The sequence below is a fragment of the Carex rostrata genome, chromosome 4, assembly GCF_964058835.1.
Source record: "Carex rostrata chromosome 4, lpCarRost1.2, whole genome shotgun sequence".
NCBI lineage: Eukaryota > Viridiplantae > Streptophyta > Magnoliopsida > Poales > Cyperaceae > Carex > Carex rostrata.
Window position 1 is genome coordinate 9,771,687 of NC_135921.1, and position 72,089 is coordinate 9,843,775.

General features: G+C 32.3%; 7 protein-coding genes across 9 annotated transcripts; 2 read left to right on the top strand and 5 right to left on the bottom strand.

Moving 5' to 3' along the window:
• Positions 1–1,367: 1,367 nt before the first annotated feature.
• Positions 1,368–5,020, bottom strand: LOC144552561 (alpha-amylase-like). 2 transcript variants are annotated; one of them, XM_078300524.1, is made up of 4 exons: positions 4,503–5,020; positions 3,747–4,193; positions 2,439–2,912; positions 1,368–1,947 (listed from the first exon to the last, which is right to left on the bottom strand). In XM_078300524.1, exons 2-4 carry the CDS (start codon positions 4,053–4,055, stop codon positions 1,693–1,695), a joined length of 1,038 nt encoding a protein of 345 aa, XP_078156650.1. In that variant the 5' UTR covers positions 4,056–4,193; positions 4,503–5,020; the 3' UTR covers positions 1,368–1,692. The 2 variants fall into 2 exon arrangements, with proteins under 2 accessions (XP_078156650.1, XP_078156649.1); XM_078300523.1 differs by lacking the exon at positions 4,503–5,020 and adding an exon at positions 4,288–4,478.
• Positions 5,021–6,152: 1,132 nt separating this feature from the next.
• On the bottom strand, positions 6,153–7,586 carry SCP2 (sterol carrier protein 2). The gene is made up of 4 exons (XM_078301247.1): positions 7,315–7,586; positions 7,166–7,226; positions 6,788–6,887; positions 6,153–6,394 (listed from the first exon to the last, which is right to left on the bottom strand). The coding sequence occupies exons 1-4, from the start codon at positions 7,435–7,437 to the stop codon at positions 6,313–6,315; spliced, it is 366 nt and encodes a 121-aa protein (XP_078157373.1). The 5' UTR covers positions 7,438–7,586; the 3' UTR covers positions 6,153–6,312.
• A 4,962-nt stretch (positions 7,587–12,548) lies between these two features.
• Positions 12,549–15,900, bottom strand: LOC144553155 (DCL-like protein). The gene is made up of 3 exons (XM_078301254.1): positions 15,323–15,900; positions 14,656–14,770; positions 12,549–12,865 (listed from the first exon to the last, which is right to left on the bottom strand). The coding sequence occupies exons 1-3, from the start codon at positions 15,658–15,660 to the stop codon at positions 12,695–12,697; spliced, it is 624 nt and encodes a 207-aa protein (XP_078157380.1). The 5' UTR covers positions 15,661–15,900; the 3' UTR covers positions 12,549–12,694.
• Positions 15,901–41,853: 25,953 nt separating this feature from the next.
• On the top strand, positions 41,854–43,605 carry LOC144553157 (uncharacterized). Its single transcript, XM_078301258.1, has 2 exons — positions 41,854–42,467; positions 43,246–43,605. The coding sequence occupies exons 1-2, from the start codon at positions 42,038–42,040 to the stop codon at positions 43,350–43,352; spliced, it is 537 nt and encodes a 178-aa protein (XP_078157384.1). The 5' UTR covers positions 41,854–42,037; the 3' UTR covers positions 43,353–43,605.
• Positions 43,606–58,330: 14,725 nt separating this feature from the next.
• LOC144553159 (heat stress transcription factor B-1-like) lies at positions 58,331–62,794 on the top strand. The gene is made up of 2 exons (XM_078301259.1): positions 58,331–58,671; positions 61,906–62,794. Exons 1-2 carry the CDS (start codon positions 58,462–58,464, stop codon positions 62,497–62,499), a joined length of 804 nt encoding a protein of 267 aa, XP_078157385.1. The 5' UTR covers positions 58,331–58,461; the 3' UTR covers positions 62,500–62,794.
• A 1,078-nt stretch (positions 62,795–63,872) lies between these two features.
• Positions 63,873–66,157, bottom strand: LOC144553160 (bZIP transcription factor 46-like). 2 transcript variants are annotated; one of them, XM_078301261.1, is made up of 5 exons: positions 66,082–66,157; positions 64,812–65,955; positions 64,580–64,651; positions 64,321–64,353; positions 63,873–64,216 (listed from the first exon to the last, which is right to left on the bottom strand). In XM_078301261.1, exons 2-5 carry the CDS (start codon positions 65,634–65,636, stop codon positions 64,142–64,144), a joined length of 1,005 nt encoding a protein of 334 aa, XP_078157387.1. In that variant the 5' UTR covers positions 65,637–65,955; positions 66,082–66,157; the 3' UTR covers positions 63,873–64,141. The 2 variants fall into 2 exon arrangements, with proteins under 2 accessions (XP_078157387.1, XP_078157386.1); XM_078301260.1 differs by having other exon boundaries at positions 64,812–66,153.
• A 2,446-nt stretch (positions 66,158–68,603) lies between these two features.
• On the bottom strand, positions 68,604–71,552 carry LOC144553239 (putative mannan endo-1,4-beta-mannosidase 9). The gene is made up of 5 exons (XM_078301337.1): positions 71,217–71,552; positions 70,845–71,039; positions 70,597–70,719; positions 70,297–70,499; positions 68,604–69,110 (listed from the first exon to the last, which is right to left on the bottom strand). The coding sequence occupies exons 1-5, from the start codon at positions 71,550–71,552 to the stop codon at positions 68,744–68,746; spliced, it is 1,224 nt and encodes a 407-aa protein (XP_078157463.1). The 3' UTR covers positions 68,604–68,743.
• Positions 71,553–72,089: the final 537 nt, after the last annotated feature.

A 72,089-nucleotide genomic window follows, 5' to 3' on the forward strand; every position in this document is an offset into this window, starting at 1 on the left:
CGAATTAATTGTCATTTTGAAATTAATGATAGAAAGACGGATGAAAGAATTTGCATAATTGAAGTACGTAACTTATCACAGAATTATGAAGCATTTGTCGGTAACTCTGATCATCCTTCTCTTTGACAACTATCATAGTGAAGCTTCTCAAACCAACGAAACAATGAATGAAAATGAAGACCTTCGTATGATCATTAAGAATAATGCTATATGCTTAATTTCAACAAATTTTCTATTTTTTTAAGTTTTTAGTTCTATTACTGAAATAAAGTTAATTGGAATAATAATTTTTATTTTATGCTTATATTAATATATTACCACGGATATAATTTATTACATGTTTAGATCATATTTAATTTCCTTTTTGATGTGTTTTTTTGTTGCTATATTCAATTGGTGTTCTATTTTTTTTTTTTTTTTTTGGAGATAAGCACGTAGACGCCATTGCATAAAATAAGTAATAATTTATTTTATGCTCCATGTTAAAATAATCAATTTATAGTATATACAAAAATACTATCGATTTTATACTGTCATCCGTAAAGAATCAACCATTTAAATTTGTACATCTTTCAAAACGGAAAAAATATAATAGAAAGATACACGGGTGATGCCAAATAAATGTGGATGATCCACAGTATATTATTCCTAATTTTTTTACACTGCTTTATATGTTTTCTTTCTGAAACTTGGATATAATGGTAATACAAATTCTCTCTCACCTCTTCGCTGCTTGGAGCAAAAAAATTGCTGTTAAAATAAGGAAATAATTTAATTACATGAATCAAAGATAGCTGTAATGAGAAATTAGAAAAAAGATCGCTAAGGATTTATTCAATTTTAATTGTGACAACCCATGTAGCAGTCCGTGTGGCGAGTATATTTTAACTAAATTTAGATTTCTACACATAAAATAAATATATTTAATCAAAAGAAGATAAATTATGTGCTTGAATGGCTAGTATTCAATTTGAAAATTCATCTTTCAATCTCAACCGTTGGCGGATCAGGACAACTACGTGCATAATATAAGAATGGAGATATATATTGTAGTACTTTTCTCTTAGAGTTAATGGCCCCCGTATTTTTTTTCTTCTCAAAATGTAATGATCAGCATTGATATCTTTTATTGTAATCTTAAAAGTTTCTATATATATTTAATTTGGTTTCCATATTTTGTGTTCGAGTTAAACATTTCGACCCCGCATGTTTGTAAAATAGTAATTTATTTTAAATTATTTACCATATAATTTTCAATAATTAATAGTTAATATCCATTAAAGTGATTAATTATTGCAGCAAAAGACAAAGAAGTATCAAGCCAATTTCTGGAGATTAGAAAATTAGCTTCTGTTAATTCTAAAAACTTATCAATAATCAAAATATAACTCAAGAAACAACATATTTCATTCTTTACATTTAGAGACAATGGAAAACCATACGGAGTACAACCATATTTTTAATCAAAAGTGTGGAGTATGAACCAATTAGTGTGGTGTCAAGCTATATGCCAAGAAACATAATTACCTGGTAATTTAGTTTGGGCCATGATCATAAAACAGGGAAAAAAAAACTGTCATTTAACCACTGATCCCTTTCTGTTCTAGCAACTAGTTGAAAAGAAGATTAAAAAGTAATAATAAGAACAATAAGCAAATTTTGCCAAATATAACCCCTGTAATTAATAATCAATCACCTCTTCATCTCCCAAACTGCGTAATCTCTTCCATGAGCAACTAATTTGAAATTGTGAGGAACAAGATTGCTGACATTGTATCTTGGTCCAATCTTAACAATGATCTTTTCATCGATAGATCCAACGTATATATCAGACTCAGCAGCTATGATGCGTAGAACACTAGCCGGGTGAATCCTGTTTTGTCTCCGAATCATTGCCAGGTTGCGAATCTCGTCCCTTAGACCCCAATCAAAGTAATGATCGTAAAACTTAAAAAAGAAATAAAATTAATAGTGAATTATAAAGCATTATAATTTTGAATTTCAATACTGGTTTGGATCAGGTGTTGGTTCTGGTACAGATGGGATGTTTAAGGTGCTGGTACATGGGTTTTGTACCACTGATTGAGCACCAGTAAGCAATAAATTATTAAACATACTAATTCAGTTCTTGAGTACTAATTTATTTATCAGATTTATTCAAATAAACTGTGAAGTTGTGTAGACAAAAAATGAACAGGAACTTGTAAATTTATAATTGCTGCAAATCAACAATAGCTAAACCAGTCTTAGGAGAACCATCAACAAACCTGAACCGGGTCAATCTCATCAGGTTTTATGGTAGTCCTCATTATTAGTTATTACACAATCTTCACTATGGTATACGTACAACTAAGGATTAAACTAAGAAAGTTTTAACATTACCTTCCCATATAGTGATGAAAAAAATCTGAAATTTATCTTGGTGGAATTAAACTTACTATGCATGGAATCCCTGGATGTGTGAGAATATATGCATAACCTTGCATGACCTTATCAGCAGGAAACGGCCACAGATTCTGTGTCGAACCGGTATCGTGATTATCAACAAAAGTAACTGCCTTCTCTGACCAACAACCAATCATCCCAGGTGCCTTTCCATGCGGGTCTCTCAAACTCCACAACTTGCCTTGCACTGCGCTTTGAAGCACCCCTTTTGTCGTAAAATCAAATGCAGTGGCAGTGCCGCCTACCTTATCCACCCAGTTAACCAACTCCTCTCTGTGCGCATTTTGACCAGCACTTCCGCCACCTAGTGGGCTCCATATCTCAGCCACTGCAATGTCAGGTTTGCTGTTCTGGATGTAAATCTTTGCAATGTCGACAGAGAAGCCTCGGGCGAAGTCGAGACGCCAGCCGTCAAAGCCAATTTCATTCTTCAGCCAGTTTAGCCAAGCTGAGATTTCACGCTGAACCTGTACAATTCGGCATTAATTATATAGTTTCATTCACAAGTAAAATAAAGTTTGTCCCGAATTTATATCGATTAATGCTAGATGCAGAGAGTTTTTTTCTGAACTCACCTGAAAATTATGAGGTTATAAGTATGTTATTATGCTATCAGTTTCTAGAAAAGAGGAGGGTTGAGTTAATAACTGATTATCTTGACAATACTGATAATTGTCATCTCAATATCAGAGGCATGATCTATATGATGTATCGTGTCTATAATTAAATGATAAAATTCAATGAATTTTTCGTCATATATGTAATGATCATTACCAAATCAAATTGTAAGGAATTTTGCAGGTGGCTAGGTAGGTTATTCATATTTTCAAGAACACACCTATATTTTTTTTAACTTTCCACTTTATATGATTTGATTCGAAAAGTATCAACAAAATTGTTAAAATATCTGGTGTTAAGTGATAGCGCTTCTTGAGACGATTGGATAAATAGCTAAGCAATTGGTTTGTAAATTAGATTATTTTTTCTTTCACAGTTCTCTTAAACGTTATTCATCTGGTAAACAAACAACATCTATTACTTCTAGCATCTTATGCCAAAAAATACTTAATTTTGTATTGATAATCGGCACTAAACATCACAAAAGCATGAGCACCTCAATTTTCTTTCTCGGGTAAATTTCTAGAAGCAATATACCTTTTAGTTGTTTACAGTTTTGACATAGTATATAGTTATATACTACTCCTAGATGCAATATATAAATTTGATGTAGTAATCTCATTTACATTAATTCAATTCTGCAATTAAAAAGTTGGTGTAATAAGATTATTCAGTAAACGCACCCTCAGATTGAGATGGTCTATGTCGGGCGCGGCACCAAAATCTAACCCTGTGTCAGGGTTTCCAGTGCCACCAAAGATGGTGTCGGTGCTACATATCATATTCTGGTCCCAGTCGAGATCTGTGTCAGTGGTCCCACCCTCAAAGACATTATAAATTCCTTGCGCATTTTGCCGCTCAGCAGTGCGATGGTTGATGACGATATCTGCAATGCATTTGATTCCTCTTGCATGAAATTCTCTGATCAGAGCCTTAAGATCCCCTTGGTCTCCATATCGTGTTGCGTTCAGATCATAAAGCCGTCCCGGCATGTAACCTTGCTCAGAAACCGAGTGAGAAGGCGGGGGAAGCCACACATGCGTCACGGTAGCGTTTGCGATTGTTTGCACTCGGCCTCCGAGAAAATTGTACCAGCCTCCTTCTTTCCTCCATGATTCCCAGTTGAAAGCCTACACAAAAATAAATTTAAACAAAAACAATTGTTTTGGATTACGAGTGATTTATGGCATTTCATTATTTTACGTGTGCAGGTTGAATTCTGACCTGAAAGAGGATTTGAGCATCTGTCAATTGTGGTGCTAGAACGAGTAAAACTAAAACCAGAAACAAGACCCTAAATCTTCCCCTCATGATTTCTCCAAAATCTGTCTTTCCTTTTGTTCTATTTTTTTTTAAATTGGAAAAGTAAAGTAGACTAAATCCTCTAACAGGCTGCTTATATATATAGAAAGGACTAGAGAAGAAAGTGTGAAATGTACTAGTGTCGCATTGTGATGACATGAAGGCCCAGTAACGCACAAACCACATAAACCGTTTACGCAATTCAAGGGGGGTGCATCCTTTTATCTATACTAGAGTCAAAGCTTGGCTGCTCAGCTGTTCATTAATTGCTACAAATTTTGGCCAGACATAGCAGCGATCAATATCCAACTCCACCTTTGCAAGTTGCAACGAGACAAAGAGGATATAGGTTTTGATGGAGATTCAACAGGTCAGTCATGCTAGCTAGAGACAGAGGTAATGAGGTATATAATGAACAAAATTGGTTCTCTACAGCTCTACTTCTCTGTTCTGGCATTAGTGTGTGAACGGTGAACCAACTGGTAAATTGGCCTTCTTTTCATCGGCTTTTACATGATAAGAGTGCCACATTGACACGCCGCTGCCACGGTTTTCTTTCACCGCATGTACTTGATAAGATCAGGACTGCTTTACGTGAACGATTAGATTTTAGTACTCTAGTTCTAGAAACTATATTTAAATTTTTATTTCAGGTCCAAATCAGTAGAAATTGTCACAAAAAAAAAAAAGGTTGAGCCCGTCTTTCTCGGAAATAAATCTGCTACGATCCTAAAAGGGGTTGTAGGGTCCTACAATTCTAAATCCAACCTTTAATTTGTTTTGAGATTCGTGCATAAAAAACAATATCTATGGAGATTCGAACAACCAAAAAACTAAAAGGTTGGATTTAGAATCGTAGGACCTACAATCCCTCAGGATCGTAGCAGATTTATTGCCCGTCTTTCTCTTTCTCTTTTTTTATTTATGAGAAAAAACAAGGTCAAGCCCGTCTTTATTAAAAAAAATTTAAAACCAATTCCGGTTTTAGTGGAAATTTGTGGCACATTTGCAACTGATTTAATTTAAATAAGATAAGTTAATAAATTATGTCGTGTTTTGCGCTTCACCCTTCCCTAGCAATTCTGCAAAATAGAGAGAGGGAAGTAATCCTGCCCCGGCCGCCTACAGATCAACAAATTGTATAATATTATTTAGTATTATTGCGGCCCATAACTTTGGATAAAGCCCACTAAAGCTCAGTAGAGGTTACACCAATAGAGAATATCAGACTGATCAAGTGCAAAGCTAAAAAATAGGGTAAATTTCACCCTAAGTCACTAAACTTTGCTATTTGTCACGAATTGGTCACTCAAATTTAATTTGTTCATTTTTAGTCACTCAACTTTGTTATTTGTCACAATCAAGTCCTTTTATACTTTTTCATCCAAAATACTAACTGGATATACTCATTCCGTTAGTATTTTGGATGAAATATACTCGTTATGTTAATATTTTGGATGGAATGAGTATATTCTGTTAATTATTTGGACGGAATGGGAATATTCCGTTAAGATTTTGGATGTAAAAATATAGAGTGACTTAATTGGGAGAAATAACAAAGTTGAGTGACTAAAAAGAAACAAATCAAATTTAAGTGACCAATTCGTGACAAATAGCAAAGTTTAGTGACCTAGGGCGAAATTTACTCTAAAAAATAATAAAATTAAAGCAACACCTCTCTCCTATGACCGACGCAGAGGTACTTTTTTGCTTCTCAATCTTAAATATTAATTGCAATTTCAAAAAATGATCACACTAGTCATAAGAGGAACTCCAAATGATTGTGCAGCTAATATTAATAAGGAGAATGATTGCCTTTCGCTAAAATAATTGCAATGAATCGTGACACAGATTTCGTTTGTTCCAAAGAAAATCTTATTTTGAACAGCATTACAATACTATTTGTATAAAATTTATTCTATGTATTAAATAACATAATTAGCTGCTTCACAGCTTAGAAGGCTTGGGGAAAATATCAGGTGTGAATTTTTGTGCAGCACTAATACTTCCTTTGATCTTCATAGCACCTCTGTTTTGTAGCACAAATAAAACATTTAAAAAAAAAGTTCATATGTTAAGCGTCTTTCAGCTTGCATGAAAAATAGAAGCTGGTACATCTTTTTTTTTTTTGTGTGTGTTTCCTAAGTAGGCCAAACTAGGGGTGTCAATGGCACCCTTTTATCCAGTTTATCCGACACGTACCGTATTCGATAAGACAAGTACGGGTAAAAGGTTTTTCTGGTACGAGTACCAATGAGGTTTTTCTTAAAGACTATTCCATACCCGTTATCCTATATAGGGTAATCATAATTAAATTAATTAAATATATATAGCTTAGGTCTAATTGCTTCATCTAATACAGATACTAATTGAACAAACATAATGAATAGAAAAGGATAAAAATTCAGAGAATTTAAATTACCTAATGAAAGCAATTTGTGGGTTCATCTTTCCAGCGGCGATTGAGAGGAAATTGTCATCAGTAAATGAAAATGTTGCATCTGGTTTCCCATTATATGGTCCTGAAACAAGAAATATTTCAACAAAAAAGGCAGATTAAATTTCATATTGAGTTTGAGATAAGTAAAATTAAATCAAGAGCGAAAAATGCAAGAGATATAATCTTATTTCTATTTCATCTCTGCTTGGACATGGAACCCTCAATTGTTGAAAAAGGGTTAATTCCAGATTTCATTGCATCTAGGTGAGGTATACTCGAAAAAATAAACTAAACTCAAATTACACTACAAGAAATTATTTTGAACAAATAACGACCATAAATGGGAAATTAATCGAAAACCTTTAGAGACTTTGCCCTCTTTAAGATCAACCACGAAGATCTCCTCGTTGAATCCAATTTTCTGTTCACCAAATAAACAGAATTGGATATCAGATCTCGCCAATTTTCATCAAAAAAGATCAATCAAAAGGGACAAAAAACGGAGAGACCTTGGGGGAGATGTTGAGTTGGTACACAAGGCCGACTTTCTCCTTCAATTCCTTCCCAGCGTCGGTTTCAAGGTGCTTCTTCATCTGCTCCAGTAGAGCCGCTGATTTCAAGGTGCTTTCCATTTCTCTCTATTTTTTGGTATTTTTTTCCCTTTTTATATTTTTCTGTTTTCTTCGAGTTGTGTCTTTTAATGGACCGGTGGCTTGGATATGCGTGCTGTTCTATTTAATCCTCCATTAATTGAGGGAAGGTGGATGATGGGATTCAGTCGGGAGCAGTTGGGAGGAATTCAGTTCATCTGAGTTAACTCAAATTTAATTTTATATCTGCACCGTCTGATCAGTTTAAGCACGAAAATTAGAGATTCCCTGTGCGTAGAACCTAGAGTTGGATTGGTCCGAATTCTGATCGAACGGCTCAAATATAAATTCAAACTTTGAGTTACTTGAGAGTATTCGGACTCCTTGATCAGCGAGAGTCCGCATCGTCTGCATTAACTCAAAAGGCATCTTTTTAGTTAATACATATCAGCCGTCCGATTTAAACGGAGCTCATCCGGTCTCCACCTAAAACATAGGGCTCTTTAATATTAGTGCGGATTTAACTCACACGAATCTTGAAGTTAATCGAATGGTTAAGATGCATTAACTAAAAAGATTCCTGTTTGAGTTAATGCAGAATTCGTATTGACACTGGGGAGGGAAACGATGAGTGCGTATCCTCTGAGATATCTCATATTTTGCGTGACCGACGTGTCCGGTACCTATTCGGGGGTTACGTAGGGGCCAGTATTATTTGAGATTTGAGATTCGTGCAGAACGTATTGGAACGGTTGACATTTTCAAATAAGTCACGTAAAATATGAGTTATTTCAGAGGATGCGAATTCGGAAACGGTGACATCAGGATTTTGATTGATCACTGTGTACCAGCTCAGTAAATCAGAACAAAGTTATTGACAATGCTAAGTTACCTTCATACAGCGCATAATCACCAGAGACCAAATGAAAAAACATACAATTGGTGCGCTGCGTGAAGGCAAATCAGCTCTGTGAATATATTTATCCTCAACTTAGAGCATCTACGTTCCTGAAACTTTTGGAGTTTTTAATCTAATATGGCAATTTCTAAACCAGTTTTAGGGATGCAAATGAGTTTCTTATTTAGCAACTTTGGTCCAAAGTTTCTTATTTAGCAACTTTGCTCCAAAGTTTCTTAATAAGAAATTGTTTATAAACTCTGACGTAGCCAAATAATTCGTTGAAATTCTTTTTTCCTGTAATTTATTTGCTGATGTGGCAATTAAGAAACTCTAATTTTAGTTTCAGGGATGTGGGGGTTTAGAAACTTTCAGAGACAAAATTTCTAAAAATTAGTTAACAGTTATTTAGAAACTCCAAGAATTTCAGGGATGCAGATGCTCTTAGGCAGTGGGAACGAAGTTAGTTTTTTTATATATTTATTTATCTGGAAATGCGAGCGAAATTAGTTGTCTAATTTTAACAATTCTAATGATGTCAAATATTTATGGGAAATAAATCTGGTGTGATTCTAAAGAGATCGGAGGAGCCTGTGATTTCAAATTTAACCTTTCACTTTTTGAAATGCACAAATTTCAACAACACTTATTTTTTATGCACAAATCTCTAGACAGATGTATGGATGGATATGGAATAACATAGTCCTGCGATCTCTTAAGAATCACAGCAGATTTATTTCCATATTTATGTAGTGTCGGGTTAATATAAGAGCAGATATAATAGAACAAAAACCCATACTAACACATTACAATAAGACTGTAACAAGCAGGGGTGGGCCCAGGATTTTCGTTAGAGGGGGCAAACAAATATCGAATCGGGTTTAAATAGCTTACTGGATTTAAACCCATTAACTAATTGGGTACTCGATAAAAAAAAAATATTTTGACTTATATTTTCCAATACCCTGACTTATAATTTATGATCCGATAACTTATAATTAATATTACCAATCATAATTCAAAAAAATTATTTTGATTTTAACACTAAATTTAACCTGAATTACAAATCAAACATCCATAGGCGGCAAAAAAATTTCTAGGGACGGGCAAAGTCAATCGGTACCAATAAATCACATTAAAACTCAAAATCCAAGGGGAGGCGGCTGCCCCCCCCCCCCCCCCCCCGTGCTACAGTAGATCCGCCTCTGGTAACAATACGAAAACCACATTCTAACACATCACAATAAGATAAAAACTGTAACAAGACGGAAACCACATTCTAACCGGCCATTTTTATTAATACCCTAAAAAAAAGATTTTTTTTAAAACTGCCCTTATATTTGTTTTTCTTTAAATGCCTCGACCGCCAGGCCCACGGGCAGCCCACCCCTCCTAGCAGACCTCCCAGGCCAGGGGCGGTCCACTAGGGACCAGACCGCCTGGGGTCCGAGCGGTCCTCCTTTTTTTTTAGAGAGATCTTAATATTTTGATTTAAATAATTTTGTGTAAAAAAAATTTTCTTGTTTAGAGTTTATGCCAAAATATAAGGCATTGGATATATTTATGAAGTGATGTCGTAACTCTTTATAACTTTGATTTGGTTTGTTAGTTGGATATCACAAGTTTAAAGATAACACTAATTAAGGACTTGGCCTCTGACAGCTTGTTGATCTTCTTCTTTTTATTTTTAGTACTAAAACAGTAGTTTAGAGCTACTAAAATATATTAAATCTCAAATTAGATCTCTGTCCATGCACAATGCACCCTAGACTGACATCTGGTATGGTACCAAGTCCAAACTCAGCAGCCAAGCACTAAGCAAAGGCCACTGGTATAGTGCAATGCACTAAAAACATCAAATTTGACATCTTCTAGTAAATCAGCAAGTCTGGACTGATACAGGGACCAAATTACAAAAATGATTACACCAGCATCTAGAGCATTCAAAAATACACAGAATTGATACAAATTTCATTTTATTTGGATTTTTTTACAATTAGTTATGAGTTTCCAAAGTTCTACTTTTGAAAAAAACTTTAAGCAATCATAACTTTGTCTAGAAAAGTCGGATTTGCGCGTATGACCACTTTTCGGAAAGGAGGGGAATGAGACGGATCTGAATATCACCCGGGGGGTCATTCCCAAGTATCCAAAGCATCATAATTTCAAAAAAACGTCGTTTGGTGCCTCAAAAATTCAATTTAAGTTTTCGTTCGACGGTAGACATACAACGATCGGTATTTTTAGTCAATAGCCTAAAGGATTATTCAAGAATGATTCATATAATTATTTTAAAATACATTTATTATTTATTGTGTTCGTTTGCCTATCTCCGAGCAAATGGTATATGTTGACAATAATTAAATAATTCAATTATTCTCTAAAAAAATGGTATATGTTGACAATAAGCAAATGGTATATATTGACAAGAATCAAGGCCAAGTCCTTAATTAGTGTTATCATTAGACTTGTAATATCCATCTAACAAATCAAATCAAAGTTATAAAGAGTTACAACATCACTTCATAAATATATCAATTGTCTTATTTTTTGGCATACATTCTAAACAGGAAAACTTTTTCTTCACAAAATTATACCGCCCGGACCCCAGGCAGTCTGGTCCCTAGTGGACCTCCCCTAGCCCGGGCGGTCTGCTAGAAGAGGTGGGCCGCCCGTGGGCCTGATAGTCGGGACATTTTAAAAAAAAGTAAAAAAAAAACAAACAAACATGAAGGCAATTTTAAAAAAAACGTTTTTTTAGGATATTAATAAAAATGACCGCATTCTAACACCCGAAATTTTTAAATATACCATGGTTCAAAAAAAGATAAACCCAAACACCCTTTTTTTGAAAAATTTCGAATTTTGACACGGCCGCATCCCGAGGGAGCGGCCACCCTGTTTTCAGTTCAAAGTCACATGAGAAAAAGGCAAAAAAAAAAAGCAAAGCAAAAAAAAAATGGGCCGCTGCCCCTAGATGCGGCCCGCAGAAAAGTGGCCGCATCTAGGCGATGCGGTCATGTCAAAATTCGAAAATTTTCAAAACCGGGGTGTTTGGGTTTATCTTTTTTGGGATGATGGTATATTTAAAAATTTCGGTTCTAACACATCACAATAAGATAAAAACAAATGGTCAAATAAAATATAGAACACTCAGTTACCTAATCATTACGTGTAACTTAAAACAGAAAGAAAAAAAAAAAGCTCCCTATCCTATCCAAGCAAGCGTTCTTTTATAACAGAAAAATAAATATTAATAATCAGCAAGTTGCAGCTATTTCGGTAACTGTTATAAAGAGCAGAATTAGAAAATTCTGATTGAGATTGAAACATAAAATGCACAAGCTACATGAACACATTTAACGTTTTTACCAGAAGCCAAACTACATAAAAATTAAAAAACATATATGCAAATTAAAGTTTTTAAAATCATGAGAGTAGCTACTCCTGTCTGACTTGTTGTTTCGCACCTGACTGAAGGTATGATGGAGGCACAAAAAATTGAGGCATGATGGAGAGACAAAAAATTGAGGCATGTGAAAAAATATTATTTAAACTTTGACAAAATTTAATATAATATGCATTTGCTCCCAATTTCAACCGATGTAGATATTGTGTTCGAAAAAGAAACGCCTCTCTCAGCAACTGGGTGCCACCCATGATTTTCACTAGCTTACACGCCCCGTCAGTTATAATCTAAGATTAAAAAGTTTTATATTCTTCCCTTCCCTGTGAGATGTCGCAGGAGCAGCTTAACTTTTACATTAGTGTTTTTTTTTTTTTTTTGCAAAGTACCTTTACATTAGTGTTTACAAAATAATTCCATAAGCCCATTAGCTTTTACCCCAATACAAAATAATTCCATAAGCAAAAATAAAAGTTTCACGGCCCAATAAGACCCAATATTCTACAGCAGGGTTAAAATGACTGTTTAAGTGAACAGCTGTATTTTTCTTAAGAATATAAACAAACAAAATCAATCACTATACAATGATTACCTACTATTAAAAACCGATAATTTATCCAATGTTTTCTCAGATTAAAAATGCAAATTCGCCTGTAATTGTTTCATTTACATGTAAAATATTTTTCCTTTTTGAAAATAATACCCTCATGGGACACCGTATAATACCTCAATTATAAAAGAAGCATCATACAACTAACCAAATAACATGTGAAATTACAAATAACACAATTTAAACACTGGCCTACTCTTTTTGTCAATTTACCATTCTATCCAAGATGACATCAGGTAAAGTAGAAAATGAAACCTCCTCAGGACCTCAATCATATAACAATTACAATTGCACCATTCTAACCGGGGTAAATCCGAGTTATATAAGGGGAAGGTACAAATTGCACAAAGTAAAACAAGACAAAAAAAAAGAAAAAAAAACTGGTCTATTCTCTTTTCTTGTAAAAATGATTCATGATGAAAATATCAGCATAGAGGGGATACTTCTTTCTTATTAGGCCCTTAATACATTTCCAAAATGAGAAATCTTCGACCTCACCGTCCGTTCTCACTACGAAAAGGCACCTCGATTTACCATATTGAGGATGTAATCCCACCTGCCCATTAGAAAATTAATGCATTAAAATAGCAAAATAGATAAATATATATGAGTGAGGCTATGTTACTATGCATAGCACACATTGCTCTGTACTTTGGATCAATATCTTCGTTTTAAAAGTTCAAACAGTCGATATGAACCGGTCAACATGATCTGCGTATGAAAATGCACCTGCACACTAAATTTTACATTTTTTTGAATTTTTTTACTATTTTTTTAGATAGGTAGAAAATCACTACTTTTAGCCCAAGGGCATATTGGCAAAAAAAGAGAGAAAATCACAACTTTTGAAGGGTCTAGAATCTTTAGATCAAATGGTTTTCTACCTATCTTAAAAAAAATCGTAAAAAATTTATAAAAAATGTAAAATTTGATCAGCAAGTATATTTTCATATGGTGATCATGCTGCACGATCCAAATTGACTATTAGACTTTGTCAATGGAGATATTAATCAAAAATATGGACCAATATGCGCTATGCATAATACCATAGCCTCACTCAATTTTTTTTTGTCTAGAATTGAAAATATACTGCTGACATAAGAGAAAACATATGAACTGAAATGCTGAAAGAACTAAGAAAAAAGGATCCTTATAATTGACATTCCATGAGATACTTCTCCATGTTTGCAAACAAGCCCAACATTTCTCATATTTTGGACAACAAATATTTTCACTTCAATTTTCATGTGATGCCTAAATGTCAAAATTAAGGCTAAAACAGCAAACTGGCGATTGGCCCTAACATATTCATACTAACTCGAACTAATTTAAAGAGTTAATTCATAATTAAGGAATCAAATCAATTAAACAGTCAATTCATTCAACCTTGACAACCAGCATTAGATCCTTTCATTTAATTTCAGCACTGACAACAAAGGAACTATTTAAATCCGGTGAATTGACAATATTCAACAGAATACACATTATTTCGTCATATTTGTTATTTGCAGACACCTCATATCTGTCCAGTGTTACTTAAAATGTGAGGGCTGTATATTGCTAATGCAAAATAAATTTGATTGTAATATTGACCAAGAAATTAAAGGATTAAATTTGAGGATTTCATCCATTTTTGTGACTCCAAAATGCTACTGTTTTTTGAATTTCAAATAATTATAATTCTAAACGGGTGATAAGAAAAGAAACAGTTAGATATGATCTGCATCCCATTCACTGTGTCCTTGACAAAAATTACACAACTTTAGCTTTGTTTTGATGAGCATCAAGAGGTATCTAAAATTCTACTGATGTAACGGTTTGTGTGTGTCGTTTTCTATTATGCTCTTTATCACCATCACTAGAAACCCAAAATACAAAAGTATTTTATCTATACTTAATAACTTTTCAGAAATGAAGGCATGATAGAGGCACAAAAGACAGGATTTTCTATTTATAGAAATAATATTAAAAAATATAGGGTTCTAGATGGATTAAATGGCTATTTCGATTTGGTAGAAAGAACCAAAATTTATTTTTCAGTCCCTTTAGGGATCACCCATCACGCACATGCATTTCTCCCTATGCGACATAAGATCCACTCCCTAAAGGGACCGGATTTTTGTGTAGCTAATGGTGCGGCCTGTGGCACTGAGACATCCCTAAAGGGATTGAAAAAAAAAATCGGTCCAAAATTATGTTTCGGTTCTTTCTATCCAATAAAAAAAACCATGCAATCAGTCTAGAACCCTATATTGTTTTAATATTATTTCTATAAATGAAAATTTCAGCAAAAAAGATGAAGGCACCTGAACCTTAAAAAAATATAAGAGAACTTGAGAGACTTACTTTTATGTAATCAACACCACATCCAATTTTCTTTTCGTACTCAGGATGATAAGGAAGCAACTTAGTAAGTATAGCAGCTTCGTGTTCTGGACTCAGCCGATTATCATTTTCATACCTATTATATAGTTTTCACCAACATATAAAAGTAAGACAATCAATCAAAAACGGCAACAAAAATGTTGTTCGCAGAGATACAGTACGTTTATTTTATTCCTTTGAACTTTAGGTTAACAATTAGAGCAGAACTATAGATCATATGAAGCCTTACTTGTTTATAGCAATCTATGTGGTACATACAATATCCATACAAGGTTGTGTAAAGGAGACAGTATAGTAGCATGTACAACATCAGTTCAATGTTAGCACTCTAGAACCCGCTACAATTGAGCAACAGTTTAACATTACCACGTTCCTGAAAACTGGTAAAATAAATGTCACTATACTGGAGCTGGTACAACCATACAAGCCTACAATACAATACCAGTCTACTACACAGCACCGGTACCAGCTTTATGTTATCACACTGGGGCTGTTAAAATTGAAAACCAATCTAAGGTCAAGGCAATACGCAAAACTGGTACATCTCAAGTACCAGTTTACTCAATTACTCCTATCTTCTCCGAAAATTCACTAGTACCAGAAAAACATGAGTAGTAGAGAAACTAACTTTCCAGAGTGAAGAATCATTCTGACAAACGAAACTAGTGGCACTGTGTCCTCCAAAATCATATCCTCCCAGTTGCTTCCATCTGGCATCTCTCTCTCTCCACTCACCTCTGTTTCTTTCACCTCCTCCTCATCATCTATTTTCACCTCATTTTCCTCTAAAGAAGGTGGCCCCGCCCCTGGCCGCCGCAAAACAGCCAAGGATTTCAACATCGTTTGCGTCGCCTTCCCCTTCCACGCCTCTGCTCTTAGAGGAAGAAAGCACTTCACTTGGGTGTGGGGTCGCTTCGTCGGAAAAGAGAGGAAGGGATGACACTGGAGAGAAAGGGAAGCAGCCATTTTTGGGAAAGAGAGAATATTTGTTGGGAGCGCTGTTTCGTCGTGTGAAATTTGAGCTCAGCTCATTGTTTGATTCGATAAATTTTACCTTGTTGGTTACTTGGTTGTATGCGTCTCCTCCTCTCGTTGGGGCGTTGCGTTGCGCCCTCTTTTTCTCTCTTTTGTGCGTGTGTACGGCAGTGCTTGGCTGCAGAGAAGAAGCGAAGCGCCTTTGGTTGCCTGAGAAGTGCGAGGATAGGATATTTATTTTCTTGTGCCCCCAAAAGAAAGATATATTTACAAATAAAAATATAAAATTAGTAGGAGGAGGGATCAAGTTACAACAAAATTTAAGTTACAACAAGTATTTTCTACATTTTTAAAGTTTAAATCGTCGATTCAAACCGTTAGATGTGATCTCTACAATAAAATGTGCTTGAAGATTAAATTTTATATTTTTTGGAATATTTTTACTATTTTTAAAATGGGTACAAAATTCAATGGTCTGAATTTGACTAGTTTTTGTACCCATCTTAATAAATAGTAAAAAAATTCAAAAAATGTAAAATTTGGTCTCCAAGCACATTTTATTGTAGAGATCAAATCTAACAATTTGAATCGACGATTTAGACTTTAAAAATGTAGAAAATGCTTGTTGTAACTCAAAAATTGTTATAACTTGATCCCTCCTCAATTAGTAGTCGTACTACAGTGTGTACGAGTCTGGTCAAACTTTTTACAATTTTTTTGTCAGTGAATGTAGAAACAATAGTATAATGTAGAAATATACAACCAAAACAACCCATTTTAACGGGGTTCCAATGCCTCGTCTTCTCCGTAACTCATATTTTATATCATTATTTTTAAAATTCAAATTGTTCGATCCTCATAAAGAGGAGGGATCAAGTTACAATAAATTACAACAAGCATTTTTTACATTTTCAAAGTTCAAATTGTCGATCCAAACCGTTAGATGTGATCTCTACAATAAAATGTGCTTGGAGACCAAATTTTACATTTTTTGGAATTTTTTTAATATTTATTAAGATGAGTACAAAAACTAGTCAAATTCATACCATTGAATTTTGTACCCATCTTAATAAATAATAAAAAAATTTCAAAAAATGTAAAATTTGGTCTCCGAGCACATTTTATTGTAGAGATCACATCTAACGGTTTGGATCGACGATTTGGACTTTGTATCTTTTGAAACTTTATGTTTGGTCTCCAAGCATAGAGATGAAACTTTATATCTTTTGAAAAATTTTTACTAATTTTTAAAATAAATACAAAATCACTGTTTTTGAACCGTACAAAAAATAGTGATTTTTTACCCATCTTAAAAAATAATATATTTTTTTAAAATTATAAAATTTCATCTCTAACTGTATTTTAGTATATATATCATGTTGAACAGCTCGGATCGACAATTTGAACTTTAAAAATGAAGATATAAAATATGAGGTATCAAAAACATGAGGCATTGGAACCCTCCATTTTTAATAGGCCTACGGCCTGTGAAAGAAGCAAAAAAAATAAATAAATAAAAAATCTGTCTAAAGTAAACAAATATATATATATATGTATTTTAATATATTACTAATCATGTAGATAGAATTGTGTATTAAATTTTGGTACAATTTGAAAACGGGTTAGCCGCCAATTTAGTGCTACTACAAATTAATAAGTATGTTTTAAAAATTGATTGACGAGTGGACAGTAAGTTTTTTAAGTTACAGCAGATTTGATGAATGGAATATTATATATTAGAAACAAATTATTTATAATTCAATTTGTAAATTTAAATAAGTACCTCAACAATTTTGATTGTCATTATGTCCAAGATAGTGCCATCTATGGGAGGTTGCAAGTTCAAAATTCAGATAGAGATCTCTAGTGCATATTAAAAATAGTTGAGTGACTTAACTACTAATTTTTAAAAAAATAGGAGTGCTATTTTCATCTAAGCTATTACAATATTGAGCGGTGAGAGAAATTTTTCTTATCAAATACCTATTTTACCATTTTATTCTCTCTCTTCATTATATATCTCCATTAATTCAAAGTTAACAAATAAAACAATTAATAAAGGAAATAATTTCCCACTGAAAAAAAAAATCTGTTTCGATCCCACGTCTCTCTCTTTCACCAATACGATATATAATTGAGTCCCCAATAGAACAAAAGTTTTGTTCAAATTTTCTAAAATGACTCTTAGTATACATGCTAATCACTAAATTGCATCTCAGCAAGGCTGTGATTCAATTAAATAATTAATGATGTTGGAATCCAATTTAAATTTGGATTGAACTGACTTGGGGCATGTGTGTACCTTGCAGATTGTAAGTTTTTTTTTTTGAGTGAGACCCGTAATCTATTCATTAAATAAAATTCAAGCTACAAATTAAATTCTTAATCTTACTACAACAGAAAACCAGAAAGCAACCTACATTACATAACATAACATGATCCTACTGAATACTCACATGCCAAATAAACATAAATTCACAAGTAAACAATAGAAAAAGACAAAATATCAAGCAAGCGAAGGGAGCAATTATGTATGCGCAGTATAGCATCCAGGCGCGGATCCAGAATTTTAATTAGGGGTAGACACAAAATACTAATAAAAGTGCAAAAAAAAAAAAAATTACCATATCATCTCATGAGCTAAAGTACAAAATGCTAACAAGACTATAAAATAAAAAACATAGTATTGTTTTACATATAAAAATATATATAATAATACCTATCTAGTGAAATCAAGTCGATGACGATGAACCAAGGTTGCCTCTTCATATGTTGAAATATTTGCATAATTCTTTCATTACTAACACCCTTGAATAAATCCCTCTCAATATAAGTAATCAAACAATCATTCAACCATTGATCTCCCATGCTATTTCTTGTGTCGTTCTTCACCACATTCATTGCCGAAAATACCCTTTCAACACTAGCGGTAGCCACCGGCAATATCAATGTCAATTTCACTAATTTGTAAACCAAGGGATAAACAATATGTTTTTTCTTTTCCACAAGTTTTTGAGAAAGTTCAACTAATCCCCATAACTCCAAAAAATCACTATTGTTTTTCAAATCCAAATAATAATTCTCCAATTGATTTTCTAGAGTACCAAGCTCCCATTGGTTGAAATCCGAGGAATAGAATTGAGCAAGTTTAAGCAACTCGTCTTTGTTAAATGAAGAAAAAGAATCATTTAGGTCTAAAAATGACATACACATAAGGAGTTCGGTAGTTGTTTCCGTGAATCTATCATTAAGGTCTTATAATTGCATATCAATAACTGTGTTAAACATTTCAACACGATAGTAATGCAAATTATTAAATCCCATTGGCCAACGCCGTGATATACCGGGACGGATACCCTCCATGTACGGAATTTCAATACCGTGTTTCTCACAAAATGCACACACTTCTTGGAATAACAATTCCCATTCACTATTTCTCATTTGTTGCAACCGAAATTTAGCGGTCCTCACCAAACACATAGCATTAACCACATCTTGATTTTTACGTTGCAAGGCTTGCGATAAATCATTAGTGATACCTAATAACTTTCTCATGAGATGACAATTGAACACAAAATCAAAAGAGCGCATCGTTTCCAATAGTCCAATTGCCTCTCCTCAATGTTCATCCTTTACCCCCTCCAATTCTACTTCCTCAATTATATCTATTGTGGCCGAAAGTTTTACTTTAAATAGTATAATCAAACTATTTAAAGTTTTGTAATGAGAACTCCATCGAGTGTCACATGGACGTGCAAGACTCATTTCTTGGTTCAAACCTTTTTCAGTTACTATCTCATTATTTGAAAGAGCTTCCACAATTTTCTCTAATTGTTTCTCACGTAATTGATCACGCCTTTTACAAGATGCACAAACAACATTAAGAATAGTATAAATAATTTGAAATAAATGCCAAATCTTATTATGTTTCTTGGCCACCGCAACAAGAGTTACTTGAAGTTGATGTGCAAAGCAATGCACATAGTATGCAGACCTATTTTCCCGCATGATCAATATTTTGAGCCCATTGAACTGTTAGTTTGTAATAATCTAGAAGTCAATAATACGATAAATTATCATAAAGCTTTGTTCATGAATTGAATGTTTATTTATATATCATTTTGTTGCTTTGAGTATTATTGAATTTATTGATCATTTCGAGTTCATGACTGAAATTGTGAAACTCCATAATATAGATGATATATACTCTTAAAAGGTCACTGACCAAGGTAATTAGCAGGAACACTAATTACCGCGATAAGGTTAGTATGTGGATTAAAAGATGGTTAAGTTTTACAAACCACCTGACACAAGATGTCATTTTAATCACATAGATACATGTTCTAGGAACATGGTATTTGACAGACCCCGAATGAAACATTAAATAGAATTGTGTTCGTGTCATTTATGTTTTCATTCAATGTCACGTTCTACAGTATGAGGTATTTATCGTTCCCACTGAAAAATATGTATGTGTGATTGTTATCCACCGCTGTCCGTAAAAAGCAGTCATAACGGTAGCTTTTCCATATGTATAGCTTAGCTGAGGAAGTGATAGTTTACCAAGAATACTATTTGTCCCTCGTATCTCTATACGAGCTATAGCATCACTGGGCCCCCTGGTAGAGTTAGATTATCTGCATGCGGTATAATTACAAGAGTAGTTATATTTGATAATCTACTCAAGATCAAGAAAAGATACAGTTAGCAAGGATGACACACATCTACCTTGAAACTGATCTGATAGCTATGAGACAGAAGAACAGACACAAGTAAATTGTTTACTGGATCGTGATATTGTACAGTACAGCATCATCTGTGTAATTGGATGGTCATGATGTGTTGCCAGATGTCGCTCATGATTATAGAAGTTAAAACAGTTTTAACTCTATTTACCAACATAACACAGATCATATTGGGTCACACCAGATAGGAGTTAATCGAAGAATCTTATTGTGATTGATTATAAATTGGTTATGATCAATAGTAAGATGGTTATAATTAATTATACGTGTTATAATTAAATTATAAATGTTATGTAAAAATAACAAGCAAAAACATTGGTTAATTTATAAACGTGTGTGACACATTGTATAAAAGTTAACCGGTTAATTTATAAATGTGTAGGACACGTATAAATTACCGAAACAACAACCGCAAGAAAAATATATATAATTGTTCAGAATAATTATACGAATATTATTTGTATTCGGGCCGAGGGCATTCGGGTCTTTTCAGATTCGTCCTTATCCGCATGACATGTCATCAATCCTATCCAGATGACACGTCATCGATCTTATCCACATGACATGTCATCCTTATCCATTCAATGACATATCTTGTAAATAGGCCGAACTTGGATGATATTTTGGTCTTTTGGCAACCGACCCTAAACCCTATAAATAGGGGTGGAGGGGTAGAGAGAAAAATCACTAATTCACTCATACCGTTTCGTGTCGAAACGAATCAGTATTTTCTCTCTTTCTCGGTTTCTCTCCCAAATAGTGTTTCGGTTGATAAAAGAAAGTTATACGTAGTTGGCGTATAATCTTGCGAGTTGTTGTGAAGTATATTTACGGGATTGATGAATAGTGTTTTACTGAATTTCGCAGTATGTCAGTTTTGCATATTGATGAAACTGAGCAACCGAAAATTCGTGTTTACGGGTTTTCGTCTTTTTCCCCGTGAATAGTGTTTTTGCATAATTCCGCTGTTTACGGTATTTCTGGCAGAAGAAATAAATCGCTCTCCGGTTAGTCCTGGTGGATAACCGATAGAGGTATCACACGTGTGATACTCCGAGTCGATTCCTTCCTTGGTGAGGCTCTACTCGCTCGGTCTGCATTCCAACTGTGATTTGGAAACAAGGTATAAATATGCTATATTAATCTATTTAATTGGCAAGTATATTAAAGTTTTAGAAATCAATCATGGAGTAGATCTGTAAAAAAGATTAAATTGGGTTTTGATGCCAAAGGAATACTGAAGGTGGACCGCCTTGGAAAGTTTCCTGACATACCCCGTTTAATCCTGAGCTTAAGTTGGCTGTAGAAATTTTTGTTCTACGGTCATTCCGCAGCTTAAGCCTAAACGGGTTTTGGTTACAGCACCGTAAACCCCAACATGAACTCCCCTCGCATATTACTAGCTCCATCACACCCTTGGCCACGTAATCTAGAAAATGTTAGACCGTACTTACCAAATAAACTCTCAAGTGCCGCTTTCAATTGGAGAGATGTAGTGTTGGGAACATGAACAATACCTGAAAACCATTCAACAACATAACCTTCTTTATTCACAAATCGAATCACAACTGTCATTTGCTATTTGACTGAGACATCCCTTGAATCGTCAACCAAAACCGAGAATCATTCATCTCCTAGCTCCGTAATTACCTCCTTAATTGTCTCCTCTACACAAGCATTAACTATATCCTTTTGGATTGATGGTGCGATCAACTTTAGGTTTCGAGGACACTTGTCCAAAATCACCTTATCTATTTCTTTATTATGATCTCCTAAAAATCTCATAAACTCAAGAAAATTTCCTTGATTATTAGAGCTTTCGTACTCGTCATGCCCGCGAAATTTCCTTAATTTTATATGATACATCAGTTATTTTGCTTGATTAATTTTGAAGGTACGCATGATACATCAGTTAATTTTATATGATACATCAGTTGTTTTGCTTGAATTTCACACAGGTAAAAAACTTGTAAGTTTATTTTGTAATCTGATTTATAATAAATCCAATTTGTTACATTGTTTATTTTATTTGTATGCAGGATGATATTTCGAAATAATGTGTGGTTCTTGTGACGAGGATTCTTACTCATCCCAACAATGAATACATGAGGTTTTTAATGTATAAGTTATTTTTTCATAGTTTTTTTGATGCTATTCTGAATGTTGAATGATATAATTAGGTTTGCTATTTTGTGGTGAATATTATTGTTTATGTTGAACAGATGTTGTGTGTGGTGAATATTATGGTTTTGTTGAACAGATGATGGATGTATGTTTAGATTTAAAAAATTTACAGTATACATGGAATTGATTTATAGTTTACAATTTGACAGTATTGATTGTTTGTAGGTTGTATGTTTTGTTTTTGTAGTTTAAGTTAAAATTTTGTATTTTTTACATTTTATTTTATCCTTTTCATATGCTTATTTTACATTATTGAAATTTTATAGTTTTTACGTTTTGTTTTCATAGTTTCAATTCACAATTTTACAGTATTAAAAATTTATATTTTTTAAATTGTATTTAATCGTTTTCATTTGCTAATTTTACATTGTTGTAAATTTATAGTTTTTACTTTTTATTTTCACAGTTTATGTTTACAATTTTATAGTATTAAATTGACATTTTTTAATTTTTATTTAATCTGCTAATTTTACAATTTTGTAATTTTATAGTTTTTACCTTTTCATTTCACAGTTTAACTTGATACTTTTACAGTATTGAAAATTGATATTTTTCAACATTTTATTTTATCGTTTTCATCTGTGAATTTTACATGTCTGTAATTATATAGTTTGTACATTTTATTTTTATAGTTAAAGTGGTCAATTTTACAGTATTCATTATTTTGATGATTTATTTGTGTGTTCATTAAATCGAGAAAAAGAATAAAAAAAATAATCGGAAAATTTAATTTTGTCTTTTTATCATGTTTTTTGGTCAAAATAACTACTAATAACTAACACTAACTGCTGATAACTTCCTATAACTGCAATTTTCGAAAGTACAGTTTGAAAGTACAATTTTTTTTGTCATGTTGTGCAAGTTACAATCTTTTTTTAATTATCATGGGATCACTTCAAATAGTTACTAGATATTTTGTAATTAACTGATATATTTTATGTGATATATTGTATTATTATACAATATGTAGAAGTAGTTTTACAATATTCGCGCAAGTTAAAACTGTAGACAAATGGTGGACAAAAGTTTGTAAACAACACGCTTTCTTTTCTGTCTATTCAAACCCGCCGTCGACGCTCCATATCTTATTTGATTCTCCTCTTAGTCTATTACTATCTATTAATTATTCTCTTGATTAGATTATTAATTACATCCGTATATACCTTTAAGTTGGATAGATGTTGTCAAATCTTTCAATAGTATAGAATGCATGAAAAATTCAAACGGATCCTAAAACTTCTTTTTAAGAAAACGATTTATGAAAGAAAAATACTTTGTGCAAATCAAATAAATCCAGTAAAACCCAGTACATCAAAATACAGACCCATAATGTCAAACAACGTTCACCAGTTCTATTTTTTTAGCCCAATAACTTTAATTGGGCCTAATTTCTCAGCCCAATTTTAACTGGGCCTAGCACTTCCGAAAAATGACCCGTGATGTACAACAACCTTCACTCGAAATATTACGGATCATCAATATCTGTTCGTCAATTAAAATTTCTATAAGACAAGCAATCTCTGTTCTAAATAATGAGAGGGCTCAAATGTCTCTTTGCTTCATGTATTAATTATATCTCGATATTTTTATTTTTTATTTTAAAGTTAAAACAAAAGATTTAAACGGCTCAATATGATATCCACATTTAAATATGCTTACAGATCAAATTTTATAATATTCAGAATCTTTTTTACTATTTTATAAGGTAGGTACAAAATCAATGTTTTTCAAAAAATTGTAGACAATCTAAAAACAGTGATTTTGTACATATTTTAAAAAAATAGTAAAAAAAGTTCCAAAAATATAAAATTTGATCTTTAAGTATATTTTAATGTGAATATCATATTGAGCGGTTCAGATCTTTTGTTTGAATTTTGAAATTTAAGATAAAGATGTTGGAATACGATTGAGACACGAAACAATGAGACATTTGAGCCCTTCTCCTAAATAATAACTGAGTTCATCAAGTCTAAATGACAAGTAATCTCTGCTCTATATGTTAGTATGTTACCCGAGGCCGAATTATACATGATTCATGATGAGATACACAATTGCTTCAAAGTAGGCGCCACAGAAGATCCAAGGTGTCCAGTTGGCAGGGCATGGCTGCACGCGAAGCAGAAAGGTATTTGACGTGGAGTCGTAGAATTTGCTTTCTTACAACCTGAGGGAATGGGAATATTCCCCTTCCTCCTCTGATCCTCTCTCAGTCGAATCAGAATTTCACAGAAATGAGATTAGATACTGAGAGGAAAAGGATTGCCTAAGGGCTTTCATTCAAAAAAAAGAGAGGAAAAGGATAAGGACCGCAGGCGACCAGCTTGCAATCACGTGATAAGCGCGTGACATAATATTATAAAGAAAATGGGGTAAAGATATTGACAGGGTAATTTTTCTTTCATGGAGCGCACTAATTATATACAGCGCTGTTTTAACTCTATAATTTGTACACTGCATGAAACAAAATCAACTCTGTCAATATCTTTACACGAAAATTAGCTATTTCCGAATAATTTCCAGCCAATTCATCGAGAGTCGAGACCTTCAGCTAATGCGGGCCCACCAAAATTCATCGTACGACTCAAGCTAACCTCTTTGCTTTCGATCTGTGATCCTGTTTCCTGGGTGTACTTAGGCTGTCGATTTTTTTAATTTAAATTATAATATAAGTAGGCAGGTTTAATTAGGTCATCTTGTCAACACGAAGCTACTAGCCAAATTCATCGATTTTGCTTGATTCTATTTATGTTGTAATGTATGTCCATTTTTTTTTTTTACAAAAATTACCTAGAATTTGACAATATATATAATTATCTTTAAATTGTTGGTATTTTCCAGATAAGTAGAGAAAAATGAGACGGAAGATTCAGGGAATCCCCATCGGACCATAATCAGGATGTGTTTGATTTGAATAATATTTATATTATATTTAAATTATTATTTTTTCAGGACCACTTAGAATTATTTTTAAATTTGACGAAATATACAAAATTCATGATATTTACCTCATATTATTTATAAATCAATAATTTTAATTATTTTGTACAAATATCAATATTTCATGTATTATTTAAATTATGAAACAACAAACTATTTTCTAATTATCTCTTCTCTCTTCTCTTATTAAGCATCAAGATGTTCTAATCCGACAATAACTATGACTAAAACATAAAATTTTGAATTGAATATCAACCGATTAAATAATTTGTCTTTTTTATTTTTTTTTATTTTATTTTATGTTGTTTTTAAGTGTAGAAAGCTAAATTTATCTAGATACGTACTCGCCACACATACTTGCCGTACTTATTTGATAGTCAAATACTCGATTTTTTAGATTGGTCCTGATTTCTTTCTTATTTTCAAATGATACATTTGATTGGTCATATCTTTATTTTTCTTTCTATTTTGTATATCATTTAAGAAATATTATTTGTCATTTAATGATCTAATTTAAGTAAATGTGATTCTCTTGTATTCACAGTATGTGCCAATAATTTGAAATCATTAAGGATCTATGCTAATTAAAAGTGTTAACATTTTTTACCTTTATCAACTTTGCTAAAAAATTATGTTGAATCATTAAAATGTAAAAGATTAAAAAAAAAAAAAACTCAAAAGGTGAATATGGATGACCTCCTTGCCAGCGGAAGTAAAGAATAAATAAATCTTAAATTTGAGAGGAGGTAAAAAGTCACATTTGTTCTCATCACTGATTTTTTAACTATTTATTTTAATAAGTGGAATATTATCAGCCTAAACTACAATAATAATTTATATTGCAAAGTCAGTAATTTTCTTTGAAACATTTAAAAGAGTGAGGGATGCACAACTTACAATTTCTTTTACGAAAAAAACTAGAGCCGAATAATGTGTTATGTTCTAACTTAACTTTTTATAATTAAAATATAAATTAAAATATAAATTTGAAATTTAAGAAGTATTTTTGTCAGTTACTATTATATTAACTTAAAAATAAACATGATACTTATATACAATAAAATATAGTATATCAGGAGAACTTGAGAGAGAAATAAGATATGAACTATATTAATTAAATGTTTCAAATTTTATTATATGATTTCAATTGTAGCAATTGAATATCTATTTTCTCTTTGACGGATACAATGTTTACAACATTTGCACTAAGTTGACATTATTCTCATTGGAACTTATTATACTAATTAACTTTTTATTTATAATTCTGATTTAATTTGAACCAATCTATTTTAGTATTATTCATGGATATTGTTGAATAATTATTCTCTTCACTGGTCTATTTTTTGTATGAATTTATATGATAATTTTTTTTTGTTCTCTAATAATATATCCCCGTTGTAATGGACGGACACAATACTAATATTCATATTATACATGAATTACGAATTTTAAACCTTACTGGATTATTCATCACGTAGAATATGTTTGGTTGTATAATAAGATTAACTAGAATAGCTATTGTTTGTCTTATTCAAATAGCTAAATGTCAAAACTCTTAGAAATAGCCTATTCTAATAAGATAAAAAAAATTGGATTCACTATTCTATCTATTTTAACTCAATCAAACACCAAATAGTCTATTCCGAATAGCTTAATCTTAAGAATAACATATTCTCAATCCAACCAAACATACCTTAGAGTTTGTCGCCATGGTTATGAGCACTTTAACGAGACTTATTGAATCCAAAACACTTTGAAAATCATTGTCAACATTAATTGTGTTATCACTTGATTTACTAGTTGTATTCGATGTACTTTAAATTTTTTGAATTAACTGGGACTAAGGAACTTCGTCGGAGTAAATGTAGCTCTTTCATTGTGATTTACGGTGCAAATCAATATGAAGTCAATTTTTCTAAAAGGTGTTGCTAACGCCCATTCAACATTTTTTGTCCATTCGATTTTAGTATGCATTCTATTGTTGAAATTAAATATAAAATCTAAAACTTTTTTTCTTTCTTTATTCAGAAAATGATATTTTGATATATCTTGATTATTAATAGACGAAAGCAAATCATTTGCATTCAATGTACAAATCAATGGGGATTAAAAAAAAATGCAAATTATCAATTGTGATATAAAATTTTCATATAAACAAGATCCTTAAATTAATAGTGTTAAGATTTTGTCCATTAAATATATTGACATAATTGATTTGATTTCTTACAGAGAATTAATATTGTATTTTTTTCTGATAATATACTCCAATTGTAATGCACAGACACAATACTAGTATTCATATTATACATGAATTACGAATTGTATACCTCACCAAGTTATTCATCACTTGAGTTTGTCGCCATGGTTATGAGGACTTTAACGAGACTTATTGAATCCAAAACACTTTGAAAGTCATTGTCAACATTAATTGTGTTATCACTTGATTTACTAGTTGTATTCGATGTACTTTGAAATTTTGAAATTCAATGGGATTAAGGAACTTTGACGGAGTAAATGTAGCTCTTTCATTGAGATTTACGGTGCAAATCAATATGAAGTCAATTTTTCTAAAAGGTGTTGCTAACGCACATTCAACATTTTTTGTCCATTCGATTTTAGTATGCATCATATTGTTGAAATTTAAATATAAAATCTGAAATTTTTTTCTTTTTTATTCAGAAAATGATATTTTGATATATCTTGATCATTAATAGACGAAAACAAATAATTTGTATTGAATGTACAAATCAATTGGGATTTAAAAATGCAAATTATCAATTGTGATATAAAATTTTCATACAAACAAGATCCTTAAATTAATAGTGTTAAGATTTTGTCCATTAAAGGTATTGACAGAGTTGATTTGACTTCTTACGGCGAATTAGTAATGTATTTTTTCTGATGATATATATTTTCCCGTTGTAATGCACAGACACAATACTAGTATTCATATTATACATGAATTACGAATTTTACACCTCACCAAGTTATTCATCACTTGAATTTGTCGCCATGGTTATGAGGACTTTAGGGAGACTTATTGAATCCAAAACACTTTGGAAGTCATTGTCAACATTAATTGTGTTATCACTTGATTTACTAGTTGTATTTGATGTACTTTGAAATTTTGGAATTCAGTGAGATCAAGGAACTCTGACGGAGTAAATGTAGTTCTATCTTTCATTGAGATTTACGGTGCAAATCAGAATGAAGTAAATTTTTCTAAAAGGTGTTTCTAACGCGCATTCAACATTTTTTGTCTATTCAATTTTAAGATGCATTCTATTATTGAAATTTAAATATAAAATCTAAAACTTTTTTTTCTTTTTTTATTCAATGTACAAATCAATGGGGATTAATAAAATGCAGATTATCAATGTGATATAAAATTTTCATATGAATAAGATCCTTAAATTAATACCAGTGTTATGATTTTGTCCATTAAAGATATTGACAGAGTTAATTTGACTTCTTACAACAAATAAGTAATGTATTTTTTATTTTGTCACTACTAGTAAAGCGATGTATGAGGTCAAACTAGCTCTGTCAATATCTTGACAGAAATTTGAATTTAATATTTACCATGAAAGACTACCACCGTAATTATTCCGTTAATAGTGTCAACTTTCTTTGAAATATGACTTGGTATATTTAAGTAACATATACACATGGGTTCTCTATATGTCAGCCTGAAAGCAACCGAAAGTAAAACTTCTCCTAAAGAAATGCATCTTAACCCCTTTCCGTACAAATTGAGCCCCTTTCCGAAAGTCAATTTGCCATCTTTGAACCGGCCAGGTTAATCTTTGTTATCTTCAAGCAAAAAAAAAAAAGAAGAAAAAAAAAGAAAATGATGTATGCCTCCACTAGTCCACTGAAGTTACCTTTTTAATCATCTTTTGATAATAATTGAAGGCCTTCATCAACCAATGTTCACAAACCAAACTATAATATGTGTCATTGCATATTGATTTATATAAAACAACAACAACAACAACAAAGTCTTTAGTCCCAAACGAGTTGGGGTAGGCTAGAAATGAAACCCAATCACAATCAAACAATAAAGATAAGTAATAAAAATAAAAGTAAAAGTAAAAGTGATAATAATAATAATGCTAATACTAATATTAACTATATTCTACCTAATCGTAGAGGTCAAAGTCCTAAGCTTACATCCTAGACTCCAACTTCCTACTCCTATGACCTAAGACCTATAATACTATCTCTAAATAATCCCTAAACAGCACTAGGTCATGATTCTGGTACGTGGATCGCTAGCTTCCACGCGCTCCTGTCCGAAGCCGACTCCTTAGCTATATTCCACTCCTTCAAGTCTCTTTTTACTGCTTCGTCCCATGTCAATCGTGGCCGACCTCTGCCTCTCCTTGTGTTTTCAATACACCTTATAATTCCAGTACGCACCGGTGCTTCAGGAGGCCTCCTTTGGAGATGTCCAAACCATCTCAAACGATTTTGGATGATCTTCTCTTCAATCGGTGCTACCCCAAGTCTGTCATGTATATCATCATTTCTGATGCGGTCCCGTCTTGTATGCCCACAACTCCGCCTGTGTAGTTCCTGCACAGTCTGTCCCAAGCCAGGATAAAGGAGGAGGGTTCGTGATAGGCTTGGCGAGCCAACGGTAAAAAACCAGCCATTCTCTTATGAAATGAAACCCATAGATATTGATTTATATAAAAATTATTTAAAATTTTAGTTAAATTATATTTTCTTCTAAAGAGTAGCAAATTATATATTGATCAATGATCTGAAAACTGGATATAAAGTTTAATCAGAAAATATAGTAATTAAAACAAATAAATTAATGGAGGCTACTACAAGGATAAGAAAGATGAGTTTAGTTTTTATAAATTGTTAACTAGCTAGTGTGAATAATATAGTGATTGGGATTAGAGTAGTTAATGGGTCTGGTTGGATCGGATCAACATAATTTTATATATTTGTTTAAGTCGACAATTAGAGTCCGGAATATTATAATTTCAGTCTAAATTATAACAAATTTGTTGTTTTAAAGTGCGAACAATCGATCTGAACTGTTCAATATGTTCTCCATATTAAAATGTATTTGGAGACCAAATTATATATATATATATAGAGAGAGAGAGAGTAATGCTACGCTACTTTGCAAATTAATTCGGCTGTTTTAATTCGTGTTTCTGACCCTTCGATCTGCTTCAAAAATTGTGTTGATCGGATCTAAAATTGGCGGAATTGGACGTATCTTGTGGAGCGCCCTTTACATTTCCTTTACAATTTTCGCAAATGGAGGCCTCCAATTAAAACCCTAGACAGCCTTGCGCCTCTCCTTCTCTCTCACGTGAAAAAGAAGAACGGCGAAACTGAAAACCCTAGACAGGGAGACCCCTCTCCTTCTCTCTCACGCGAAAAAGAAAAGAGGCGAAACTGGAGCTCAGTCGCTGCTGATCACCTGGTCGCTCAGCGCAACCTCAACTCCGACCCCTCTCCTTCTCTCTCAGTCGAAGTCTAAACCTAGCGACGGACTCAGCCCCTCTCCGACCCCTCTGCCTCTCAGTCGCTATGATCGCTGCCTTACTCTGCCAGGTGCTCTCTCTCTCTCGCTCTCTACTGATTGAATTTTTCACAGTTTTATTATGTTAAAATGCGTTCTTCATTTTGTTAATGGGGAAGATCAAATTATTTTGTTTTAAAGTCCGAACAATCGATCTGAACTGTTCAATATGTTCTCCATATTAAAAATATGGTCTGTCTAAATTGCTGTTGGCAGCATTTCAGCAGAGGTGCTGCCGGGGCTATATTTAGCCGTGTGATGTCCAAACAACAAATCCAAACCGTTAGATGTTTAATCTATATTATAATCTACTTAGAGACCAAATTTTACATTTTTTGGAATTTTTTTACTATATATTAAGCTGGTTTGAAAACCACTGATTTCAGTAAATTTCTGCAGCATTGAAATCAGCGGTTTTCAAACCAGCTTAATATATAGTAAAAAAATTTCAAAAAATGTAAAATTTGGTCTCCAAGTAGATTATAATATAGATTAAACATCTAATGGTTTGGATTTATTGTTTGGACATCACAAAATAAAAAAAACAGCGGCAACACTGCCAGCAGCAAATTAGCCACAGTCATATATATATATATATATATAGAGAGAGAGAGAGATGGGCTATGGTGCATTGCAATGCATGGAGGGGTTTGTGCATTGGACCATAAATCTAAAATTCAAAATCCAAATGGCCGATCCAAACCGTTCATCTTGTTCTCCATATTAATATGTGCTTGGAGACCAAATTTTACATTTTTCTGAATTTTTTTACTATTTATTAAGTATTTTACAAAATTGTTGATCCAACGGTGGCTTAACAAAACAGTAAAATCAGCAGCCACCGTTGGATCAACAATTTTATAAAATACTTAATAAATAGTAAAAAAATTCAGAAAAATGTAAAATTTGGTCTCCAAACACATATTAATATGGAGAACAAGATGAACGGTTTGGATCGGTCATTTGGATTTTGAATTTTAGATTTATGGTCCAATGCACAAACCCCTCCATGCATTGCAATGCACCATAGCCCATCTCTCTCTCTCTCTCTATATATATATATATCTTTTAATTTGTTTATTATTTTTTAGATAGATATAAAATAACTGTTTTTAAATAATTCTGGACCATCAAAAATAATAATTTTGTAACTATCTAAAAATAATAGTAAATTTTTTGTAAAAAAATATAAAAGTTGTTCTCGAAAAATATTTTAATATGAAGATCATATTGAGCAGTTCGAATTGACTATTCGAACATTGCAATCGCAAAAACTAACTCGTTATAACTTAGATTGAAATTATAACGCTACGACATTAATATAATTTATGCCGTCTTTCAAAACTATCACAATCGGGTCAGGACCAGAAATTAAAAAGTGAAATTTTGTGAGTAGTCTCAGCACTAGGAGGAGAATTAATTTTTGTAATGTAATTGTTACATGTAAAAACAACAAAGAGTGGTACTTGTGGTTTGGTATCTAGTCTTTTATATCTGATTTTAATGAAAATCGGTGCTCAATGACATCACTTCACTTTTATGTATAAATATATTTATATATAAGAAATGGCATGTCGTCTTTCAAACAAAAGTGAAGTAGATATTTTCGTTGGAAGCTTGTTACTCATATTTAAGGTCCCAAGTTCGAGCTTTGGTGGTGAAATTTGTCTCTCGTGTCATTGTATGCGTTAAAATAATATATATTAATTCATTACATTATTAAGATATTTATATATCTTTTCTTTATATAAATATTGTTTCCAAAGATCACTTTTTATGCAAGTAAAATATATTCTAAATTTTAAAAAAAAAAATCAAACAAACATCGAACTTTTACGGTAAAGATTTAGTAGATCCATCTGAGTGGTCTCCAAGTGAAGATTAAGATAATAATTGGGGTAAAATATCTTCAATTATATATGAGAGGTGTAATTTGGAAGTGAAGAAGATTAAACAGCAATTAAGTGTGTATATAATAATGAATAATTGTGGTAACCCAAGAGAAGAAGCAAAGTTTATATAAAGGCATCCTGCTTATTAGCATTGCTTGTTATTTTCTGGTCCTTTGCCTGGCGCATAAGCTTGGGAAGGGAAGCAAGTGGAGTGGTGGTCCATTTCATATATGTTTTTGTTTCTTCATTGGATTATTGGTCATTTGGACCCACATCTTTTTAGATCCTCTTATTCGACTATATCACATCTCAATATATATATAGATGGGCTACGGTGAGTTGAAAATCTAACATGGTCTCCAAGCACATCTCATATTTTGTGATTTGAAAATCTAAACGATCGATCCGAACTGCTCAACATGATCTCCATATTTAAATGTGCTTGGAGACCAAATTTTACATTTTTTGAAATTTTTTTACTATTTATTAAGCCACTTTGAAAATCGCCAATCCAGTGGTCCAGAAATTTTTACTGTTCACTCGGATTTTCAGATTTTCAAAGTGGCTTAATAAATATTAAAAAAATTCCAAATAATATAAAATTTAGTTTCCAAGCATATTTTAATATAGATTAAACATCTAACGGTTTGGATCGGCTATTTGAACTTTGAAAATAAAGAAATTGCGTGAAGTAAAAACGTGTTTTACTTCGCAACTCACCATAGACTTACTCTATATATATATATACTAGTATCGTGCCCGTGCGTTGCAACGGGGATATATTATAAGAAAAAAAAATTAAAATATATCAATGAAAATAATAATTATTCAAAAATTAAGAGACATGTTAGTAGAGAATTTATATAATTCTGTATTTTTAATTAACTTGAATCGTTATCTCCGATAATAATTTGATGATGTGATAATTATTTATTTTTAAGTACCAATGATATCAAATAATAGCTCGATTCGAATCTAATATCAAGTATCATACAGCAATTTAACATCGACATATAATACGATATCAAAAAACATAAATACACACACACACACACATATTATAAGAAAAATATATCTATACACACATGTCTAATTTATATTATTTTTCTTCTTTGTTTCCAATTTAGAATATACACACACACATTGATATATTATATATTTAACATATATACTAAATTTCCCACAACAATATGTATAGAAACAAAGAAAGAGAAATAAGGAAATAAAAAAATATTGATTTTCATTGTGATCCGTATAGAAACGAAGAAGAAGTAAGGAAACAAAGAAATAAGAAAATGGAAGGTGGTGTCCACTTAATTGAAGGGGAGAAATATGAAAACAAAGAAATAAGGAAACATAAAAGTATATCACTAAATTTCAGAATCTATTTAATTTTAAATGTAACATATCGTGTGGCAGCACATGTAGTGAGTATGTTTTTAACTAAATTTAGACTTTTATACATAAAACAGATGCATTTAATCAAAATAAGACAAATTTTATAATTGAAGGGCTGAGATTAAATCCAAAGTTTCATCTTTCAATCGTAGCCGTTGGCGGATCGGACACCCAACGTGCTTAATAATGGAATGGGGATATAGAGAGAGAGAGAGAGATTATGGCTAAATTGCGGAAACAAATCTGCTGAAATCCCCTAGGATTTCAGGTAACCTGAATTTCTCATTTCAACGGTCTATATGTTTCAATATATACTTTGAGATTTGTGCATAAAAACTTTATGCTTTGAGATTCGTGTATACAAAATTTAGACGGCTGAGTTTAGTATTTCAGGGTCCCTGAAATCCTTTTGGGATTTCAGCAGATTTGATTCCCTAAATTGCTCCGGTAACACTTCGATCTAAGTACTTACGGGGTCAAATTTTAGTATTTGATGTTCAAATAACAAATCCAAACCATTAGATATTCAATATATATTAAAATGTGCTTCGAGACCAAATTTTATATTTTTTGAAATTTTTTTACTATTTATTAAGCTGGTTTGAAAACCGCTGTTTTTCAATGCTGCAGAAATTTTTAAAATTTCGTGGATGTTTTTGTTTCTTTTATTATTATTTTCATTTAGAATATTCGCACCACATATATTTTAATAAACTCCAGGAAATTTTAACATCATAATGAAGAGGTACACAGATTAACAATGATTCTCTTTGGTAAATAGAATATTTCAATTGTTCAAACAAACACGCTCAATTAATATACATTTTAACATGCATCCACGAATATTCACGTTGCATAAATTAATATATGCATCCTCAATTATTATGGAATGTATATTTAATTTTGTAGAATTTATACTTGTGTTTTTTTTTCAAATTTTGATAAAAAATAATATAATAATAATTATAGAAAAAGAAGTGTCAGAGCAACTTCATACTTAGTTGTGGAAATATATATGATCTCCTCGGCCATTCTTTTCGTTTAAACTAACATAAGACTTATGATGTACATTATTTTCATTTAAATTAAAGTGACACTTAATTTGTACTCTAAATATTACATTTTTTTTTAGTGAGAAAGAAAGTTTAAAAAGTATCTTACGATATTACTGTCCCGTAGGACTCTAATTCAAAATGTCATCAAAATTAATTATATTAAGCTATTGGCTATACGACAAAATCCTTAGGAGCAGAACCAGAATTTTCGTTAAGGGGTAAATTAAGATAATGAATCAGATTTAAATAGATAATCGGGTTCAAACTCATTAGCTAATAAGATACCGGATAAAAAAAAAGCAATACTCTAACTTGTACTTTTCAATGCTCTGACTTCTAACCCTAAAAATCGATAAAATTTCAAAGTACATGAATAATTCAGTAAAGTCTACAATTTGTAATGCAGGTATAATAAGAGATGAAATCAGAAAATTAAGATAGAAGAGCTGAATAGATAACTACTCTGTAATTAAAATAGGAGGTTAATAAATTAACTTTGAGAATTTATCTATTTTAATTTTTCTAATAACGAAAATATTAAAATTTATATATCAAAATAATGAATTATAGATATCCGAAAATAATTCATAAAATTCGTAAATATTCTTAAAATAATTCATGTTCAAGTCTTATCTCCTGTGGAAATTTCCGTTTGCCTACAGTACGCGTAACTTATTGGTTCTTTCATTGCTTTAAAAATAAATAAGAAGAAATTTCTGTCAGTCTACAAATGTAAGCACTCTACATACCAAGCAACACCTCAAGAGACAAGGACAGCTGCAATACCTTGAAGTTTCGGATGGTAATATTATGCAATATAATTAAGTCTAAGCAGAAAATTAAATTTGTATTCTAATAGTAGAGATAATGTCCCATGTGTAAGATGAAAATTTCTCTGTGAATAGTAAATAATTGATTGATAATATTAACATTATGCAATATAATAATAAGTCTAAATAGAAATTAGTTTTTGTTTAGTAAAGACATAATTTTTTAATGAATATTAAATAGTTAGATGACTTAATCTTTAATTTTTATTAAAAAAATAACAAGTTTAATTATTTGTATAATTATTGTATATAAAAATAAGTGAATTGGCTCCTCTATGTCTGTAAAAAAAAATATATGTAATTTATAGTGCGATTTTATAAAATGCTGAACAATTTGTGCCACTAATACGCAATAATATTTTTATTTTTCGAACAATAATTTATATATATATTCAAACAAAGTCTTGTTTATGGATGGTAATGGACTTTAACCGCAAGTAATATGACAAGTCTAAGTCCGTCTAAAACATGATCCAACATGATGTGTCTCAAAATAAATATTTGATCCAACTTTTCAGCGGAATTTCGAAAAATGTTCAAACTGGTGAGAATCTCACCGGTTCATAAATCGCAAACCGCATTTGTAGTAAGGCTATAGACCGACTCATGTTTTCGCAAAGTGAGCCCAATAAGTTAATTAATTACTGAATAGATATAAACGGACCAATGGAGTAAACTTTCATCCCAATTCTTATTTCTCAACATAAAATTTGATATTATTTGTCAGACTATTTTCCTCCCTGTCAATTATGTCTAATTCTCTCTAATAATAATTATTTTCAACAAATACTTTCTAATTGAAGCTAGGTATGCAAATTATTCACTAAATTTTGTTTTCATCTAAAATCATCATGATTTTTATATATTTATATACATTAAAAAAACTATTTTTTAATTATAATATTATATCTGTCACCCATAATTTACACCTATTGCTTTATTTTCATATATAATTCCAATTTATATACATTATATCTGTAGGATCTCTTATAGATTGTAAATTGATTAATTCCAATGATTTACCAAATATGTGAAATAGACATAACTTAATGATAGATAGATGTACATTAAAATCATCCTTTACATTTTTTTTTGGTTTTTATTATATAAAATACATACAAGCAGGCGTGTGTAACAAAAAAAAAATCTATATTTTAACTGGCTCACATAAATAATTAAATATTGATTATAAAGTCTTTAAAAAATATTTTTTTATTTATTCCCTTAGCAAGTGATATTTATTTTGCAACTTTTTAGTAAATCTCGACAATTTGATTTGTCCTTAATTTTGCAAAATCAATTTCAAGCCAATATGCCACACAAATTGCTACAGATCCAACGATGCATAATAAACCACCATATCTCTGCTATTCTAATATAAATTAAGCACCGAATAATTAATGCCAACTATATCCCTCTTTTTTGCTGAAAATAAATGCCAATAACCAATACTTTGACTAAACAAAAACAACTTCCGCACCAAGTAATGTATAACAATATTAAATTAATTAATGCCCACTTTTGTACCGATATTTAATGAATATATCACCAAGATATTATTCTCTCCAATTGTGATTATAATATACAATTTAAAAAAAAAAAAAAGAGAGATGGGCTCTCCAATTAATGCCAAAAATATACTTCTTAAAAAAATGGCGATAATTAGTACTTTTGACCAAAATAATTAACTTCCCCACCGAGATATATGTAATGATGTAAAGTTAATTAATTCATGCTCAATGTTTTTTTTGGCTGAAAATTAATGAAAATTTGATGAAGCAATTAATCTCTCCAACTGAGATTATAAGATACAAAATTAAAAAAAGAGATATGCTCCCCAATAAATGCATTTTTTTTTTTGCAGAAATTAAAATGAAATAATTAGCACTTTTGGCGAAAACAAGTAACTTCCCCACTAAGAGGTATGTAATAATGTAAAGTTAATTAATGCTCAATGCTTTCTTTTTTTAGCTGAAAATAAATTAATATTTGACCAAGCAATTAATTTCTACGACTGAGATTATAATATACAAAATTACAAAGAGATGTGCTCTCTAATAAATACTAAAAATATATTTTTTGCAGAGATTAAAATGCAATAATTAGTATTTTTGACCAAAATAATTAACTTCCTCACCGAGACATATGTAATAATGTTAAGTTAATTATGCCCAATATTTTTTTTTTGGCTGAAAATTAAGGAATACTTGACCAAGAAATTAACCTCGCCAACTGAGATTATAGTATACAATATAAAAAATAAAAAGAGATATGCTCTCAAATAAATGCATTTTTTTGCAGAAATTAAAATGCAATAATTAGCACTTTTGAAGAAAACAAGTAACTTCCCCACTGAGAGGTATGTAATAATGTAAAGTTAATTAATGCTCAATGCTTTATTTTTTTAGCTGAAAATTAATGAATATTTGACCAAGCAATTAATTTCTACGACTGAGATTATAATATACAAAATTAAAAACAGATGTGCTCTCCAATAAATCCTAAATTTTTCTGAAATTAAAATGCAATAATTAGTACTTTTGATGAAAACAAGTAACTTCCCCACTAAGAAATATGTAATTATGTAAACTTATTTAATGCCCACTGCCCTTTTTTTAGCTGAAAAATAACGTATATTTGACCAATCAATTAACCTCTCTGACTGAGATAATAATACACAAAATTACAAATTAAAGATATGCTAATTATTACCAATTAATGCCAATAATTAATATTTCTACTAAGGAATTAACTTCCTACCGAAAAATATATAATTCAATATAGTTAATTTAATTTAATATAAAAATAGAGTAATACTAATTATCTCCATCGATAATTAGCATCAATTATAAACATTTAATAATAAAATTATGTATGGGTGAGAGTGGGAAAAATGGCACGACGGAGCCAACTCTGTCACGGAACGGTACCGAACAACACAGTACGCATGTCAGTTACGTGTTATGACTCGCGTATTCCGTATCGTGATCATTCGTGTGCCATGACTATCGTTTGAAACTTTGGCACGTTATGTGAATTATCTAGTCACGACACGACACGTGGTCACGCGAGTAACGTTTAATTATGACTATTAGATATTGATCAAATGGTGAATTTTAAATAAATTAACTTAAATTATGATCAAATGGTCATGCGAGTTACGTTTAATCATAACACGTTTTGTTCAAACGTGACTCATATAATATAACTATTCGTGTGTCGTGACTACTTTTTAATATTTTAATTATGATATAACACATGAAAAAATAATTTAATCACGACATAGTACGAGAGTAAAATCACAGCACCACAGCACAACACGTTTTCTACGGATTTTTTTGATAAATCATAATTAAGAAAATATTTTTTACTGATCCAGCATAATTACTTTTTTTTTTCAAAAACCAGAAGGACCGGAGCGCTCCTCCGGTCTTAAAATTTTTCTTTACTCAAGACCGGAGGGCTCCTCCGGTCTCCCAAAATTTTAATCTGTTTTATCCATTACAATTGCATGTGTCACAGAAGATCCGAAAAATTATAAACAAATCAAGACCGGATGGCCGGTCCGGTCTCTCCAAAAATTCATAACCAAGACCGGAGGGCCGGTCCGGTCTTAACTAATTTAGTTTGAACGAGTATCCTCTATTCCTCTCCGTTATGTGTAAAAGATTCCTTTCACTTTATAGTTTGAGATTTACTCTCAGCCAGTGCCTATTCGGGATTTTGCAGGGGCCCAATATTATTTGTGCTTTGAGATTGGTGCGAAGTTAAAGGAATGGTCCAGATTGGTTCGGTCTTAATTATTTTTTTTAATACTTTATTTAGCATTTAGGTCAGGTGTTATCTGTTTTCGTCTCTGTCTCCCCCATTTTCATTTTCTTCTTCTTCCTTCTTCTCGCACCGTTCTTTCACCATTTTTTTTTAACTCTTCAAATTAATCTAATTTTAATTCTAATTATATAGATTTGTGTATTTTTGAGAGAAGAACAAGAAAAGCTTCAGATCTACAAGTTTCGTTCAGTATGTATTTAATTCTTTTATTTTTAATAAATAATATGAAATTATGAATAAATGGTTAGAATAAATAGTTTATGTAATAATTGTAGTATAAATAAATAGTTCATGTGTAATTTTATCTTTATTTCGGGGGGGTCATCAAAATATATGGGTGAATCAGGTACCGTTGTGTGTCTGCTACTTCCAGGTACACTACCCGGATATGGGTCATAATTGGTCTGACTAACAACTGGTACCGACTCAACCACTAATTCAAGAAGTTTAAAATTCAGTACCGGAGTGGCATGTCCAAGCACCATGTGCCATATGTCTTCGCGGTCTATGTTAACTGGTATTGTTCTGCTGAGCCAGGTGGTGCCGTGTTCAAACGAGCCCTGATTGTCAGATCAAACTGGCTAGGGAGCAAACGAATGCCAACATATATGTGTTTTCTTAGCTCATCAAAACTTGTTAAGTTAGTAACAGGAAATGTGCAAGTCGGTGCGTCTGAAATTTCGCGTCTATGATAAACATTTATTATTACTCCAGACATTATCTGAAAAAAAATTAACAATCAATCATCGATATCATTTTTTATTTTAAGACTACTACATACATACTGTAAAACAGACTTCTCGACACTATAATACTTTAAAACCTAAACATATAAAAAAAATACTAAAATTTTTTATTTCGCAATTTTACAGAATGATCAAATCCATACTTTAACACTACTACATACAAATTATAAACAAAACTCATCGACATTGTAAAACCTAACATATCAAATCCATACCATCCAAAGCGATTAAATTTAGCCATTTTAGTAACTAATTTTTAATTTTACAACCTTATAACTACTGTAATTGAAAAAAAAATTTACTACAATATTTAGATGAAAGCTACCAACACAGAAGAGGCCAATCTGTAACAACACAATAATTCAGTGGAGCTTGATTATCAGCTTAAAATGACGGAGAAGAAGAAATTTATAAGATTAAGTTTTCTGAATTTATGTTAGACTGATGGGAGAGAAGATGATTTATAGCAAAAAGAAAAGACAATAAAACGTGACTGCACAGTTGCCGCACCGACGCACTCAAAAAATAAAAATTGGTGAGAAATTGTTAAGACCGGAGGAGCCCTCCGGTCTTGAGAAAAGGCAAAATTTGAGACCGGAGGAGCGCTCCGGTCCTTCTTGTTTTTGGTTCTGGTTTTTGGTGAGAAAAAAAAGGTGAAAAAAAAGAAAAAAAATGAGTCGCTGCACGATCCGCCGCACCACTATCAATCAAAAAGGTGGGAAAATATGAAAAATTGGTAAGACCTGAGGGCTCCTCCGGTCTTGAGAAAAGGCAAAATTTGAGACCGGAGGAGCGCTCCGGTCCTTCTGATTTTTGAAAAAAAAAAAGCAATTATGCTGGATCAGTAAAAAAACATTTTGTTAATTATGGTTTATCAAAAAAATCCCGTTTTCTACACTCTAGTAATCATTTCTCATAAAATGAAGCAATGCCAATAATGATTTATATTATTTTTGGCCGAGCAATTAATGCTAGTAATTAATAATTGACCAAAGCAATTAAACTCCCAACTGACATAATATTATAAAAACAAGCCGACATGGACAGAGGGAATCGTGACGCGAGCCAACCATTTCCAACCCTTTTTCAAAATCCGACCCAATAAAAACCCTTCTCTCCATTTTCTTCTTCCCTTTAATAAAAACTCTTCACCCCTCTGACCTCTCCCCGCCCCCATCGGGGCCTCCCCTATCGGATCCATGTCGGATCCTTTTCCTCCACCCAGTACAAAGCCTTTCCCCAGAGTTAATGGCTTGTTCAAACAACACTCCTGGTCGCCGGAGGTCCAGCGCGATGAGGCGTGGCACAGGCGAGAGGAGATCCATCGTGAACGGAGACTCTTGAGGAGTAAAAGTGTGACAGATGAAGACTTGGATGAGATCCAGGGTTGTATCGATCTTGGATTGGTTGACGCTGATGGGTTTGCTGTTGGTGAGGCTGAGGCGAAGAAACTCGCTGAGACTTTCCCAGCGCTGGATATGTACTATGCTGTGAAGAAAGGGTTGAAAGGTTTCGTTGCTGCGTCAGCGTCTGGTGGTGGATCCTCTCCATCAGGGTCAATGGCGTCAGCGGGGTCCAGCTCGTCGGATCTGTCGCCCATGGGTAGCCCTGTCTCTCTCTTCTCTCCTGGTATGGTTCTCATTCTCTTTGCTTTTTCATATGTGATATATAATTCTCTAGGCAAATCAAGTTTGGTTAGGCGTTGTGACTTCAGGGGCAATAGATAGCACAAAGCGCTTGTAAGGCGTGTAAATTTCTGGTGCAATTGAATTTAACTAATTATTTAGGCACAAACCGATTAGGGAGCAGTTTCTATTTTGAGAAACGTTTTATAAAAACTTTTGGTGTGAAGAATAATTTGCTTTTATCTTCTTTTGGTAAATGATCTGGATAGTGAGGTTAAATAACAGTAGTTGATTTTATTTTTTTGGCAGTCCGAATCTTCCGCGTAATATTTTGAAACTTGAATTGATGATTTATTTCTGTTGAAAATCTTCTCAACTTTTTAAATGGCTTCTGATGTGTATAAATTTCATCTTTTGAAATTGGATTGAAATTGTTGATTTAAGACCAAACTGATCAATGTCCAAGGCAGCAATTCATGAGCTATATTTTTCGTGAACTTGTGCCTCTAAAAAATTTTGAAATTTGAATTTGAATAAATTGCTCTTGTTTTTATTGGAATTTTCCAAAATACTACTGTTTGAAACAACGAGCACAATAAGTCATGGGCATTGCAGTACATGAAATATATTAGATTTGACACCTGTTTCGTGTATTTTAATTTCAATATATGTAAATAATACTCCATCTCATAGTTCAAATGAATAGTTTTTCCTTGTAAGGTCATCTATAATTAATAAAGTACCAGTGTATTCTAAGTGATTTAACTATGTTGATCAATTAGGTGATACGCTTGACATGAAGAAGGAACGTCTGAAGCAATGGGCCCACGTGGTTGCTTGGTCGATACGCCGCAATTCTGAGAAGAAGCGTCGTGGTGGTTTTGCTTAAGTGCTTCTTTAAAAGGGAAAAATGTCAGCAAAATTGATTATGCATCAAGGAAGTATCGGTGTTGCCGCACTGACCATTGCGCAATTTACTTTTGCGAAATGGGATTTATTTTCATCAGTACCTTATCTTGAATTCACTCTCTCTGGTGGTTTGGGTGTATATGAAATATTTAAAAGCAGATAGTTAGATCAGAATCCTGACCATAATGACTAACTTTGATTTTGAATCTGATCTCAGAAAAAGTTTTTGCCTATGTGGCGTGAATGTGTGTTATCTTTGCATTCTATTTATCTGTGTTTGCTTTGCATCAATGCTCAAGCTTCATTACTCGTGTACAAATAATGTCAAAATGTGTTGTTTTTGTTAGTTGTCGATCTCACCAAGAGATTTGGCGCAAATACAATCACCAGATTTTGTTCAACAGAAAGTTTGCAAAGTTCAAGCAAAAGAACTAAAATTAAAACTGATACATGTAGATTTGTTGTCAGTATCTGCAACTGGTAAAGTGGAATTTGAATGTTTATGGAAAATGTCAAACTGAACTGGATGCTGGTAAACATAGGTTTGCCATTTTTATAGGATTCATATTACTTGTGGGAACTCCATCGAGGTAATAATAGATGTTAAGGTGTTTTTTTACATAGTTATGATTGCTATGCTGGATGTTGTGTTAACTTAACAGGGGGCGTTAAAAAATAGATTTTATTCCATCTAAATCATTGACAATTGACAAATACCACAAGTTGTGCAACGCTCATAATATAACAAAGTAAAATCACACAGAATAGTTTCATACTAATATATGGAACTATAATGAAACTGTTAATTGTAATATCGATTTACTATATCTATCAAAAAATTACTAGCTTCCCACAGTTCATTAATTAGACAGTAAAAAGAAATCCAAATTCCAATAGATAGTAATAGAGGAGTTAGCAAAGTTCAAAAAAGAAAAAAAACAGAGCAAAGAGCTGTTATACAAGCAGTGTAACAGATCGCTAATTAAATGTAGCTTTCTAGCTTGGATTGTCAGTTCTAACAACTGTACAGTAAATATAGTTGGCTATTTATAACTTTGGTTGTTAGTTTTTAGAACTCTCTAATTTTCAAATTAGGTGATAATCATTCAGCCAACTCCTGGCACTTTCGCATTAATTAGAATGGTTTTTAAATGGTACAAATACAGTTTCTCGTTCTGATACATACATAGTTACATAGAGTTTTTTCTTAACAAAATAACATATTTTGTAGTTTGCTATTTTGCAAATTACTGTGTTATATCAGATTAGCATGAGTATATGCACGGTGCACAAACTTATTATTTTCTGTCAAAAGCACAAGATTAGCCTAAAAAATTAATAAATATCAAAATGCAATGACGCATATCAAAACTTTTTTTTTTTCATTTTTTTGGTTGATTTGTTGATATTGATGAACAGATGAAACTTAATTGTCCATTGATTTAATAATAACATATTGTTACATTCCAGAATGGCAGCGATTAAAGGTGTCAATCAATTATTTATGACATTAAATTTCGGGTGATGGTCACAGGCTCACAGCCCGTTGAATTATCAAATATAAAGATGGGTTAAACGTTTAATAGGCCCAATAATATATAATTTAGGCCCATGGTCTTGATTTTTCTCAATCATTTAGAAAAGTTGAGGCAAACGCAGGCTACCGTCTATATTCAACTAGGCCCATAATAGACGGAATGAACCGGACTTTTACCGGTAAAAGCATCGAACTATGCTGTTTTTTTTTTTTTAGTTTGCTTTCAAACTATGCTGTTTTTTCGAATTTCCTTTCAAATTCAGTTTTCTTTTTTACTTTTTTATTATACAGTAGGGGATGACATAAACCTCTTATTTCACACTTAATTATTAAATAAAGAGTAAAATAGAACTAAATTGAGTTAAATGTAATGATTTCAAAAAAAAAAAAGATGAGTTAAATGTAAGTTGTTCTATCTTTTCGGACAAATTAACTTACTCTGCACTTGCTCAGTTTGAAGAATTCATAAATAAACATCACACTCACCCAAACAGATTAACTTAATTCATGATTTAAACTGACAAACAAAACATAAAATATGAAAATAAAATAAGTAAATTAATTTGCTCTAAATAGGCTTAGGGCATTTACATCCTTGATATTATTAGAATTTTTAATTTGAAAGGGAGAATTTTTTATTTAAAAAATATGCAGAAAAATTATTAAGAACTTATCCATAAACTTCACACTGACTAAAGAATTGGCTCAAATTATTTTTTCTTTTTAATTTATTACTAATGTAGTTTAATAAAAACTCTGAAATTAAATTTCACAGATGTGAGAGTTTAAAATTTTTTAAAAAATAATTAATAATTATTTAGAAACTCATTTTGAGTTGGTGAACTATGTCATTGTTAGCCACAAAAGGATAAGAGGAGGGTTCAAATGCCTCCATGTTTTTGTACCTCCATCATGCCTCCATCTCTCTCCATCATTTTCAAAGTTCAAATAGTCGATCCGAACCGCTCAACCTAACCTCCATACTAAAATATGTTTGGAGACCAAATTTTATATTTTTAGGAATTTTTTTACTATATTTTTAGATAGGTACAAAATCAATAAATCTGAACCATCTTTTTTTTTTTGACAAAAGTGGTATTTTACCACCGGTTTCATTACGAAACAAAAAGTTTATACAACATGTCCAAAATAAAGCGCTAGCATGCAATTCATCGACACCTAATAACCAAAAAATAAATCTGAACCATCTAAAAACAATATTTTTGTACCTATCTAAAAAAATAGTAAACAAATTCCTAAAAATATAAAATTTGGTCTCCAAACATATTTTAGTATGGAGGTTAGGTTGAGCAGTTCGGATCGACTGTTTGAACTTTGAAAATAATAGAGAAAGATGGAGGCATGATGGAGACACAAAAACATGAAGGCATTTAAACCCTCTTCAAAGGCATATTTTTAGGCTGGAGCAGTTGCTTGGAAATTGATTGCGCCGGTGCGCGTCTTATAAGCTTGAATTTTGAATTTGAGGCACCATTCCGGAGTCGGATAAATTAATGATGTGAAAGGTACTCGCTCCATGGGAAATTGGGAAGCATAAAGAGCGTTACTTGACTTTCATTTTTTCCATTACGACTTTAGAAAAGAAGTCATTGTTGTCTGTTGCTCTTTCATTGATTTCAAATGTTCCGATGGCTATATTCTTTCCGGTCAATTATAACTATTATATTATAAATGTTGCATGAGAAAAAAAGGGGTCAAAATTGCTCAAGATCAATAACTATTATATTATAAATGTTGCATGAGAAAAAAAGGGGTCAAAAGTTACTGAGTAAAACAATAGAGTAGAAATATAAAGTATTATAATGAATACCGCAGGTTTCAGATAATATAATGCAATAACATGGTTAAAATTAATATAATGGTTATATTATTTCATGATTTAATATAACAATGTTAACAATGTTGCTCAAGATCAATAACCTCATTTGCACCATTTTTTAATACCCAAGTAAAACAATAGATTTAGATAAATATACGCTGAGATAACTACTAAGTCTCATCTAAGAAAAAAATATCGAAAAAAAAAACATTATTTCGGTTTCCTCTTGTAACTACAGATACTTTCGGGTTAGATCCAGATGCGATCTAAAGCCTGATTAGAAATGGCCTAATCATCCTTATCAATAAAAATGAACAATATCTTTTCTTTGTATTTTAAATGTTTACAAGTTAGTATACTTTTGGCCTTTCTTATAAAATAAAAGAGGGCTCAAATGCTCTATTATTTTTAGGCCCCAATTACATCACATATTTTTATCTCCAATTTCGAAGTCTAAACACATAATCCGAACGCTCAATATGAACTCCACATTAGAATGTGCTTGGAGATCAAAATTTATATTTTTTGAATTTTTTTTTACTATTTTTTAAGATGGATAGAAGATCGCAGTTTTTTTCAAAAAAAAATTGGACCATCTAAAAACAGTGATTCTGTACCCATCATAAAAAATAGAATTTTTTTTTTAAAAAGAATATAAAATTTGGTCTCCAAAAATATTTTAATATGAATATCATGTTAAGCTATTCGGATCATGTATTTAGACTTTGAAATCGGACATAAAGAAGTGAGATATGAATAGAGCATGAAAACAATGAAGTATTTGATTCATCTTCAAAGTAAAATTACAGTACAATAATTTATTCACCGATCTCAATTTTCTTATTTTTCTCATGATTAGATACGGCCCTTCTGGCAAAAATCAAATAACTTGGTTGAGTCAGTACTATATTGATTTATCACGTAACAGAAATGTAATATTAGATTTATTTTTAATCAAATAAATCTTTCTTTGGAATAATAGTATAGTACAGAACAATTGAACAGAGTTGTCACCTACCAGAAAAGACAGAATTTTCCTTTTATAGAAATTAATATAAAATAATATAAAGTATTATAATGAGTAGGGCAGGTTTCAGATGCTATGAATTAAAAAAATTCCGGCTCCACTCTTTGAAACCAAATTTTTTAATCGTATTCATTAAATTCATCTCACACCAAGAAAATTGCTTGAGATGACCATATAGTATCCGAATAATTTAAATATTAAAACCGGAAAAATAATTTATATCCATTATTTGATGCCGGACTAGGGATGAAAATAGATCAGTTACGGATCGGATAGTTGTAAACTATATCCGTATCGCTTTTATTTTTCGGATACAAATATAGATCGGATATTCTTAGATATATATATATAGAGTTAGGCTGGGGTGCTATGGATAGCATAGTGGCCTCTATGCTACGGCTCAATATTCGAGTTTTCAAAATCCAAACGGTCGATCCGAACCGTTCATCTTATTCTCCATATTAATATCTGCTTGGAGACCAAATTTTATAATTTTCTGAATTTTTTTACTATTTATTAAGCCACTTTGAAAATCGCTAATCCAACGGTTTTACTGTTTTGTGCAGCCACCGTTGGATCAATAATTTTGTAAAATACTTAATAAATAGTAAAAAAAAATCAGAAAAATGTAAAATTTGGTTCCAAGCAGATATTAATATGGAGAATAAGATGAACGGTTCGGATCGACCGTTTGGATTTTGAAAACTCGAATATTGAGCCGTAGCATAGAGACCACTATGCTATCCATAGCACCCCAGCCTAACTCTATATATATATATATAGAGATGGGCTATGGTGCATTGCAATGCATGAACCCCCTTATGCATTGCACTATAATCACGGATTTAAAGTCCAAATGACCGATCCGAACCGTTAGATGTTTAATCCATATTGAAATGTGCTTGGAAACCAAATTTTACATTTTTTTGGAATTTTTTTACTATTTATTAAGCATTTTTGAAAATTGTTGTTTTGCTGTGAACAGTAAAAAACAGTAAAATTTTCTGGACCATCAGATCAGCGACTTTCAAAATTGCTTAATAAATAGTAAAAAAACTCCAAAAAATGTAAAATTTGGTCCCCAAGCACATATTAATATGAAGAACAAGATGAACGGTTCGGATTGGTGGTTTGGACTTTAAATCCATGATTTATAGTGCAATGCATAAGAGGGTTCATGCATTGCAATGCACCATAGCCCATCTCTCTCTCTATCTATCTATCTATATATATATATATATATATATATATATAAATAAATATTTTTTATAATATACATTAAACTATAGGAGCCTGATAATTATACCTCATACAAATTCTCCGAGCGTGTCCCCCAAGTAATTTAACAGAAAAAACTTCTAATGTTATATAATTTCCATTTCCAGCGCTAATATTCACACATTTAAAGCTCTTTTTATAACATTTTACAATGCTACACGCAAATATTTAAATCTCTATATGCAAGCATTAAAATTCTATATTTGTATAGTTTTAACTCCTAACTACTTTTGTTTTCAAGCCAAAAACGGAAAGATTCCTTTCACTCACTTTTTTTTCCCTGATCATTCTCGTCCACTTTTCCGACGATCCGTGATGAATTTTGCGAATCTAAAAATGCGAACGTTTTTCACAAATTTTCTGTTTCAAATGAGATTCATAAAGAATAACTTTCGAGTTATATTTGTGTCATAATTTTTTTTTACCACTTTAAATCTCCGTGACTTTCAGTTTTTTTTCTTTGCTTCAAAATAATTTAAACTTCTGTTTATAAGTCTTCAAGTTTTTCGCATAAACCTCATCTACAAGCATATAAACCTCATTAATAACACTTTAAATATCTAGAATAAAGCGTATAAACCTCATGTACAAAGAATTTAAACCTCAACAATAACACTTCAAAGCGTATAAATCTCAACAATAACACTATACTTACAAAGCTCATGTACAAAGCATATAAACCTCATATACAAAGCCTTGAAAATTTTAATAATTGTAAACTGAGATTTAAAAACTTGAAAATTTAAAGTGCTCATGAGTTTTGCTTTAAAAAAAAAACAAATGACTTCAAAATTACTCAAAAGTATTTCTTCATGGATCTTATTTGAAAGATAAAATCGAATATAAAATGTTCGTATTTTTATATTCATAAAATTTATCACAGATCGTCAGAAAAATAAATTAGAATGATCGGAGAAAAAATAAAAAAGAGTGGGCGAAAAGAATCTTTATTTTTTTGACTTGAAGACAAAAGTAGTTGAGAGTTAAAACTATTTAGAAATGTTTTTAGATAGAGGTTTAAATGCTTGCGAGTAACATTTTAAAATATTATAAATATAATTTTAAATGTTTGAATATTAGTGCTGAAAATGGAAGTTAGACAATATTGAATTTTTTTTTCTGTTAATCTACTTGGGGATGCGCTCGGATATAATGGCTCAAAGACCAGAACATTTCTCTAAACTATATGATATATATCTACTATTCGGATGCAGATAATTAAAATCTAAAACCATATTTGTACCTCTATCTGCATAGATATTTAGATATTTGTATCTAATTTTCAAACACAGATCTGGATTCCGTTGAATAATATCCGATCCATCTTCACTCTTTTTTTACAGTTGGTTTATGCATCAAAATCTCTGGTAATTATTCCAAGAGTGAGCCTATGGTACTATGCATATTACGATTTGGCACTGTGCTACGGCTCTATATTCGAGTTTTTAAATCCTAACAGTCGATCCGAATTGTTCATCTTGTTCTCCATATTAATATGTGTTTGGAGACCAAATTTTACATTTTTTGAAATTTTTTTACTATTTTTTTAAATTTATTGAAAATCACTGTTTTTGGATGGTCCAGAATTTTCAGATCAAGTGATTTTCTAAATATCTAAAAAAAATAGTAATTTTTTTTTTAAAATGTAAAATTTGGTCTCCAAACACATATTAATATGGAGAACAAGATGAACGGTTCGGATCGACCGTTAGGATTTGAAAACTCGAATATAGAGCCGTTGAACAGTGCCAAATCGTAATATGTATAGTACCATAGACTCACTCTTATTCCAATGTCCTATAGTATTTTATATTAAAGACTGACTAGTAATCTTGTATTCTTCAATCAACAGTAATTATTTTATTCCATCCCTAAAACGTAAAGGTCAAAACAAAAATTAAAAGCTATACGACTTGACTATGAGGTACAAGAAGTACAAACAAACAAGTATTGCATTGGAAGCATCAAGCAAGTAAAAGTCTCGGAAAGGATAAGAGAGAAAACAACAACAAAAAAGCAAACATTGACTGTTGATTTTTCCCCACCTACATTTTGAAACTTTTCAATCCTGATTTTTCAAGTAATTGAATCTGGAAACTTAACCAACTCCAGTGCAAAGGAAAAAATGAACTTGGTGTGGTGTCCAACTAACTTGATTGGCAGCGTTTGAATAAAGAATCTAATATGATGTATTTCCTTTGTTTTATCCGTAATGTCCTTGAAAGAGTTTTTTGTGATATATTTGCATTATTTGGCTCTTTTCTCTCCATTTTGATCTTTGACATACACAACCAGGACGCATCTTTTTTCTTTTCTTTTTTTCCAGCAACGAAGGAGCATTACTGCATAGCGCAAATTGATTCGATCCGAACTACGGTTCGTTGTTTTGGTTATAAAAATTCAGACAATTAATTTAAACCGTTCAATATAATCTCTATATAAAATATACTTAAAAGACTGCATTTTATATAGTTTTCTAAACTTTACTAACTTTAGACAAAATAGTTTTTTTATGAACTCAACTCTAAAACATATTGAATTGACTTCAAATGATAAATCTAAATTACTGAAACTCACATATCTCACAAGTGATGCATCTACATACAAAAAAAAATTAAAAATTAAAAATAATTTTATATAGAGTCAAGTGGTAAAAAAATGTTCAAAAAATAAATATATTAAAATTAATTTAATGATCTAATTTTGACCGTTTGATTTTATACTAAATTAATTCTAAAGTTAAAATTTTTGCATGTAGATGCATCACCAATAAAATAGACAGATTTCAATAGTTCGAATTCATCATTTAAAATCAATCCGATACATTTTAAAATCTAATTCACAAAAAAAAAAAATAATGAACTTAGGAACACCCTTGTTCTAATCCTGAGAAGGAGAGAGAGGCAGAGAAATAAGTTATTCTGGTTCATATATTTAACACAATGTTTTCCTCAGAATGGAGATATCAAAATCCTACGGAAGTTGATTGATATATATATTTTTACTCTCTTTAGTAAAGTTAGCTGTTAATTGATTTTCAAGCATTAGATGCTCTCCACACCTTCCTCTTTTTGACTTGTAGCATGATTTCACATTATACAGCAGTTGCATCTTGAAGGTGACAAACAATTTAATAAATCAGTATATGTACCTATCATAAAGCTTGCTGATATTGACTACAGAATTTTCATTTGTAGTATTATACATAGTAAGAAATTTATATAAAAAAAATCTAGTAGAACTTTATTAAGGATTGAATCTCTTTATGATACAATTATTTGATAATCTTCATAATAATTTTTTTAAATCAATTTAAAAGTTTTCAATTTGAAAAGAGGGTTCTAATAAAAAATAGCATAATATTTTATATGTCAAAATAAATTCATTAGATCTAATCTATATTAATTTCTATATACACATAAAAAATATCACCTTTTGATTTTGATTTTATAGGAGCCGATAAGTTGAAAAATCACCGTTTACAATTTATCTATACTGGTATATTTTTGCAAGCTTCCGATATTAATTAAATAAATTAAAAATGTCGTGATCTTTTACGCATGTATAGAGATAATGGTATTGATTAACTAACGTGTTTATTTGACGTTTAAGTTTTAAGTTATTATAGTTCTAAAAATAGAAATATAAAAAAGTATAAAATAATAGAGATAGGTATTTCAACCTCCACTCTACAAAAAAGATGTTTATATATTAATGTGTTATTCGTTATATAAAAGGCATATCTACTAATTTTTTAATTCTAAGTAGACCAAATAGAGCATACCCTCCACTCTCATCATTTGTTCTATGCATGCATGATATAGGCACCATGTGAATCATAATCAAATTGTTTATTTTACAGCGATTATTCTTATTATCAATATAATTAAGAGAAAAGGTAACGTCCCGGGCTACAGTCCCCTGAAAATCTCCGTGTATAAAAGCCTTTTCTTTTTAGCTTAGTTCTGACGCGCTTTCAATTGCCACAACTACCATAATTTCAACTGTCATAATTTCAAGTACAATATGTATGTTTACAGAATAATATGTGTATGTTTATAAGATAATATGTGTATGTTTATAGGATAATATGTGTATGTTCACATGATACTATGTGTGTGTTCACAGAAGGTGGTCCCCAACAGCTGTCACACTTTTTCAACAGCTGTCACGCGTTTTTAACAGCTTTCACGTGTTTTTATGTTGACAGGATTTGTTGAATTAGTTACATGATTTAGTATTGATGTTTACAGAATTAGTTGAAAATATCCGAGAATTTTTGAGAAATTGGAGTTGGGGTACTGTTAGCCGCTTCCTATAATTAAATATGAGTCTAATTCATCATTAATTTGCGGTGAATGTTCTAAGAATCTTCAAAGCACCATGATTAACGTCACTTTATTATATATGTTTTTCAAATGTTAGGCCCACGACTAAAAACTTTGAAACATTTTTTTTCTAGCATCACCTCTAAATGATTAATTACATCTTTACTAAGTTCTCTAATTAGGTGAGAGGCTGAGAAAAAATGGGAAGGAAAATAAGGGGGTCAAATATCATTCATTTCTGTGTAAAATAGTATGAAAAGTTGATTTTACGGAGAAAAAAATTTAGTGAAACTATATTTTTTTGCCAAACATTGTCAAATTGTGGTCTTGTGGACCTCCCTTTGTAATATCGCACAAAATTAATGTTTAGGAATCTCTCTCTCTCTCTCTCTTTTTGAGTAAAGGCTGTTTTCTGTATTTAAAAAAAGATCGTAGACATAATTTGTGAAAAGGAAATTTACAGATTTTTATCTGTAATTTTGTGTGTGTGTTTTTTTTCGTTTTCTTTTTAAAGAAATTCTTTGTACTACTTATTTTTGTTTTTGTTTCTTTGATATTATTCTTTTTTTTTCTTTCTTTCAATTTATGTACTTTTATGGTTCAATAAAATTATAAGTCAGGGGAATGAATCCGTCTTTATTTTTCAGAAAACAAAAGCATTTTTCTGAAAGCATTTTTATTTCAGTTGCAAACTACCTTTCGCAATTACAAAACAACATGCGATATAACTAAAATAATCATATTAGTACTTGGAAAATAATTTGTAATTGTCAAATATGTACACATACGTACATGTATCAAAATATTTAAAATCATAATATGTTTTTATATTTTATAAGGATGAAATTACTAATACTTATGTTTATTTTATTTTTTTTAGGAAAAATACGGTCTAGTCCATATTTGATTGATAATTGCGATTACAAAAGTTTTGTAGTTGAAAACTGAAAAATAAACACAAGTCGCCCAAACACGCGAAAGTAAAATTAAATAAGTAAGCTATTTTTTTTAAGAAAACTAGAAAAAAAAATAAGTTGTTTAAATTAACTAAAAAAACATAATAATTATATTTATGAGTCAATCTTCTCCCGTTGGTTCGGTGGTGCTGATACGGGTTATCTAGGGATAGTGGGCCGTATGCTATAATTGGGCTGAACTGGGCTCGTCCTGCTAGAAGTCGCAGGCCGAGTAATGATTGTGCTCGGGAGATCTATGGACGATCTTTGATCTCGGAAGTCGCAGGGGGACTTCGGAGACTGAGGATTGTCTCGAATCTCGGAGGTCAGGAGCTTATCTCAGAAACTGAGGGGTGATCTCGGGGATATCTGACTCTAACCTGTACGATATCTCTCCGAGGTAGTATGCTCAACCTCTAAAGAATTAGAGGCTAAGGTGGAGGATGACCTCGGGTCCCCAGAGCAAGATGAAAGCTTGGGAGACTGAGGGAGATCTCAGAAGTATTTTAACTCTAACCTGTCTTATTTCCGAGATGAGAGTGTGTATGCAAGCGTGAGTAGCTTGTGGTTCCCCCTTTCCCTGTGGAGGGAAATGCCTTATATAGTATGACCTACTACTGCCTTACCCCTGCCAAGGTAAGGCAGAACGTGAGTTAGTTACAAGGTTATGTGATCGTGGCCACTTATGATCATGTGATCGTGGCTGTATGGGCAGCGGCGAGGTCGGTAGCCGACGTGGCTGCCAGTTATAAGCAATTATTGACTCAGGGGCGACTTTGGGCTTTATGTCCCGAGGTGTAGGCTGTCTTGGCCGTAGCTGGGCCGGCTTATTGTGGGCCTCAATCGTGGACTTTGCATTGTATCACGGGTTGGCCTCACAGAATAATGTCCTAATCCCGGCCTTATTCATGGCCCAGATTGAGGCTAAAAGGGCCTTGGGAACATGGCCCTATCAGGTGCAATGTAACAATTGCGCCACTTTCTCTATCAATTTTTGGGAGTCTTGTTGGCATCTCTGAAGATACGGGCACATCTTTCTCTCCAAATGACAAACATTGCCACTAGTAGAGTTCCCCTTATTTTTTTGTCGTTGTCCGGCTATGGTATGGATTCAATTGGATTTGTTCTCATTTGTGGCGCAATATCCATCATTCTATACATCTGTGCTGCAAATGGGCACTATCCTGTCATGTGGATTGTTGATTCGGCATCACGGCAACACATGATACACATGTTTGTGATAGACCTGTTGGAAATAGTAAACTTAATTAGTTGGTCAATTAGTCAAATGTATTAGTTATTGTGTGAACTCTCTAGAATTATCATGAATGTATTGGAATTCTTTAGATGCATGTTGTGGTCTTCTAGGTTGTCTTGAAAGATGAAAAACGTGTATAGGAAATAGAGAGGGTTTAATAAGAGGATTAAATGTCATTTAGTATCAGTGGAGTGTGTAAAAAGTTCTTATGAGTCTATATAATGTGTAAGGAGTCTTTTTGATGTAAGAGAGTAAGAGACTATTGATAATAGAAGTAAATTTTCTGTCATAGAATGTTATCTCTTCCATGCACTACTAATTAATATATTAAGTTTTGTCTCTATAGTAAATCGATCCTATCAAGGCCATTCTTTTTTCCTTAGGTTATCGATAGTTAGCAGTCTGTTGTTGACTAAAAACTATCCAAAGACTTTTGTTCTCGGTGATACCCGTAATTTCCATAGGCAATGAACATTATTTGCAATGCATGGATGATTTTTTAGGGTATCCACTTCTAACTGAGTAATTACCTGTTTTCGTCCATTTCCATTTGATGTCATCCTGTTCTAGGGTATCCTCTGCCGTTCCCGCTTCAGTGTGGCATTGTTGCAGAATACTTATGTTTACAATCAATTCTTGTTTTTACAATAATCGACTAAAGTAGTTGATATGATTAAAAAAAAAATCATATATGCAATTTCATTTTTCCATATCGCCTCGTTAATTACATTAGTATTTGAAATCTTTTTTCTAGATCATTTTTTTTCCGAATGTTATTTGGACATCACTTTTTGGATATATCTGTTCTCTAGATGGACAAAACTTGGCTACCTCTTCTTTAAAAAAAAATTATTTCCATCAAGTGGAAATTATATGATGTAATACTGGCCATATTTCTTGTCTAGAAACCTGATAATTTTCCATGGCAGTGTGACGAATTATTACAAAATTTTCAATGAATATATATTGTAATTCATATGATAACGACATTTTAAATAAATAAATTTGCAAAATCATCGTTTTCAATGTGTTGACACATCTTAATATTTTTTTATTCATGCTAATAAGTCATATCCCAATATATTCACATCAGATGACTTCTACATTCTCTCGTTTTTCTCCTCATTTAAAGGAGATGTGCCTGATATTAGAAAAGGAGGTAATAACTATTTTTTATTTTTTTTATCTAATGTCATAATTGATTTAATTATAAAATATGTGATAAAGAATAGTGATTTGTACAACATTTCATATATCAATGTTCCATTTGATATTTAATATTTTATAAGAAGAGAATTCAAATATTTTTAATACATTTTACAAATATTCTACCCACAAAATAATTATGAACCAATAACTTGAAAAAAAAATGTCCGAAAATAATTTTTGCATGTGAATTTTTATAGGCTTTTGATACTCATCAAAATCAAATTACTGTAATTCTTAACCTATTTGTACAGAGAATGATATATATTTCATCTAACCTTTTATTTTATTACAATGCGCATGTGTTGTAATTAATGTAATTTAGCTAATTACAATACATTCACTTTGAATTATATAAATTAACAATTTATTTGATAATTATATGTTTATATTTCATTGCTCATTTAATCTTAAAATATTCATATAAGTAAAGAATAAGCTGGTATTTAAAAGATTAGCGTTGAGTAAGGTAAGAATGAATCAAATTGATCCAATACACACACTGCAATCAATAAATTATTTATGATTGGAGGCACGGAAATATGGATAGAAATCTTTTTATGCACTTTAATAACGTAATTTATCTTTATTTTATTAAAAAAATAAAATTCCTAAATAATTAGAAAAAACAATGCCGAATCAACACAAAATCCTGAATTTTTTTTCTTAAAATCTTCTCTGAATAAATAAATAGAATTGATATGAATTCCGTGAAAATTCTATTTTTATCAGAAAAAATTGTGAATATTTTATTTTTATCAGAAACGTAGATTTTATCTGACGCAGAGCCGTAGTTTTATTTATCTCTGTTCTTCAGTGAATCTAAAATAAAATTTGCGACCTGAAAAAAAAAAATTCCATGAAATACATGTCAATTATTTATTTATTTTGAAAAAAATAGCAAGGAAAAAATATTCGGCACAAAATCTCGCATCAGCAGACGTCAATCAATCCGAGTTAGTAAAAAAAAATCTGTACTACACGTTGGAGATCTCCATTTGATTTAAGACTGGAGAAGACAGACTAGTACCAGTTGTTTTCCAACATTAACCCCCTTTTCCAGATAAGGACAAAATAGGGACCCAACCGAAAGTCGTACTCCTGGCAGTTCCGATTTCCGCCACGTGTACGGAGAACCTACGAATTCGTATCCTCTGCATTAACTCAAAAGGAATCTTTTGGGTTAACCATTAGTTTTATTTTAAAATTCGTGCAGATTAGATCCGTATTAATATTAAAAAGATTTCTATATTATAAATGAGATCGAATTGATTTCGTTTAAAATCAGATGATTGAGATTCATTAACTCACAAGATTCCTTTTTGAGTTAACGCAGAGGATACGCATTCGAGAACCTACGAGCTCTCTTGCGAACCTTCTTATTTCTCCAGGAATCACCCCCAAAAGCAGGTTACTATATTAACAGAGCTTATTGTACTTCATACAGTACCCAAACAATAAAATCAAACCAATTAATATATAACACTAACGTTAAACCAGATCTGTCAATATCTTTGCCAAAAAACCAACCCTGTTGTTGCGAACCCTTCTAAACTCTCAACTCTTCCTTTCACAACCCATAAATGGAACTCTAAAAACTCCTCTGCTTTGCTTGTTTTGTTTCTTACCATTTTCTCCTCCAATTTCTCTCAATCCCTGATGATGGCAAAGAGAGGAGTGGGACCGGCGCCGTTCCTAACAAAGACGCATCAGATGGTGGAGGCAGCGGTGACCGACGACGTGATATCATGGGGCGATGACGGGAAGTCATTTATCGTGCGAAAGCCGGTAGAATTTGCACGTGATCTTTTGCCGGTGCATTTCAAGCACAACAACTTCTCTTCTTTTGTTAGACAGCTTAATACATATGTAAGTTATCAATCCTCCCATTTTTTTTTTTTTGTAGTTTGTTATTGAGCATTAATTAATTTCTGTTGTTCTTCGTTGAAAATTAACTTGGCTTATTAATGGGTATAAAATTTAAGGAAATTTTATTGAAACAAGAATTCTGTACTTGTATGGTTTTAAGTTGCAATTTTTTCTGCTAAATTTATTTTATTTAGTAAAAAACCGTTGCTTTTACAGAATTGTGGATCAATTTTTGGTTGACTTACTTAAAGAACATGAGGAGAGACGTTAATATAATCTCTATGATTTTTAAGCTTATTTTCTACAAATTTGACTTTATTTATTTATTTAAACCAGTAAGAGAGCTAGCATTGCTGGTCAAATCCTCCTTGAAACCGGGGATCATATTTTGAGTACTTCAATTATTTTGGGCTCTTTGACATTATTTTTCTGTGAAATAAAATATTTATTACTTCTTTAGTGTTGATTTCTATTAATAACTATTAACTTAATTGGTAATCTGACAATGTTTCTCTAACTAGTTTGTGTATATATTATTAGATTTTATCAAATTTTGTATAAATTAAATATTATTTGTTGTTTTATCAAAAGCAATTAAAAATAGACGAATATAAAGTTAAAATCGTTTTAATGGTAGAATTTGCACCAAGTTCATATATAAAGTACATATTCTTTCTCAGATCTCGAAATTAAAGTTATAATATTTTTTGGTTATTAAAAAGTTAATATATAATTTATCGTTGGGAGATCTCACCATTCTTATTATTATTTTTCTCTGAAATTTTATATGAACATCGTCTTCCTATTTTTGTCTTTATTCGAAACAATTGATCTTAATAGAACAGAAATAGGTGTTCTTATTGGAAAGGGCGTTAGTAAAATTTATATCAATCTAAAAATCGTTTAAAATCTTTTCAAATTTTGAAATTTCAAACGAACGAGTGTTAACAATTTCTTTAATTATATTAAAATTGACATACATCATATTGAATATTTTTTTTATTAATTAATTAATTATCAATGATGGTGCTAATGTAAAATGGTGCTTATACAAAGCGAAGAAAGATTAACAATGATGCCAAAGAGGTTATTCTAGAAGCTTCACATGAAACAATAAATTAATGACGGATATTAATCCCAAAATTACAGTGTGCTGAAGAAAGAAATTTCTTTAGAAACCATAAATAAAAAATAAATCCCAAAATTACAGTGTGCTGAAGAAAGAAATTTCTTTAGAAACCATAAATAAAAAATAAATCCCAAAATTACAGTGTGCGGAAGAAAGAAATTTTTTTAGAAACCATAAATAAAAAATAATAATTTATCAAATCAACTTGATTGTTTTGCTTTTTTTTAAAAAAAAAAAAAAAAGAATCGAGATGACATTTTGGTCTGAAATATATATATATATATTTTTTTTTTAGGACCGAGATGTCATTTCTGTTCGAGTTGTTTTTACATGAAAACACCTCGGATCAAAATAGTAATTCGGTACGAGAAAAAAAATAACTTCGGACCGAAATGACATCTCGGCTATTATGATTTTTGTAAAAAAAAATAAAGTTGGTTGGGTAATTTTTTTATTTTTTATTTATGGTTTCTAAAAAAATTTCCTGAAGAAAACACTATCTAGGCCTCTTATTTAATTAACAATGCTTAGTGTTTTAAATATTATTATTACTTGAACTTTTGACCTGCCATGGATTAGACACCAGTTTCTGACCGGAATCTACTAGATGTAAACCCATTACGCGGTTATATTTGAAAATGATACATTATCATTATCTTTTAACCATTGGTTAGACACCAGCTGTTGACCGTAATCTACTAGTTGGATACCCATTTTGGCGCTTATACATTAAAATCATACGTGTGTTTTTCTTATAGGTTGATCTTTTGCTTTTGTGAATCTTTTTATCCTTCTTTCATCTTGGGTTAAATTGCAAGTGTAGGAATATAATAGTGCTTATCCAATTTTAGCTATATACAAATTGAATTCTATATATAGTTCATATTTAATTAGATGAAAAATTAATTTGTTCTAGGAAAGGTTGGCACGGTAGCATCTTTCAAATGAAGTAAATTCCCATTTTTGAATATTTTTTTGAAAGAAGAGTTCGTTTTAAACTTTTAATAGAGATTTTTCTTCTAGGAAATTGAAACTCCAAAGAAAGTTTGTTTCTCTATATGCTTGCTTTCCTGAGAGGCGGCTTCTCCTTGAAATTTTGTTTTTTGTGGAAAAATGTTACCAATTCTCCACCTCCAATTTGGGTAAAGATTTTAATATAGGGTATGGACTATAGAATAAAAATAACGTTGCATATGGTTCGTGATTTACATGAAGCCGAAACTGCTCGGTTAAAATCGTTATCATGCACTATTGATAGTCCAGAGTAGCTCACACTTCTTAATGAAGTGTAATTAAAGCAAGCTTACCAAAAATTGAGCCTTCTAGAAGGCACAATCTTTTTTTTGACGTTTCCTTTATTTTCATCTATCCACAATTGGGATGACAAAGTTGTATTAGCAAGTTGTTTGGGCTTCAAAAGGCCTAATTTTGTGACATATTAACACCACTGTAATGAAAAGGATTCGGGTTCAGATGGATTTTTCTACTTAATTTTTCTTATACGCTATTACTTTTGTTATTTAGTTAGGAAAATATAAGCAAAATTCGCCTCGTACTTAATTTCTCTTCCACCAATTTCTATCTATGCAAGGATCAAAAACACATTTTCTTTTAATGAAATATATGACATTTTTATTTTAATATCCAACCTATATTCATATCCGTATTTGTTTAATGTTCGATGTGTAACATCTATTTATATCCTATCCACATCCGTATCCAAAAATAAAAATGAACTAGAATTTTGTTTAATTATTATCCATCGTTATCCGATCTGTATACACCCCTGAAGCATATTGTATTACTTCATGATTTATTGCAATGTACCGAGTAAAATACCGAGTCCATGGAATTTTGTCATCCATAGAATCTGGTTTATGTATTGGTGAGATGAGACGACTTCTAATCGTGTATAATTTAGAGAAATTTGTAACACAGAGGACCCTGATTTAGTTCCCAAGGTACACCCCTTCTTTAAGAAGGGATAGTTGATTGATTATTGATTAAGAAAACAAAATTTAAGAATCCTTTATCATCACATGAATTATGAGTAAGCATGATAGAAATTATGTATAATTGTTTTAACACTTCCTCCTCTTGTGCAGGGATTTAGAAAGGTTGTGCCCGACAAATGGGAATTTGCTAACGAGTATTTTCGAAAAGGTGAACCCGATATCCTGCGCAACATTCGCCGGCGAAAAATAGCATCTGCTGCAACCGGAAAATCCAACAGTAGCCAACCACTGCCACCACCTTCCACCACCACCACTTCCTCCACCACTTCTTCTCCTCCCTCGTCACCGTGTCATGATTTAGCCGCCTTAACCAATGAGAACGAGCAACTAAAGAAAGATAACGAGACATTGAGCTCAGAACTGGCAGTTGCCAAGAAGCGATGCAATGAACTCCTAGGCTTCCTCTCGAAGTTTGTGAACGTGAAAGAACTCGACTTTCGGATTTTAATGGAAGGTGACAGAAGTAGTGTTGTCAAGGAGGCCGAGGAGGAAGAATGCCGCGAATTTAAACTTTTCGGGGTTCGGTTGAAAGGTACCTGTGGAAGAAAGAGAGGTTTGAGTGAAGATACTGATACTTGCGGTGGTGTTGCTGAGAGGCCAATGAAGATAGGTTTTGGTTCTCAGTGGATGGGTTCTGTACCAGTGGTACCGATGCAACAAAGCAGTGGAAAAGTATGCCATTGAGGTGCAGCACCGGTACAGAAGGATATATGCTTTTTAGTTATGAAGCAAAGAAAAGGAATAAATTCGTTCTGTAAATTTAATTAAAATGTAAGCGTTAGAGTTAGATTTGCTGTTACAGTGTCAAATCGGCTTAGGATCCAAATCAGGATTCATGTCCAAAAGTGTGGATTGGCGATTGACATGTGCATAGAATAGAACTGTAATCAAATTCAGGCCTCTTTTACCTATATATTGGATTAACCATAGCAGATTCCAGATGATGTACTATTTCATTGGAAGTTGATCACAAAACTTATATATTGTGGCGTTCTCATTTAGACTAATTTCATAATAAATGAATAAAACAGTATAAAAAAGTTGATCATTTCATTGTTGCTGTGAATCTTATTGTATCGGCCTCTACTGTGATAAGGTCAACAGGTATGGCTTTCATAAAAAAACAGGGGACACAAAAGCAGGGGACATAAAAGCAGGGCCCTTACGCAATACGCTGCACAGTAGTTGCTGTACAAAATCCGGGTAGTAGAGAAAAGGTAGCCATACAGAGAAGTTTCCCTTGCTTCAAGCCTTCTTCAATTTGGCACACAAGTTGTGGCCTAATAAACGTAGCGTTTGGCCCAATGGCAGGATACTGACATGAATAGATCCTTTAGTTCAATCTGATATTATTTTCAAGCCGTCTGATTTACATCAATATTCATGCGCACTTAATCCACACAAACCTTAAAAGTGGTCAGTTGTGGTCAATTGATGCGTATCGAACAACTCTTAGTCTCTAACATAGCATCGGACCAAACCCGCATTAAGATTCGTGCACATTTGATCACACATGAGAGAATTTCTCTGCTTTGAGCAATTGGGTTCCTATTTCTTATAGGAATTCAGTGAGATTGACATGGAGAATGTAATGGTTCTTTTTTCACAACAATCCTTGTACACCATCGCGAAACATCGCTACTGAACTAACTATATTTTCTTTTTCTTTTTTGTGAGACATAGTTGCCTCTTTTCATGACAAAACGACTCTGTAGTAATATGTAACGATAGTCTCTCCTTGCACATATGTTGGTTGGAATAAAGAAAAAGAATCTGAATTTTACAAAGTTGCTCTTATCCAGTATTAAAAAAGAGAAACATCAGAAGCAGGTATGCACCAGATCCACATGGCATTCAAGCAACTTTTCTGGTTTGATTCGAAAGGCTGGACACAAAGTCAGAGATAATGCACAAATGCTAAATCAACATATATCAAAAAGTTGGAAAAGAAATATGATTGGGCACTTGTAACATTTCAGGCAGACAAACAACCAAAAATCCATAAGGCGGGGTACTACAAACAGAGTATTTGCAAAACGGTATCCAAAACATGAAGATTCCCAAAATCACATATAATTTAGAATAAATGCACCTAAATAAGATTTGGACAACCACACAAAGTTCCAGATGTTACAAACTAGACTAAAAGTTATGATCAAAATACAGATCAAACCCACAATAATGTAGCGCCATGCCGGTCAATACGAGGCGAGCATGGAGCTAGGGGATACAACATGCAGGTATGCAGCACAATATCACCATATCAAATCTAACAAAGAACTCTAAAGGTGATTATTAATTTTCTATACTAAACTTAATTTTTCTTTTACCAGGGACCGGTGTAAGTCCTCCGCAAGTTGATTCTCTTTGACCGAGGCTGTTGGTTTACCATCTCCACTACCTGAACATTTCAATATGAATAATTTCAAAAGATTTGCATAGAAAACCATGCAGTTGGATACAATTATAAGGTGATACAATTTTTTAGACAATATGAAAAATTACCTCATCAGTTTTCTCGATCTTCATCATTTCAATCTGCAATTTTCGGACAATGATATTATAAGCTTATCTGTGAATTTAGATTACTTGTATAAATTTTACAACAAATGGTTATAAACTTTTGTTCGTAAGTGGTCACATAATAGTACACTGTAGGTTATTAATATATCTCAAAAAAACTGAAAAATTAAATTGTGAGAGGTTACAAAAGTAAAGCTCGTGTATTTAATATAACAGGAAATGAAAATGACAATTCTTTCACCTGTTTTTGCTGTAGTTCTTTGTTTTGCTCCTTAAGCTTTGCTACCTCAGCTTCCAATTCCATCATATAAGCCTACAAATACAAATTCATACATTAACCCAAGAAAAATTTATCTAACATAATTTATTTTGAACCCAACTCAACTTACTAATCTAATTCAGTAATTCACAAAAACACTGATAAAATTACCTAGGGACCAGAAGGACAAAAAAAACAGGGCTAGAATTATTACTTGTTTACGAGCACGAGACCTGGCGGCCGACTCTCTATTTTTAATCATGCGCCTCTGCCTTCTCTCGACCACCTTTTCTACTGTTGCCCCACCTTTCCTCCCTCTTATCCCTCCTTTGAACATGTACGGTACCGGTACGGGTGACATATCTGATGAATTTCCATTCATGTCTACAGGGGATCCGAGATTGACCGCAACTGGGCTGGGCCCCAGCCTAACATAACCCGGCCCCACTGACCCATTGTTCATCCCTCCAAAAGGCCTAGACAGCATCTGAGACCCAGGCAATTCTCCAAAGTTATTTTCACAAATAGTTGGTGCTGTGGGCCCAAAATGATTCATTTGTGGGGCCGGTTCTTCTCGCACCACACCGGCTCTCACCAAGAACTCCTCCAATGTCATCTCGCCAAGTGTCGGCTCCCGATTATGCATGATCTCATCTTTAGTAACCATTCCACCAGCATTAGTACTGGGTCCAGCCGAGCTCTGCCCGGCGTTTCCGGGGTTGGAACCAAATCCGACAACCTCTCTCCAGACCTGGTCTACTGTTTTCTGACTAATTGTTCGAGGGAGCGTAAGCGAGCCCTGACGGGGGATCCCACCGGCTTGTTGATCTACACCAGCGGGCCCACTGCCAGAGGCCGTGACAATGGCCTGAGTCTCCTCAGCATTCCATATGCTTTTTAACAATTCATCCATATTCATGGAACCAAAATCTTTGCTACCACCACCAAGTGTATTCTGGAATTCGTCGAATGTCAGAGAATAGATCGACCCTTGTCGATTCAGCGGTGTATCTGGTATTCTTCGGTTCGTGAAATCCATTTATTTACCCTGATCAACTGTGCAAAGATTGAAGCTTTTCTTCTTTTCTACTTTCTTTGATGGAGAAATCTCTCTTTTACAAGCACGACGCTACTGTCGATTCTTGCCTGATTACACAAAATTCCTCTGTAATCCCAGCAAGAGAACGAGATATGCTCTCGAGATTAGACGAGAACTGGTATTTTTAATAAGATTTTAAGCAAAAACAGTTATATAGCAGTTGGAGAATAGCATTTAGGGAAGCAGGAAGCAAAGAGAGAGACGGGAGAAGTTTACTATTCCAGGAATAGTATGGTGCTAAGAATTGCTCCTTTTGATCCTATGGTTACATATAATTAAACGATTAAAATTTAAATCAAGCACTAATACTTTAACTAGGAAGAAGATACGGACATACGGTAGATAGAGCAGGATTTAATGTCAATTAACAAAGGATTAAACTTACAGATAACCGGACTTGAGCAGAGTCTCTGCGACTTTTTTTGAGAGCAGATCACGGCGCAAAGACGGAGGGGCCAGGTGTCACTTGGTTAATGCGTAGAGGCCTTAAATGGAAAGAAGGTACTGGTTTCCCTGCTCTTGCTATGGCACCAACTGCTGTTGTCATTCCTGCTGCGCAATATTACTGCAACAACGGATTTGTGCATTTCGGCAAGTTCTTAAAATTAATGATTTGAATGTAACAAAATAAAATATTTCTACTTTACAAAATAAAGTATGAAGTTGGTAAATTTTATATCTAATATAGGGTTGTGTTGTTTTACAATTCGTCAAATAAGAAAAATTACATGAATTTTGAGGTGATTTTATTCTTTTTGAAATTACATGAATGACCGGAAGTTTAGACAATATATATCATGTAGTTGCACTAGTATTTTACTATATTATTTGTCCATATTTTATTATTGGTCATTAATATTTGTATATGTTATTATATATTGTTAAGTAGGAATTAATTCAGCTTCAATTATAAAAATTAGGTCGTTGATATTTTTCAATTATAAACATATGAGCCCTCAAAGTAGGAGAACAACAGAAAATCCGGATTAGGTGACAGATGGAGTGATGGTGAGTAAAGTTTAATATAAAATTATGAAATGATAAAAAAGGAAAGAGCATGAACATCATGGGGGAGAAACGTGGCAGCAAACCAGAGTGTGGGCACTATCGATGTGACATGCTGCCCAATGGGAAACTGCTACATGGGTTGATCCCATCCGTCCATTTCCTGTCCCGACAAAATAATTAGGGACTGGATTATGCTGGCGGAAGTTTTTATTATATTCTGAAAAGAATAACATTTTCGGATTATCTGTGTCAATGTTTGTATATATGTTATGTATTGAGTTGTTCTGTTCCTTTAACACAGTTCGCGAATTATTCGCGAATAATTCGGATTTGAACATCCTACGAATCAATCCGCGATTAAAACGAGAATTAAACGATTTATACGCGAATTATTCGCGAATTTGACGAATTTTACGTTTTATTCGTGTTTTTATCGGAAAAGTTCGTCGCTACATCCTCCTGTCCACGATCTCATTTTTCTTTTATGTCAACGTGGCATTATTTCATGCATTTGTGTGGCAACGGACCCACCACGTGGTGAGGTACGGTTTTTGATAAATATTAGCTGTACGCTACTTTGAAGTTTGAAGAGAAAAATGAAAATTTCTCTGTACAACAAGTACAAACAGACCACGTGGGTGAAATTTTTATTTTTTTTTAATTTGAGTGAAAGGCTTTTAAATTTTAAATGACTACAATTGTTGTACAATTTGGTGTGAAAGGGATAAATCTGAGCCTTTGGATCAAAAGTTATTTGCCGCCTTTAATAAGATTAGACAGTATATGAAATTTTTGGCATTGGCATGATTTCTCACTAATTCTTCATAATAACAATATGTATTTAAATCTTTATTATTTTAAAATTTTGGTCTCACTAATCCTTCATAATAACAATATGTATTTAAATCTTTCTTATTTTAAAATTTTGATGAATGATTACGGTAATCGTAAAATCCATTCTTGCTTACTATTTACTGGTACCCATTCTTGCTTACTATGTTGATTTTTGTTGAACTGAGCTATAAAATTGATATGACTCATATACTAGAATTAAATAAATATGTCTATGTAAAATTTTTTATTTTTACACTAATAAAAAAATAAAAATGAACGAAACAATCTTTTTTTTTTTACAACTTTAGTATTTTAGTATATTATTTGGTGTGTACAAAAACGAACTATTCCATAATTATATCCGAATTATACCCGAATTATACTTTTTTGGTGTTTACAAAAACGAATTATTTCCAAATTATACCCGAATTATACCTGAATCACGAATTTTTGATTCTACCAAACCTTTTCCGAACTATTAAGTTGTCACTATGCCTTGTATTAGACATGTGGGGTTAGATTATAGTGGGTTCATGCTGGTACAGAAAACCAGGACCAGGGGACCACGTGGACCAGGGAACACCTATTCATGTTACAATAATTCGAATAGAGGTTCTCTAAAAAAACAAATTTCGAATAGAGGGAAAAGCTCGTAAACGCTGAGCCTTCGCTTGAGGGAGAATCAACATCCAATGCAATACCTGACTGTGTAAACTGAGATTTGAGTCGTTGGGTTTAATATGGCACGAATCTCGAAGCTGACCTTATATTTTAAATAGGCGATTTTGGCCCGGCTGCGAGTATTCCACCTGGTCAGGTACTTCAGGGATAATTACTCGATCTTGAGTGCGTTTTGCTTGTTTTCAACTAACATTTTGGGAAAGCATTAGCGCGCGTTGATTTGCTGCTTTCAAGGTAGTTTGGTAGGCTTTATGGGCCTAATGCGGTAGGCTTTGTACACCTATGTACTTAGGTCGAATATTTAGTCTGTCATAAGTTTTGGGGTTATGATTTGGCCCAATGATGCCCATTTTTAAAAAGGAGATGATTTCTGTAAAGAAAGTATAATCAAATAACCTGTGTATTATTCAAGGTGTTTACACATTCTTTAAATCTATTACATCATGATTAACTCACCTTAGAACCAAAATGTTTTATTGCGACTTGTATGCGTGTGAGTCTGTATTCATCACTATTTCTTAGTCTCATAAGTGCTTGCCATTGAGGCCGGCAATGTGGCTCGATTGTTGCGCAATTATACTAGCAGTCGACGGGCTCTGTGAAAATACTACTTCATATCCATCGCTCCATCCCTCCATTCCTTGAGCCATCACATGCCAGAATAAACCACCGGCACAAGGACCCCCTGCACGGGCTGAGGCATAGATCACATCATAAATTGTGCGGAGATAGGAATCTCGTACGCTCACATTGTAGCCTGAAGAGCGAGACGACTTGGCGAATTCCGTCACCATAAGTGGTTTTCTTAGAGCTGTGTTGGCATCTTGGATATGTGACTCGATCCAATTTTTCGTGAACGTGAGTTGAGCTTCGTCATTCGATCCTGAGATCCTTTGAATGGATTTAAAAAATAGAAGTCAGAGAATGGTTGGATTTTTGCCCGGCATCGCGCGATATCCAAGATTTTATTGAAGACAGGATGCAATGCAGAAACCTTAATTAGTTGATGGCTCATATATTTTTCAAATGCAACTTATATATACCATTATGAGGTTGTAGGTTCGAAACCCTGATGTGAATTCCTTGTAGATATTATATATTATCGGGTGACTAACCCTCAACCTCTTCTAGAATATATATATATATAGAGAGAGAGATGGACTATGGTGCATTGCAATGTATGGAGTGGTTTGTGCATTGGATCATAAATCTAAAATTCAAAATCCAAATGGCCGATCCAAACCGTTCATCTTGTTCTCCATATTAATATGTGCTTGGAGACCAAATTTTACATTTTTCTAAATTTTTTTACTATTTGTTAAGTATTTTACAAAATTGTTGATCCAACGGTGGCTGCTGATTTTACTGTTTTGTTAAGCCACCGTTGGATCAACAATTTTGTAAAATACTTAATAAATAGTAAAAAAAAAATCAGAAAAATGTAAAATTTGGTCTCCAAGCACATATTAATATGGAGAACAAGATGAATGGTTTGGATCGGTCATTTGGATTTTGAATTTTAGATTTATGGTCCAATGCACAAACCCCTCCATGCATTGCAATGCACCATAGCCCATCTCTCTCTCACTCTCTCTATATATATATATGAGGAGAGATCCAATTACATCTATTTTTTGGTGACACCGAACACTCTATATTTTCAAAATCCAAACAGTCGATCCAAACCATTCAACATGATTGATATGTTAAAATGTGCTTGCAGATCAAATTATTTTACATTTTTTTTGAATTTTTTTAATATTTATTAAGATGAGTACAAAAATTTAATGGTCTAAATATAGCGATTTTGTTAAATACTTAATAAATAGTAAAAAAATTCCAAAATATGTAAAATTTGATCTCGAAGCACATTTTAATATATTCATTATATTGAACGGTTTGGATCGACTATTTAAACTTTGAAAATTTTGAAAATCGAAAGTGTAATTCGATGTCAAAAAAAAAAGGTGTAATTGGATCGACTATTAATATATGCCATTATGTATAAAGTGAATTAATGATTTGTTTTTTGCAATCTATATGCCATAATTGAAGTGTTTATTGCCATATAGTTTACCATTGATCTGGATAGGCATGAATGGTAGCAAAATCAACACCTTCGATTTGATTGTTGGAGATAAAATCTGTGCCAACCTCATAACCCGGATTGAATTGTTTTCTTTCAGGCACTGATTCACCGTAGAAACCCTCAATACCAACTTCAAGCAAGTGTTTGCTATCTATGGACTTAACATAACCTGTCATTTCTGTGATCCAATCCTGTTCAAAAATAAACAAGCGGTGCATTACTTACAAACTTTTCAATTAAAGTTGAATACTATTTCCATGCAAAACAAAAACATGTGAACTGTTAGACCTGAATAATTCGTCCAGAGAGGTCATTTTGACAGCGGGGTTCATTCATCAGTTCCCATGCAAATATGGTCGGATCCTCTTTGTACATCAATCCAGTTATGGTATTGACTCTGGTTAAAACAGCCTAATTTTTATCATACATAGAATGACATGTTAATATATATAAAAATCAAACAAAGAATCTTCTTTTAAGTTTTAATACCAAACTGAAGAAAAAAATGATAATATATATATCATGCATATTCTTACCTTGATATGGTTCTTGTAGTATTGCTTAAGTACATCATTGCTGAAAAAATCGTCGTCGGAGTTTACGTAATGGCCTTGGTCTCTAGCCCATTGCACATACTGTTTCTTTCCTCCAAAACCTTCCCAGTTGTTCACCAAGCTCAGTATGAGGTATATACCGTGCTTCTTCGCTTCGGAGACAACATAGTCTAAACCCTAATACATAAATTACGTACAGAGCTATATATACATTAAAACATCCTTCAACTGATCTTTTAAAGTTCCATTTTACCATTATATATCTTTTAATTAGCTCATTAAATACAAAGCCAATAAGAAGAGCTTCTGGTCAATTTAGATATTAAGTATCCTTAATGTTTTTATGATAAATACCTCAAACATCTGTTCGTTGTATGAACCAGGGGATACTTGCAATGGCCTATAACCACCATCACTAAAAGCCCAAGTTCTAATCAAGTTCACACCAAGCTTAGAGGCTTCGGCGAAAGTATCAGAAACCTTGCTCCTATCGGACGGGTTTGATGCCATGTACATTAACCAGTATGCATTGAACCCATTAGTGTACAGTGGTCTCCCGTTCACTACAAAATGGGTTCCGCTTGTTCGAACAAAACCTCCGGAATTGTATGGGTCCTCAGAGGTCACATTCCGTAACAAAAGCACGGTGAAGATAACGAACGTGCAAATAAGATCTTTATTTTTCATCATCGATTGAGACCAATGATCATAAAGATCGATAAAATGTTATGTGGTATGTATTAAAATGCAGATTGCTAGTAATATGATCAAGACTGATATGGTGATGATGGTGCTCTCAGCTTATAATTAGTGTGCTTATATAGTGCAAAAAAAAGGGTATGCTAAGAAAGGTTGAATTCTCTTTCGTCTAAACTACCAAAATAAGATAAGATGCAACGAACCTCATCTAGAGAAAGGGAGAGAAATCAACAAGTTTTACATACTTGTAGCCCCTCTCGCATGATCTGTTACATCTCAAATGAAAGAAATCTAACTTATTTGTTATGAACTCATTGGGACAATTTCTATTACGAGTCACTGACGTGTGGGTACGGTGCCCTCGCAGAGAATGGGACAGTATCCGCGACCGATACTGTTGGTATACCCTCGCGGATACGACTGTCGCTAATAAAAAAACACCTTTTTGTCGGTATATCCTCACGGATAGTCACTTTTTTTTTTCTCGCGGAGAGTTCCACGTGGAACCAGACTTCCGAACTATGGGGA

Bases quoted from the DNA above. Each gene is read 5' to 3' on its own strand.
- LOC144553159 (XM_078301259.1), top strand. From the start codon at position 58,462: ATGATGGCAAAGAGAGGAGTGGGACCGGCGCCGTTCCTAACAAAGACG. The intron at 58,672-61,905 runs GTAAGTTATCAA...CCTCTTGTGCAG, and splicing joins TTAGACAGCTTAATACATAT to GGATTTAGAAAGGTTGTGCC.
- LOC144553160 (XM_078301261.1), bottom strand. From the start codon at position 65,636: ATGGATTTCACGAACCGAAGAATACCAGATACACCGCTGAATCGACAA. The intron at 64,652-64,811 runs GTAATAATTCTA...TTGTATTTGTAG, and splicing joins GGTCTCGTGCTCGTAAACAA to GCTTATATGATGGAATTGGA. The intron at 64,217-64,320 runs GTAATTTTTCAT...TGAAATGTTCAG, and splicing joins AGATCGAGAAAACTGATGAG to GTAGTGGAGATGGTAAACCA.
- LOC144553239 (XM_078301337.1), bottom strand. From the start codon at position 71,552: ATGATGAAAAATAAAGATCTTATTTGCACGTTCGTTATCTTCACCGTG. The intron at 70,500-70,596 runs GTCTAACAGTTC...ATTTTTGAACAG, and splicing joins TCTCTGGACGAATTATTCAG to GATTGGATCACAGAAATGAC. The intron at 69,111-70,296 runs GTAAACTATATG...ATCCATTCAAAG, and splicing joins CATGCCTATCCAGATCAATG to GATCTCAGGATCGAATGACG.
- LOC144553155 (XM_078301254.1), bottom strand. From the start codon at position 15,660: ATGGCTGCTTCCCTTTCTCTCCAGTGTCATCCCTTCCTCTCTTTTCCG. The intron at 14,771-15,322 runs GTTAGTTTCTCT...ACTATATAATAG, and splicing joins ATGATTCTTCACTCTGGAAA to GTATGAAAATGATAATCGGC. The intron at 12,866-14,655 runs GTAAGTCTCTCA...TCTAATGGGCAG, and splicing joins GTGGTGTTGATTACATAAAA to GTGGGATTACATCCTCAATA.
- LOC144552561 (XM_078300523.1), bottom strand. From the start codon at position 4,374: ATGAGGGGAAGATTTAGGGTCTTGTTTCTGGTTTTAGTTTTACTCGTT. The intron at 4,194-4,287 runs GTCAGAATTCAA...ATTTTTGTGTAG, and splicing joins ATGCTCAAATCCTCTTTCAG to GCTTTCAACTGGGAATCATG. The intron at 1,948-2,438 runs GTAAGTTTAATT...TTCTTTTTTAAG, and splicing joins ATCCAGGGATTCCATGCATA to TTTTACGATCATTACTTTGA.
- SCP2 (XM_078301247.1), bottom strand. From the start codon at position 7,437: ATGGAAAGCACCTTGAAATCAGCGGCTCTACTGGAGCAGATGAAGAAG. The intron at 6,888-7,165 runs GTTTTCGATTAA...TTCTTGTTTCAG, and splicing joins AGAGGGCAAAGTCTCTAAAG to GACCATATAATGGGAAACCA. The intron at 6,395-6,787 runs GTAATTTAAATT...GCTACAAAACAG, and splicing joins CCACAAATTGCTTTCATTAG to AGGTGCTATGAAGATCAAAG.
- LOC144553157 (XM_078301258.1), top strand. From the start codon at position 42,038: ATGTCGGATCCTTTTCCTCCACCCAGTACAAAGCCTTTCCCCAGAGTT. The intron at 42,468-43,245 runs GTATGGTTCTCA...TTGATCAATTAG, and splicing joins TGTCTCTCTCTTCTCTCCTG to GTGATACGCTTGACATGAAG.